Source organism: Hippocampus zosterae, chromosome 11 (assembly GCF_025434085.1).
Source record: "Hippocampus zosterae strain Florida chromosome 11, ASM2543408v3, whole genome shotgun sequence".
Classification (NCBI taxonomy): domain Eukaryota; kingdom Metazoa; phylum Chordata; class Actinopteri; order Syngnathiformes; family Syngnathidae; genus Hippocampus; species Hippocampus zosterae.
Genome location: NC_067461.1, coordinates 1684683 through 1738989, shown reverse-complemented (window position 1 = coordinate 1738989; position 54307 = coordinate 1684683). Strand labels below are relative to the sequence as shown.

The 54307-nt window shown below is 49.9% G+C and overlaps 3 protein-coding genes across 4 annotated transcripts; 1 reads left to right on the top strand and 2 right to left on the bottom strand.

The window, feature by feature from the left end:
* Positions 1-9122: 9122 nt before the first annotated feature.
* LOC127610517 (GDNF family receptor alpha-1-like) lies at positions 9123-40916 on the bottom strand. Of its 2 annotated transcripts, XM_052080749.1 has the most exons (10): positions 40495-40916; positions 38743-39045; positions 37601-37681; positions 14957-15135; positions 14708-14880; positions 13382-13491; positions 11941-12075; positions 11358-11533; positions 10371-10418; positions 9123-9497 (listed from the first exon to the last, which is right to left on the bottom strand). In XM_052080749.1, the coding sequence occupies exons 1-10, from the start codon at positions 40532-40534 to the stop codon at positions 9345-9347; spliced, it is 1398 nt and encodes a 465-aa protein (XP_051936709.1). In that variant the 5' UTR covers positions 40535-40916; the 3' UTR covers positions 9123-9344. The 2 variants fall into 2 exon arrangements, with proteins under 2 accessions (XP_051936709.1, XP_051936710.1); XM_052080750.1 differs by lacking the exons at positions 37601-37681; positions 38743-39045; positions 40495-40916 and adding an exon at positions 28564-28759.
* A 779-nt stretch (positions 40917-41695) lies between these two features.
* LOC127610535 (coiled-coil domain-containing protein 172-like) lies at positions 41696-50474 on the top strand. The gene is made up of 9 exons (XM_052080780.1): positions 41696-41789; positions 42766-42813; positions 42996-43081; positions 44844-44960; positions 45041-45203; positions 45295-45402; positions 45479-45581; positions 50087-50174; positions 50258-50474. Exons 1-9 carry the CDS (start codon positions 41753-41755, stop codon positions 50291-50293), a joined length of 786 nt encoding a protein of 261 aa, XP_051936740.1. The 5' UTR covers positions 41696-41752; the 3' UTR covers positions 50294-50474.
* An 866-nt stretch (positions 50475-51340) lies between these two features.
* Positions 51341-53856, bottom strand: LOC127610528 (uncharacterized). Its single transcript, XM_052080771.1, has 7 exons — positions 53776-53856; positions 52963-53027; positions 52825-52895; positions 52413-52506; positions 51857-51969; positions 51664-51778; positions 51341-51551 (listed from the first exon to the last, which is right to left on the bottom strand). Exons 2-7 carry the CDS (start codon positions 53003-53005, stop codon positions 51373-51375), a joined length of 615 nt encoding a protein of 204 aa, XP_051936731.1. The 5' UTR covers positions 53006-53027; positions 53776-53856; the 3' UTR covers positions 51341-51372.
* Between the last annotated feature and the right edge of the window lie 451 nt (positions 53857-54307).

The following is a 54307-nucleotide window of genomic DNA, read 5'->3' as shown; positions in this document are numbered from 1 at the left end:
CAAAGAGCAAACAACGACCCGACAATGAGTGTTCGGGCTGGGAGTCCTTTTGAAGCACTCATTACCTAATGACCAACAGGTGTGCAGCTGCAGGGGGAGCCCTACAGTGCCACCTGTTGGTCCCCAAACCGAATAACGACAATAGTTTTTTTTTGTGTACTGTGGACTTATTTTTTTGAAAAATGGGATGTAAGATATTTTTTCAATGTTCATCGTTTTTTGCAGGGCGGGAAAAAAAATGGCAGCAAAAAGGATTCCAATCAAAAAGTGAATTCCCGTGAAAAACCGGCCTGCTCGGTTCCAACCTCAAGACGCGTCTCAATACTGACGTCCGTCCGTGTAGCGAGTGAGATTAGCCGCCGCGCGTGAAGGGGGGAACGGAGCGGTGGTCCCCCCTCGGGGGGGGACACTTGGGCGGCGGACAAACTTAAGCGGCTTACGCGGGCCTAATGGGGAGCCAGATAAAAGCCGATCGGGGCGGGGCTTAAAAATGCGACTGGCGGGTCAGAGGTCGCCGTGCCGGGACTCCTGTGAGTAAGCGATAAGCGTGCCAGGCAAAGCACCGGGCGCAAGCGTGGAAAATGACACACCAGGGGATGGAAAAAGGAAGAAGATATTCAAGAGGAACCTTGGAAAAGTCACTTGCTCTCACTTTTTTTTTTTCTCACCTCCTCCGCCCCCGACTCCCCCGACATGACTTTGTAGCCGCACGCCGGGGGATCTCGACACGCACTTTCATGCTAAGTCGCGAATGAGTAACAAATGGCACGACATCTTGACCGAATGATTGAACAATGGTCCACGGCAACGTTTGGGAGTGGAAACTGTGTGTGTGGGGGGGGGCTCAGAGAGTTAAGGTGGGGCTGGGCCACTTCAAAATTGGAAAACAAATCGTCGGGTCGGGTTGAGAAAAAAAATGAGTTATGTGCTCCCTCCTACGAGTAGCAATCAAGAATCGAGCGGCGCCATTTTGGACCAACTGGAGACGCTTCATGGAGGATCGGCTAAACGGTGTCGCATTGATCCCAGAATTTTTTTTTTAATTTAAATTCATTCATTCATTCATTCATCTTCCGTACCGCTTGATCCTCACTAGGGTCGCGGGGGGTGCCGGAGCCCATCCCAGCCGTCTCCGGGCAGTAGGCGGGGGACACACCCTGAATCGGTTGCCAGCCAATCGCAGGGCACACAGAGACGAACAACCATCCACGCTCACACTCACACCCAGGGACAATTTAGAGTGTTCAATCAGCCCGCCACGCATGTTTTTGGAATGTGGGAGGAAACCGGAGCACCCGGAGAAAACCCACGCAGGCCCGGGGAGAACATGCAAACTCCACACAGGGAGGCCGGCGCTGGAATCGAACCCGGTACCTCTGCACTGTGAAGCCCACGTGCTAACCACTGGGACTACCGGGCCGCCTTTAATTTAAATTTTTATTTTTAATTTTAATTTTAAAAAAATTGTAATTGTAAGTTTGGAAGGAAAAAAAACCCCAACTGCTATACCATCCGAAGGTTCAGATGCGGATCCCCCAGACTGCTTGACCGTCGTTTATGAATAGCGATCGGAAGCCGAGGTCTGCTGTCGAAAGCAATCGTTCACCCGCGAGGCAGCCGAAGATGAGCTCTACCTCCCAGATGGGATGTCGGCGGCATTAATGCCTTGCGCCTTCACAGCTCGCCATAAAACAGGACGATTATAATGAGTGTAAACACGCATCTTGAAAAGTACGAAGCGGCGTAACAACGACAGGTGCGGCGCTGACGGACGCGCGGCGGCGCCAAATAGGGCGGACGACGGCGACTTAAGCGTCACATAAAAATGACGGAGCGGCGCGTAAAAAAACGTGCTTTTAGTGCGCAATTATCACGCCCGCGCGTGCCAGCAGATGTCGGGTCGTTAGGCGCGCCGTCATCCGCGCCGCGCACAAATCACGAAGACGACGTAGACGAACGCAAAACGCTCGCCGTCGCGACTTTCCGAAAGTACGAAGGCCGGATTCAAAGTGTAGACTACGTAGGAAAACCATTCCCGCTTTTTAATCATTTGAGATCACGCTCGTCTTCTGACGAAGCTCAGCGCTAGCTAACGCCGTCGCGTGAATTCAAAATGGCGGACGAGCCGTGGCAAGAAATCGCCAAGGCGGCGTCCGCGAAGAGCCACCCACCTGGCCGATCCCCAACCGGGAGCCCCCCCCCCCCTTTCGCACCTCAGCCTACCGATTAACGGCGCGTTGCCGTTTTCATCACGCGCCCGCTAGTAAGCCATGAATCAATTTCCGACGCGCTGTTTTAACGTGGCGGAGTAAATCCGCCATCGCGGGGGGTTTAATGTAGATCATCGCGCGGAAGGCGAGGAAGACGGCGATTACGAATATTTATGACGCGCGTGGGCGGAGGAATGTTTGCGGTAAGGTGCGCGACTCCACGCGCCAGACCACACAACAGCAAAAACAAAACAAACAAAAAAAATAATCCATCTTGCTCACATCACTTCCCCTCCTCCGATTCTCTTGTTGCATTTCACAAATCGATTGTTTGATTCTGAAAACGAAGAGAACGAGAGTGGAAAGAAACCCCGACAAGCTAAACAAGAAGCCGCTTGGCTAAGCTAGCGCCAAACAAAGACGAGAAAATAAATCAAGAGCGCTAATTGTGCTCGGCGTCGTCCGAGACGCCGATGGGCGGACGTTGCGATCTTTATGCTGCTGGCGCGCAAGTCAGCTGCGCAAACAAACCATTCGTCCAACTTCCCTTTTGTGGAAGTCGACCAACAATCAAAGCACATTTTGCCCGAATTACCTTTTTGAACTTTGATTGAGTGGACGCAGGTGACTCAACACCATAAGTCACGCCGCCTTTCAGCAAATGTTTGCTCAAGCGGCTCAAAATTCATGTCGAGTCAGATGTGTAATGTGCATACGTGTGTGTGTGTGTGTGTGTGTGTGTGTGTCCTCGCTTTGTAGGCCTTTTTACTCGGTCCTCACTGTGCCACAAGCGCAGGAATGTGTGTGTGTGTCCTCGCTTTGTAGGCCTTTTTACTCGGTCCTCACTGTGTCACAAGTGCAGGAATGTGTGTGTGTGTGTGTGTGTGATGTCCACACACTTATCGACTCCATGCGATGAGGCTTTTTGGAGACCATCAGCGAATTTGAGTTTCCACAATCTGCGTGCCGACACGCCGCCGATATCGAAATAAAGACGGAGGTAGCCGATTCCCTTCCTGACTTTCACCTACCCTGTGGGACTCCAAAACGGTCGCGGATCTGATCAATGACGACATTTTACGGATTACGCAAATTATTATGACATCGCAGTCGATCACCAGTTCTGCCTAAAGTGCAAACAATTACAATCAACGCCGGCTCTCTCTCTCTATCTTTTTATGTGTGTGTATATATATATTCCCCCCCCCCCCCCCCCCCACTATTGTGGGAAAATAGCATCTGGAGTCCATCATCAATTCTTTGCTGTCCAGTGGTGTGGAGTAATTCGAGTCCAGTTGTGTCACGCAATGCGTGTCGTCATTCTGCAGCGGCTCATCTTTTGCGCTCATTAGAGGATTTTTTTTAGTTCACCTTTTCTCCGTCTTTGCGAGCCGATCGATAATAATCCCGCTCATCATCGCCGTCCTCATTCATCAATATTGAACCCGCGGCAGGAAAAAATAAATAAATAAAAGACACTCTCGCCGTCCGTCATTGTGCCGGCCTTGCGCGGGCGCGAGAGGGGCAGGTAAACACATTCGTCTCTCTCCCGCTAAAAGCTAAAAAAAAAAAAAAAAAGAAAGGTGAGAGAACATTCCAAACCCTGATGAGGCGTCGCCACCCGTCAAGAGCGCCATCACGTTGGGGGTCACACCCAAGACGTCGGATTTTGAAAGAGCAAACAACAACCCGACAATGAGTGTTCGGGCCGGGAGTCCTTTTACAGCCCTCATTACCTAATGACCACAGGTGCGCAGCTGCAGGAGGAGCCCTACAGTGCCACCTGTTGGTCCCAAACCGAATCATGACAGTTACTTACCGCTCGCGTTTGTTATTTCTTCAGTACATTGCCGGTCGGCTTTTTCGTTAGTCACCTGGAATGGAGCTTTCGAAAATGAATTTAGTCCTCCTGTTTTGGTCCTGTTTGGTTCTTGAATTTTTTGTTCAATGTGTTTTTGTGTTTTTTGTTGTTTTTTTTACTTGTTACTAGTTTTTTTTTTTTTTTTTAGGGCGGCCCGGTAGTCCAGTGGTTAGCACGTCAGCTTCACAGTGCAGAGGTACCGGGTTCGATTCCAGCTCCGGCCTCCCTGTGTGGAGTTTGCATGTTCTCCCCGGGCCTGCGTGGGTTTTCTCCGGGTTGCTCCGGTTTCCTCCCACATTCCCAAAAATATGCATGGCGGGCTGATTGAACACTCTAAATTGTCCCTAGGTGTGAGTGCGGATGGTTGTTCGTCTCTGTGTGCCCTGCGATTGGCTGGCAACCGATTCAGGGTGTCCCCCGCCTACTGCCCGGAGACAGCTGGGATAGGCTCCAGCACCCCCCGCGACCCTAGTGAGGATCAAGCGGTTCGGAAGATGAATGAATGAATGAATGAATGAATGAATAGTTATTTTTTTTGTTGCGTACTAGCTGTTGACGTCATGTTTAGCATTTCCTTTCCTGTGTTTATTTGCTTTGACTGTGGAGCCACTCTTGTGTTTGTTTGAGGACGAGGAGGGGGGGAGGGGGAGGGGGGGTGATTTGTTGTTGATCTGCCGCAGCATCTCCTGGATTGCACAGATAAAACTGCCACTTTGCGCCCTAACACCATCTGAGCCTTGGAACGGATTGTTTTTTTTCTCCTTCTACATGCCCAGAAAAGAAAAACAACAACCTGAAATGATGTGGACACGCCCACTCACCCCCCCCCCGTTCCCCCCCTCCCCCTCCCAACCGCATTGCCATCCTCAGGCTCCAACACGAATCCTTATGCACACGTTCCACAATTTCACTTCTTTATTCAGGACACAACGCACACAGCCGCCCCCCCCCCCCCCCACGTGGATTGGCTCCACTGATCTGTAATTGAAGGGGTTGTTTTTTTTTTTTGGAGGGGGGGGTTGGGAAGAAGATTGACGCAAGCATTTTACGCACAGCGGGGAAGAGCACGGATGGGCGCCCTGATGGGCTCAAGTGGGAGGGCTGGATCCTGCGGGGGGGGGGGGGGGGTTGTTTTCCAACACCGTCGGGTTGTCAGCGGCTCAGGCGGTTTGGTGAATGAGGACAATTTGCCGAGTTATTGTGAGCAACAAGTCCAGGTTGGGGTCGCAAATGAGGCTTCCAATTTGGATTTGGGCAAAATGTCGGCGGCGAGCGGTTGCTACGTTCATCCAGACTTCAGAAAGACGCAGACTCACATTTGGAATCGCATTTCCGAGCATGGGTGGCGTCTGTTTTTTCATTTTGAACACCTCGCCACATCGGTCATCTCTGCGGAGACGCCGCCGGATGAAAAAAACAAAACAAAAAAACCGACGCAATCGGCCGTATTTTTTCCAGACGCTGCACCAAAACCGCATCCGGCACGCAAGCCCGACATCGGGGCCATTAGTTGCGTAACCCGAGCCGCCGTCTGACACTTCAACCCGCTAGGAAATATGAAATATGAAAAAAATTACGGTCTGATCCCAACGTTGACCTTTCTGTCCGTTGCAAAAGTCTTGGGACGGCATGATGTCAGTCGGCGATATGAATTTGCCAAACGTCCTGAGCGGAAGCATTAAAAGGCGAAGAAGGTCGGCCATTTTCTTTGGAAGTGGCCGTTTTACGGTTGGTCTTTTTTTTTTTTTTTTTTTGAGAGCAAACGTCCACTCCTGCGGTGTGCGCGCGCGTGTGTGTGTGTTGAGGGAAGTGTCAGCGTGGTTAATTATCAGGTCTTCGTGCGCGACCTTTGCGGCGTAGCTGAGCACAAAGGTCGAACGTGATCAATAGTCGGGGAACATTAGCCGTAGCCTCGGATGTCGTAACGTGATCCACCCCATCGGGTCCCACCGGTGCCTGGAATATTGGGTCATTAAAGAGCGAAAAAAAATTTCGGGGGGGGGGGGTGATGACTTTATTCTTGCAATCCTTTTCCCCCCTAATGTGATTCATTTTAATCTGGGAAATGGAATAATTTTACCCTTCATCACCATCTGAAGATTTTTTTTTTCTCAAAATTAAAAGCATCTTATTTTTGCCCCCCCCCCCACAAAAAAAACGTTTAAAGCCGCGTTATGATTGGATTTGGCTAATAATAAGCTTTGAAAAAGTAAAGTGTGTGTAATAGAAGCTGATGTCGGTCGCCCCCACCCCCCCCCCCCCCCCCTTGTTGATTCCTATAGAAGAAGGGAAAAAAAGGCTGACCAAGCCGATCGGGCTTTTTGGTTTGAAGATGTTTTAAAAGGCGACCGGTCGGCCATTAGCGAGGAGGTAAGTGCTGCTTTTCTGCACATGAAAGACGAGCAATTTTAGCTGTAAGTGGACGCCCTGGCACACTGCCGCTTCACGCGTCAGCAAGAAAAGCAACCCCCCCCACCCCCCATCCCTCAGTTGCGTGATGTCCAAGATGCGAGGGAGTTCAGTCCGGGATGTGAGCGGAACAGCAGCGGCATCGCTGACCTCATGCGCACCCTACAATAGCCACAAAACGGAATGAGGACCCTTTTTAAAAAATAACAATCATAATAATAATAATAATTTTTATCCATTTTGTGTTCATATTGCATTTAATTGAAAGATGTTTGTTGTTTTTTTTCTTTTTCTTCTTCTTCTTTCTACATACATTCTTGCTGCTGGAGGCTGTAAATTTCCCCAGTGTGGGACGAATAAAGGGATATCTTATCTTATCTTATCTTTTCCATGGTGCTCGTGGTTGCGTTCATGCTAGTTCCGTTAGCCAGTGCCCGGATTAGCAGCTGTTCTTTCTTTTTCTACCGGCGAAATTGGCTCTCGCTCTCGTCCGGTGCTCGAAACTGCCGCTTAATAAGCCGGCCCAATTATTTGTTGGGCCAGACGAGGGCAGGGGGCCAGGGGGCGGAGTTATCATGACATGCGCAGATTTTGTGGAATGACTCCACGGACACGCTAGTTTCGCACAAACGGTTAATCGGTGAACTCCGGCACAATCGTTGTCCCACCGTAAGAGCCATGGCATGTTCGCTCCGACTCACGGCCAGACTCATGATCATCGACAATGATTCAGAAAGATCGAAGCGATTGCTGACTGTTATAGACTGCGTGTCATCGATTGCTATGCTAAGTTGCCTAGCAGATGCTAATTGTTATTATTACTGATTAGGTGATACAGTGGTTAGCGCGTCGATCTCACGATGTAAAATACCGGGTTCAATTCCAGCTCCGGCTGTGTGTGTGTTTGCATGTTCTCCCTGGGTTTTCTCCGGGTACTCTAGTTGTACCCACATTTGAAAATATGCATGGTGCCCCTCCACTTTTCACAGACGCCGGGACCTGTCTCGGAATGATGATGAACTGTCATGTTTTTTGTTGGGATGGAGAAAGAAAAACATTTCTTTCAGAAAAAAAAATATATATATACTGTGTGTATTTTTTGTCGTATTTTTACGAATGTCACTTTTTCACGCAAAGGCAAATAATTTTATTTCAATTCTCAAGGACGTTGATTCTTCTTCAGTTTCACGTTTTTGCTGAAGCTAAGTGCACAGCACCCAGTTTGGAGGCAAAAGTTCACAAGTCAGTCAGTTTGGGTGAGTGAACTTTTTCTTTAATTTGTATTTCTTCATTTGTACAACAAGATTTTGACGTTTCACACAAGCCAAGACGATGGCGGGAAGCCGAAGAAGAAGTAGAAGAAGACTTGCCATCTTTCTCTCGCTCGTCACAAACGTGGGCGACGCCATCTTGAAACACTCAACCACTATGCGTCTTACCTTCTTTCTCGTTAGCGTTCGTATTAGGACATTATCGCCATTTTGAAAAAACAAGTCGAGGCCTTCATTCATTTCAACGCGTCCGAAAAGAGCAAATGAAACAATCGAAATGTAGAAAAATAAGATTTTTTTTTTTGTGTCCTCAAAAAACAGAAAGTAAACATCGTCATATTTAAGCAACATCGTAAACAAATTTGCGTATATTGAAGTACAACAGGAGCTACACGGATATTCTCTCTTTTGTTTTTGTTCACAAATGCGAATGAATAGTGTCGATATCGCATACAGAGCGGGAGAAAATATACATGACACACCGTATACTGTACGTACAAAACAAGAATCGTCCAAGTCAAAGAAGTAGACGAAAGAATATGAAATCAGAGTTTTGTGAGTCCCGCAAAAAAAAAAAAAAAACGAAACAAAAATCACTACGTTGACGTCGGCTGGTTAGCAAACGCGTTCCTTTCCGAACCAGCTTTTCGAGTGTCTCTCGTTACGATGCTTTGGCTTTCTCATCATCAAGTTGTGCCGTACAGATGATAGCAAGAAAGCGAACGATCGCGCGGCTAGCTGGCTTGTTTTTCCACACCGACTTGTGAATCGTCGCGTCGGGGGGAAAAAAAAAACCAAAACACATTGGCGCGATTCCAGTAGCGCGACCCTTGTCGCCGTTTTTAACCATCACAACGGCGAGAAACTATCTTTGCTACAAAAAGATTCTCACTTTGTCCTTTGTCATAGCTTGTGTTAGCTTAGCTTAGCTTAGCGGCAGGTCCAGGAGTCATTGAAGTGGCCAGCTGACCAGAAACATTCAGTGGGCGGATAATGTGGAAGGCCGATACAATGAGCAGAGATGTTCGATCTAAGGATTCTTTTTCGGTGTGGATGTTTCCTGCACTCCAGCAACGAAAATTTTGATTTGATGGCTGCAGTTTGGTGGTGGGGACTACAAAATGATCCAACAAACATTTCTGTGAATGTTCCTAAAATGGCCACTTCAAAAGTTTGTATTTTATTTATTTTTTCTCTTCAGTTTGGGGTTTTGGGGACTTTGGTGAGCTTTCTGTGACGTGTTCCTTATTTGTGAAACTGACGACACGTCTGTTGAACTGAATTATGAAACAGGAAAGCGTACCGAGCTAGCTTGTTAGCATCAATGATTACCGATCGTTTTTCGTATATTGCGTCAACACGTCAGAAGTGTTTATGTCTGGTCTTTCTTGACCAATGCAAAGAAAAACCAACCGCTGCATCAAAAGTCAACCACAGCCGAAAGTGACAAAATGAACAACAACAAAAGAGAGGGAGGGGGGGGGGGGTAGGGGGGAGAACTAACACAACCCAAAGGCGGATTCATACAGTGAGGAAGAAAAAGAAGAATTTCACGTTGTTTTGTGTGTGCAGTTCACCGTTTCAGCCTAGAGGCTACAAGTCGTCCGGTGAGGGCGGAAGATGGCGGCCGCAGTACCACAGCCACAGCAGCAGGGGCAGCAGAGATGTCGCCTCGGAAGGTCGGCGGCGGATGCACGAATTCCTCACGATGGCGTTGGACGTGCTCGGACCGTCCATCTGCGGGTCCTGGCGGCAAACAACAAAATATTCAGCCACACCACTTACGGACGATATTTTGTCGCTTTTAGTCTTTGATTTTCTTAGATTCAAAATTTTTTGGGGAGTTTGTCATTCATATTTTTCATTCTTGTCCCGTGGGTTTCTTCTTCTGGGTCACCGTTATCTTTTATGTTTGCGTGCACCAAAGGTCGACGTGCCACGTAAAGTGGCTTTTCTTCGCACACATTAGCTTGGTCGTCTTCCCGCCGGCATGCAAAGTGAAGCGAGCGGGCGCTGCGGAAAACGGAGCCGACGACGGGAGCGCTACTCGATGCTTACGACGCTTCAATGAATTCATCCGCTTTGACGGCGCACTGCTGCATCAAAAGGTTGTTTTGATTAACGCTTAAATGCCACTGCAGAAAAGCTCGTGCACACGCGCGTGCGCTAGCGTCGGCTAATGAAGCTGCGAGCTAACGGGCAGGTCATCCGCGGCGAGGCGCTACGCAAATGTCACCGATGGTACACCGTGACATTTGTCGTGAATTTGGCGAGGCCTGGCTGCCTCGGCCGCCTGGAAGGATGGCCACGTAGAGGGCGGAGCCATCGCGGGGTCATGTGACACCTTGGCTTAATGAGCTCATTTGACTTCAAATGTCAAAGAGAAGCCGGCTGGGGTTGCGCTAGCTGGCAAAAAAAAAAAAAAAAAGCCACGGCTAATTTGGTGCTCCTTTTCATATCGAGTAATTTGATCAATAACGGCAAATGAAAGCTGTTTTTAGCGTTCGTGCAAGTGGAGGCGGCATCATGATGTCGTTGCAAAGCACCAGAGGAACCTATCGTCTTTTTTGGACTTGTAATGTGGTCAAGAAACAAATTGAATGAATGAAGGCAACTCACCACGCAGAAGACGCTGTCAGCGCTGGAGTTGGACTTCAACTTCTGCGCCTGCTCAAGAAAAAAAAAAAAAAAAAGTCAGCAATTGCGACACTTCCTGTGTGCGCTCACACTTCCTGTTTATCAGCGTGCTATAGCTCGCTAGCTTTTCATGTTGTTCATTTCTTGTTTCCACAGGTCTGATCTGTACGCGATGTCCAGCGCTTCACTTTTTCACTCACAATCAATCACAATATTCCCCTGAAATAAAAGTCTGCGGTGACGCGTGCGCGCGCTTGACCCTTCCACGCAAACGTCAAGTCGAAACGCGGTGAACGTAAAGCACACCGAGCAAGCTTCACGTGGCTTATATTTCCAATTCAAAGAGGGAAACAAACAAAGAGGACACGTTTTCCCGCCCTGCGTCCGCACGCGTCGGCTCGCTACGATACCTGGATGAACCCAAAAGTCACATTAGCATGCGGCGCATTAGCATGTGGCGCATTTCCATACGGAGCGCGGCGCATAGCCCACGGGCGACGTCCGCGCGTGCGCCCGTCGACGTAAATGCTTCCATTTGTGTTGTGGTCGGGCTCTTTAAACTGCGCGATCAAAGACGACTTTTTTTTTTTTTTTCTGAAGTAGAGGACGTCAAAACGAGGGGTAAAAGACAAACAAACACGGCAAATACAACAAAATCCGGAAAGGTAAAAGAAAAAAAAAACAAAAGAAGCTCAAACTGCTTTTCAATGACATCATTATCGTGTGAAATGGATGAAAGGTGGAAAAATGTGAGGTTCCGTTTTCAGGCCATATCGTTTTCGTTTAGCTGTAGCGCTATCGCGTGTCACGGCTAACGACACGGACGTCGCTGACAGACTTCTTTAGCCCGCGGGCACGATTGCCGCTAGCCGCGGCTCCGTTTCATCAGCTGCGCCGGCTCAATTCCCGCTGGTGGGAACGCCGCTACTCCAACAACGAGGACGGACGGACGGACGGACGGACGGGCACCTGCAGACTCCCGCAGAAGTGGTATATTCCGGAGTCGCCGTCGATGTGGTTTTCCACGTTGTTGTTGCGGTTGCGTTGGCGCGGCGACGTCACGGTGGTGGTGGTGGTGGTGGCGGTGGTGACCTGGGGCCACACGCCCATGTCCGTGCCGTTCCCGAAGGCCTGGATGGCGTTGCCTGCCGATACACATATATATATGTATATATATATATTTTTTTTTTATTGCTCTGTTTTTTTAAAGAAGTTGAAGTGGGGAAAGTAGTTGGGGTGACATCTAGTGTACAAATCTAAGACTAGTTCCTCTCTAAAGGGTGGTCCTCACTCCTTATCTGGAGTTACCCGGACCTCACAAAAACAGTCTTACAGGAATGTGTGTGTGTGTGTGTGTGTGTGGCCGCCTTTTCACATTTGCTGTCTATTTATTCTCAATCTTCCTTCTATCTGCTCCACGCAAAATGATTGTCTCCATTTAAGCCAATTTCAAACTCCCGTCTTATGTTGCCCGAGGCCCCCCCCCCGCGGATAAAAACGGTCCCGATTCTCCAAAGCGCATTGTCAACACGCGTCGCTTGGGTTGACTCACGCAGGCAGCCGTTGTCGGCGAAGAAGGCGACCAGCTTGTCGCACTCTTCTCTGTCGTTGCCGCTGTTGCTGCAGTCGCAGTGCGGCGACACGCTGATCTTGGGAGAGCGAAGGTAGTTGGGGGTCATCACCGTGCCTGCGGACGCAGCAGACGATGGTTATTGCATCGGTTGGGGAGAAGAATCGAGAGAACTGATTCCCAAATTTAGCTCGAGGGACCACCGGACGGTGTTTTAATGGCAGCCCGTTTTATTGCCTGGCAAGGGGAGCGGAGGAATTTGGGGGCAAAAAACGGTAGCCGGCTTGCCGAGACAAAAGTCGCAGGGTGAAGGATTTCGGGGCCATCCGATGATCCATTCGTATTCGGCCGAAGGCTTCGGAACTCAGCTGAACCGTCGGCGCTTCACGGCGCCGACCGCCGCTGACCCGAAGCGGCCGGCCGACGCAATCAAAGAACTTCTGAAGCTGCCAAAGAAGCGGAATGTGATGCGAGGGCCAAGTCAATCGCCTGACCTGCATCCCGATGAGCTGACGAAAGCGAAGGGGGGTCGGGATGGGGGGAGCAAAAACCGGAATCTGCTGACGTCATTGAAACCTTCCGCACGTCAGGCTGCAGATGCGGGAAACACACAAACCTCTCCGACGCGTCTTACAAAGACGGACGTTGAACATGAAGGTTGATGAGAAACGTTTGCTCATGTCGGAGAAACTTTGAAGATTGAAGACTCCCCTCGCAAGTCTCGAGGCACTTGGACAACTCATATGTGTGCTTTGGCGATGAATAACAGCAGCATTCGTGCAGTGATACTGTCAGGAGTGCGTGAGCAGGAAGTGGAGGGCGGCGGAGGAGTGAAGAGGCCACAGCGAGTAAATTGCTTCAGTCGGTGATTCTTCACCCCCCCCACCCTACCAGCCCCCCCGAAAGGAAGGCGGCTCCCTGGCACTGGCCTCGCTCCAGAATCTTGAGTCTTTTGTTTAGGGGGCGGGGGTGTGGGGAGGGGGCGACACGAGGACATTGTGAGACTGTGCACTTGTTTGAGGGGCTAATGAGGACCATGTGCGCGGGTGTGTGGCGACAAGTTCACAAACATGAGAGGACTTTTCTCCGCTGAAGCCGGCTTCCATTTAAAGGGGGTCATGCGGCGCTATTGTCATTTGCTCGTCGAATTCCTTCCGAGCTCGCCAAGCCATTTGCTCGCTTATCCAAATCAATGCTCCTCATTGAAATGAACTGAAATGGTATCAATCCGTTCCAGAGCAAACCGTTCATGCGGTTTGCGGCTAACATGCTAACGCTCAAGAACCGTGCGGGGCGTTTTCATTTTCAGTTACATCGCGATCCTCACCGATGTTCACTTTGAGCATCGATTCGTTTGACCCATGTGAATATTTCAATGTTTCTATCGTTCGAAAAAGTAAGAACTGAGGAAGCGTCAACTCACCGATGAGGCCCGAGTAGGCCAGCAAACAGTCCGCGTAGTTTTCCTTCAGGCAGCCCGACCGCGAGCGCGCTTCCGACTGGCAGTTGGCGAAGAAGTCGGCCAGGCGTGACCTGAAATGCGGCCAAAAAGGATGAGCGGGACATTTGGCTTGCTGGCTTCTTTGAATGCTATTGCTAGCAGCTACCTAGCAATCCTCAAAAACCAACACATTTATTTCAGGAAAAATTACGTTATTATCCAAAATATCAACTACGAGCAATATTGCGGTCAAACGCCGTACAGCCGTCGTCATCGGCGTTCCGTCCGATGGTCGCGGTCGGCCATCTTACAAACGGTTGACATATGGCGAGGGAGGCGGAGCCGAAACGGCGGACTTCAATTCATCTCTCCGCCACCTGACAACGGGGCGCTAACGCGACTTCGCAATGGGCTGCGGACTCTGTACGTGTGCGTGTGCGTGTGAGCTAATGCGGCCTCGGTCCAAATGGAACTCATTTATGACGCTTCAATTTAATTCTGGTGAGCCACAAGCTGCACGCTCTGGAGACTGAGCACACACACACACACACACACACACACACACAGAGGAATGCAGGTGGTGATGTCATCCAGCCAACACTTTGAATTCGTGCGGCGTCATCAGCATGAGCGCGTTTCCGTCGGCTGCCAGAGGTCAGGGAGGTCACCAACAACAACGTGAGGCCACCCACATACAAAATCTCAAAAGTGGCCAAATTTGTCGCGTGTCATCCATTCATCAATTCAATGACCAATTTTACGTTCGTCTCATTCTTTGTGTTTATTGGATGACATATTGTTGCCGATTGGAACAGAATTCATTCTCAAGGCTACACAACCATTTTCCAGAATTGTTTTTGAGTTGGGCGGCCCGGTAGTCCAGTGGTTAGCACTTCGGCTTCACAGTGCAGAGGTACCGGGTTCGATTCCAGCTCCGGCCTCCCTGTGTGGAGTTTGCATGTTCTCCCCGGGCCTATGTGGGTTTTCTCCGGGTGCTCCGGTTTCCTCCCACATTCCAAAAACATGCGTGGCTGGCTGATTGAACACTCTAAATTGTCCCCAGGTGTGAGTGTGAGTGCGAATGGTTGTTCGTTTCTGTGTGCCCTGCAATTGGCTGGCAACCGATTCAGGGTGTCCCCCGCCTACTGCCCGAAGACAGCTGGGATAGGCTCCGGCACCCCCCGCGACCCTAATGAGGATCAAGCGGCTCGGAAGATGAATGAATGAATGAATGTTTTTGAGTTCAGTTTGAGCTCTGACAAGACTGAAGCTAACGTCAAAAGGAGCCAAAGCATTTTGCGGCGGCACCTGCAGATGTAGTTGGTCCTGCACGAGGCCTGCAGCTCCAGGCAGTTGGGCTTTTGTTTCTCCTCGTAGGAGCAGACGGGCACGATGGTTTGACGCCGGCGTTCCGAGCACGCCGTCTGGTCGCTGAGCGGGCACGAGCAGAACAGCATCCCGTAGCTGTGCTTGGGAGGAACCTGACACGGCCAAACGGACCACCGCCATCAAAGAGAGAAGACGACGATTCTCCGCGAAAAAGTACCGACAGGTTACCTTGTCAAAGAACTGGCGGAGTGCCTTGTGGCACTTCCTCTTGTTGCAAACTTCGGCGGTGGAGACGCGGCTGGTGCACGGGCTGATGTAGGCCGAGCGGTACTTCTTGCACGTGTCGTTCAGGTTGCAGGCCTTGGCCGCGTTCAAGCAGTTGTTCTCCCGAGCCACCGCCGGCTCGCCTGCCGACCGATGGGGAGGAGACGGGAAAAAGTCAGGATGCGGTATAGGAATCCCACACCGGCGCCGTCGTGGGCCCACAAACTGTTAGCTTGGTTAGCTTAAAAAGGAAAATCAACAATCAACGTGTTTCATACATTGGGGGGGTCGAAAGAGTTCCTGCTCTGAAGCTACACAAACTCGAACCTGTGTTCCATCAAAGCCCAGGGGGAGGGGGCGGGGGCGGGGGGGGGGGGTCAGGGGGGGCCAAGACGCTCCCCGGCGTCCGTTAGCGTTTCAGCTAGCGCGTACGTCAGCCCGCGCTAATTCGCCGCGATCGGCCTCTAACGACCGTTTGCGCGGTCGCGCCGCCGCGCTGCTGAAAATGGAGCAAAAAGATTCTTTTCCGTCTAATCGAGCAGCGCCAATTAAGCCGAGGGGGGGCGGGGGGGGGGGCACGCGGCAAACATCTGCGAGGGGGCGGCCCCGTGAACTGAATTCCAAAGTGTGCTAATGAGACGCCGTACTTCAAACGGGCCAATGGAGACCAGAAGTAGTCCAAGCGGGAGGGGGTGCGCCGGAGGGGGGGGGGGGGTATCGAGGTCGACGGCGGGGTGACGGTGTATTCATTAAAAACAGGTTGTCAGGCGGGAGAAAAGAGGTCAGCGAGGAAAACATGAAAGCAGTCGCAAGCCATTGTTGACACGGCAGCGCCGGTGTGACGACATGGCCGCCTCGGCGTTGAAATGGACTCGAATCTGACGACAATCTCCCGTATACCTCGAAAAACTAACAAAACGGGCTCCATTTCGCACCAAAAAAAAGTCAACTTTTCGACGAGCCTTTCAGGTCAAGCGCCTCCAAGTCCCGAAAAACAAAAAAACATCGAACGAGGGGCCGAAGGCCGCCTCCTCCTCCTCCTCCTCGTCTTCATCCGTCCCTGCAGACCGGACCACCTCCGAAACGAGACGCAATTTGGCAGCGGGCGGCTCCCGGGAGAGAGCTCACTGTCTTTATGTGGGGGCGCAGGGGGCGGGGGGTGGGGGGGGGAGGAAACCGCCGTCCCAATGCGGCTTGTTTGTCGAGAAACAATCAATAGTCCATCTGCACTTTTCCACCGCTGCAGCACTCCCCCCTCCTCCCTGCAGAATGGGACCCCCCGCTAAGGGCGCGCCGGTCAAGTGAGGGGAAGTCTTTTGCCTCCGCTGATTTGTGATTTATCTTCCAAAAGAAGCCCCAAAAGACAAATGCGCCACCGACTGGCCGAGTCATGAATTTTCTTGGTTGGTTGTCATTTTTGTTGTTGTTGTTGTCGTGCGCCGCTTCCATGAACAACATGGCCGCCAACACAGAACACAGTCGGTGAATCGACAATTTGCAATCTGGTAATTATTCATTCATTCATCTTCCGAGCCGCTTGATCCTCCCTAGGGTTGCGGGGGGTGCTGGAGCCTATCTCCGGGCAGTAGACGGGGGACACCCTGAATCGGTTGCCAGCCAATCGCAGGGCACACAGAAACGAACAACCATTCACACTCACACTCACACCTACGGACAATTTAGAGTGTTCAATCAGCCTGCCACGCATGTTTTTTGGAATGTGGGAGGAAACCGGAGCACCCGGAGAAAACCCACGCAGGCCCGGGGAGAACATCCAAACTCCACACAGGGAGGCCGGAGCTGGAATCGAACCCGGTACCTCCGCACTGTGAAGCCGCCGTGCTAACCACTGGACTACCGGGCCGCCCCGCAATCTGGTAATTATTTTTGAATAAAAAAAAAAACAACTCCAACGTCAAACGTTAGCAGAATTCTTTCCACACGCACTCAATCCTCATTTATCGCCAAGCGCTGCGCATCAAGCAAATGAAGTGCAACTAGCAACCAAAACCAGACGAGACGTTGAAAGGCGGAAAGTCTTTGACCCGTTTCCCGCACCCTCTAACACGATAACGTGACCAGCTGTCCGCTGTAGTAACCGGCTCACTACCAAAATACAAAGTCACTACAGAGCAGCAGGCCCGCAGGCAGAAAACTTGGAAAGCGCCGCGACTCTGCGAGGAAGCCCGACGTGCTGACATCTCACCGAGTAATCGGAGCTGATGGACTGCGAGGCATCCGAGCCTGCGTGGCAGAATCGAGTTTACAAAGCATAAAACAGGAACAGTCACAGGACATTTCTTTCCTTGCGTCTTGTCAGGTGCGGCGTGCGGTACTTCGGCGGAAGCCGTAAAAAAAACAAACAACTTGGCATCCATCGGGAGATATCGAGCAAATCCCAGAAGAAAGAAAACCGACATTTGTTTTGAATAATGCGGTCGTCATTCGCTTTTCATTTTATTGTTAGGGGGGGGGACATAAAATGATTCAATTTGGAATTGGATTTGTGTTTTTGGTTGGGTGGGGGGTGACGTCAAGCGGACGCGCTAATGAAACCCGTTTTCATCTGGTGCTTCGGGTACACGGCGGCGATGACAACGGCGCCCCCTTGGGTCGCGATGAACTGCAGGCAGATGGCAGCACGCACACAAGCAGACAGAGTAGGGTCAGGGCAGGGGCCATCTGGATGCCTGGTCGGGGGAGCCAGGACCCCCCCCAGTGGCTCACGTTTCCGATGCAGCCGCAAATTGATTAGCGCATCTCCTGTTTCCTCCGGTTCCGATGCGAACAAACCCCCCCGGCCCCCAAAAATGAACCCCTCGATAATCCCCCCCCCCCCCCCCCCCCTGTCCCTCCCCACTCGGCCATCCTAATTGCAATTAGCCTTGGACATTGCCGGCAGGAATGCTGACTTCCACCATAACGACATTGGGCTGAAAACTCTTCTTGCCTCCTGCAGTGACGCTTTCTGATTGCCCCCCCCCCCCTCCCTGACCTCACTTGTGCTGTGTGTGTCATCGTTAACCTTGTGATCAGATGCTAAAACACTTACCAAGGCACGGGGGAAACACGAAATCCAAGACACAAAGTCCTGAAAAACCCATTAACTCCCCCGCCCCATAATAAAAAACCAAACATGCTAGTAGCACAAGGAGAAACCTGAAAGAACTCATGACATGATGACCAAGAGGTGCGCCGCTGAAGGAGAAGCCCTTTACTGCCACCTGGTGGTCACAAACAGAACAAATTTGGTCCGAAAGAGTCAGAAATTTGCTGATTGCTGGAAAATGCTCATCCTCCATGCCGCCAGTAGAATATGGCCGAGTGTAACCCCGCCAAAGTACCGATTCTTCATGGTAGAACCCGCCAAAATAAGCCATGTCAATGTGACATTCCGCCCAAACTTTGGGTGAGAGCTGCCGAAACGTCTCTCAGTTCCGACGTGTTGACATTCGCCGCCTAATCCTTATCGTCCGCTCAAAACCTGTGCTGATCTCCGGCTCAAATCTACGCCGATCTGTCAGTCAACGACAGCGGTTGACAAACTGGACCCTTCCGGGCCTTGACAAACCACACAAGGACATTTCTCCTCGCCGGCTGCTCTTTTCCTTCTTTCAAAATAGAAGAAGGAGCACAAAAAACATCTCCGGATGTTTTTCCCAATTACAAGCGTCCCAGTGCAATAAAGTGTCGGCGGCGGCGACAAATGGCACAAGTCCCATTTGCTGTAATTGATCCCTGCAGTCCACGCAAGTTTCCGCTTTTCTGCTGGCACCTCGCCACAATAAAAGACAAAAATCGCCGCGAGGATTCGCTGACGCTCTTCAAGCCTCGCTGGCCGCTTGACCATCAGAGACCCGAGTGGAAACAACGAGAAATAAACAGCCGGCTTTGAGATTTCAAGCCTTCTCGGAAATCCAAATATGATTTGGAAACTTTGAAACTTCCTGCCTTGAAACTCCAAAATCAGAACCCTAGTCTTCAAGACTACAATTTGAAACCCTACGCTTTAAAATTCGACTCTGAAACCCCTTTTTTAAAAAGGTTTACGCCACGGAAATGGCAGAAGTGTGCTAGTGTCATGCAAGTAAACAGAAAAACAGAACCCCCCCCCTCCGTCAATTTTTCTTTAAATGATAAGCCTTTCGATTTTTCATGAGTAAGCAAAAATCAGTCGTGTTCCGTTTTTTTTTTTTCTAAATCGGCATTAAGCCGCTACCAATAACCCAACAGAGCCTTCTGATCCACCCCCCCACCGGCGGCGGTCGCGGTCGAGAGAGTAAATCAAGACCACGGTGAGCCAGCTAGCCTGCCAGCTAAGCCGCAACATAAATTCTCACGCCGCCCCGCTTGTAAACATGGCGTCCGCGGCCGCCTCGTCGCAGGGCTGCCTCGTGTCCGCCGAGGGACTGCATGTGGGGGGGGGGGTCCCTGAGCGGACTACTCTACTTTTTTGCCACCAGGTTGTCAAGTGTGCCAGGGGTCATGTAGTAGAATGAGGAACGCACGAGGACTTACATTCATTCATTCATCTTCCGAGCCGCTTGATCCTCACTTGGGTCGCGGGGGGGTGCTGGAGCCTATCCCAGCTGTCTCCGGGCAGTAGGCGGGGGACACCCTGAATCGGTCGCCAGCCAATCGCAGGGCACACAGAAACGAACAACCATTCGCACTCACACTCACACCTAGGGACAATTTAGAGTGTTCAATCAGCCTGCCACGCATGTTTTTGGAATGTGGGAGGAAACCGGAGCACCCGGAGAAAACCCACGCAGACCCGGGGAGAACATGCAAACTCCACACAGGGAGGCCGCAGCTGGAATCGAACCCGGTACCTCTGCACTGTGAAGCCCACGTGCTAACCACTGGACTACTGGGCCGCCCTACGAGGACTTACAAGCACAACTAAAGTACCCCCTTTCACACATGCGCGACTTGATCGGGGCGGTGGGCGTCTGGCCGCTTTCGACCCGATGAGGTCATGCCGATGAGACGACTTAATGAGGACTTAACGAGCGTCCGGGCGACCCGCGGCCGCTTTGCTGATGGCTTCCCCTCGTTCGGAACAAAAGCGCCAGTGTGCCTCGCATGCCAGCTAATCGCATGAGGCCGCGCGGTGCCGTCCGCCAACCCCCGCGGATGATGCGCATTGAACCAGCGACGGCGCCTCGGAAAGAAAAAAAAAAAAACAACAAAAACAACAACAAGTAATCCACCCGTTGTCGATGCCGCATCAGCGACACAAATACACCTTGGCGGTACCACGTCAAAAATGTCTGGGAGCATTACGAGTGTTACGCTAGCCGCACTCGCGCTCTCTGACCTTTATGACAAGGAAAATATCGGACGCTTTTCCCCCAGGGAAAGCGTCCGATATAAAAAACAAAAACAAAAAAACAACAAAAGCGCCGCAGGGCCTGTTTTGAACTCAAAGTGTGCAATTAACGCCACAAAAGCGTAAGAAAGAAGCGGCCGGGGAAAATTAGTGTGACGGATGCCCAGAAAACAACAAAGCAAAAACCGACAGCGTTCGCTATACGTCAAGGCCCGAGCAGCTAAAATCATCTTTAACGAGGCGCACGTATCAAATCCGATCCAACGACGACACCGTAAAAATAATCAATCGCCGAGTTCCAATTAGCGCGCTTTGATGGATCGACGGTCACGGCTGCATCGGAATCCGTTTGCGATCGATAAATAAACAAATACATGTTCACAACGTTCACGTCAATACACAAGTTCAGCGGGGTAAAGTTGAACGCGGCGCCATCGAGGACCTCCACGTTCATCGTTCTTTTTACGTGCGTCGTTATTTTAATTTTGGATCGTCGACGGATTGAAACATTTCTTCCTTTGCGCGTCTTTATTCGAAAAAAAAGCGAAGGTAAGGCACAAACATAAATTGATCGTGACCGGCTGGCCAGACAGAACACATGGAACGCATTAATGTCATTTGCCTTCATTTTAATGCCGAATGGTGTTTTGAGTTCCAAACATGGCCGCGGGAACAAATTCCGATCTCGAGGCGCCAATGCGTTTTTTTTCCGTAGCGCCACCGCAACAATTTGGTGTTAACTTGGCTTATCTTGGAGCATTTTTTTTCCCCCCGCTCGCCCCCGCCAATTTTTTTTTTTCCAGCGTCTTGACATTTCAGACCCTCCCGGTGGTCCGTGCAACCTTGCCTGCCAATCACAGCAAACAGAAAGCACTCAAGCAAATGACGGCGTTCTCCTCGGTCAAGCTGAATGCGTCTCCACGGCCGCTCAACGGGCTCTCAGCGGCTTTTACTTTGCGCCCGCAAATCGGCATGAGAGCTCGATTAACGAGGGGGTGGGGCGGGGGGGGGGATACGAGCGGCGAGCCCTGCGTACCGACGCACTTTGATGGACTTGCGTCAAATGGCCGCCAGACACCCGCACGCTCTTTGTTTTGATCTCGTTTGCTTCAATCAGACGACGCCTTTGACCACCAAAACGTTCACCTCGGGCAACTTTTCTTGGTTTGTGCGAAACGGCGCTGCGGCCCCCGCCAGCCGGTCCCCGCCGACTCATTTTGTCCAATCAGACAACACCGTGGCCAGTAAAAACGTCCACTTTTCGGACCTAGCTTCACAGGCTAAATGCTAAACAGTTGCGCTGTGACCGATAGCTTGACCACCAAAACGTTCACCTCGGCCAACTTTTCTTGGTTTGCGCGAAACGGCGCTGCGGCCCCCGCCAGCCGGTCCTCGAGACTCTTTTTGTCCAATCAGACAACACCGTGGCCAGTAAAAACGTCCACTTTTCAGACCGAGCTTCACAGGCTAGATGCTAAATAGTTGCGCCGTGACCGCTAGCGGACGGCTCACTCGACTGTCCACTAGAGGTCGCCGTGGTAACTATGAGCGCCTACGTGCCTTTCTCAGGCCGCTCCGCTCACTCGAGCCATAACCGGGTTTCATCGGCGGACGATTGGTCGCAGCGGTTAGCTAAGGCTAGCGGCAGGTATGCTAAAACCGTGTTTGCGCGTCCCGTACGTCGCGAGCGTTTGCTGAAGAACGCAACCGGCGGCCCCGTCTCCCCCAAGCACCTGTTCTGAATTACAATTCCCTTCCAACGGGTTGCGGGGGGGAACTTATAACGTTGCGGAGTACCTGCATCGTATTAAAGTTTTTGGAAAGTCCGCCAGAAGCGCAACTCTCGCTACATTTTCTCCCATCAGATTTATCGCCACGCGATATTTGCCGTGCGATCTCACGTCGGGCGCCGCCGCAGCAGCTCGTTGCGCTTATTGCTCAGCGCGTATTTTTCTTTTGTTTAAAGTCACGATGAGAGTCCATATTTCTCCGTCGGGTAAACACATCATCATCCCGTTGCCGTTCTCCATGCTAACGGCGCTTTTTTTTTCCAACTGGCACAAGGTAGCCTGGATGTCTTCAAGCGCGCCCGCCCGCACGCCAGCAACCAACAGAGCGCACGCCGTGTAAACATTCAACACATTCAACACCCGAGGGCTCCGCGACCGCCCCCCCCCCCCCACCCCCCCACCTTGTCGAAAGTGACGACAGATGTGCATCTCAATCTAATTGTTCCATTTCAGCGGCGGAGCGCGCCCATTAGAAGCGTCATGAATCCTGCGGGCTGACAGCGCTTCTGTGCCGCAGACACGCTCCAGATGTCCTGCCGGACCAGCCGAGATGTTCCCAGGTTGTAAAAGATGATGGTAAAGATAAACAACATGGTGGGGCGGGAAGATCACCCCCCCCTCCACCCCCCCGCCTCCCTTTCCAACTTGCGTCTCTCTTGAGCGATCACTAGGTGAGCGTTGGAGCCACATCGCTGAGCTTGAGGAACTCAGGAAATGAAACTTTTAGTGGGACTATTTTTCAGGATAGAGTGAAGTTCCTCAATCAAGCAAAGCCCCCCCCCCAAAAAAAAAAAAAACACGGCTAGGTTGCAAAAAAGGCCCCTCACTCTCCAAAAAATAGACATTTTAAAAATATTGGATATATTAAATAAATATTGGATTGAAGTTTGAAAAATATTTTCAAGGGGGGGGGGCGTGGTCTTTGGTTACACCATTTAATGAAACGACACAAAGAGGCTGTATCCGCATTTGTGCTTGTTTTTGGGCTGACCGCCGCAAAAGTTGTCAACGCTCTCGTCTCTCGTCGACGCGAGGCGAGGATGTATTAAGTCGGTTACGCGAGACAAGGCGGGGCGGCGGAGAACAAAAAGAAATTCTCTCTGAAGCGCTGCCAGCGCGGTGGCCGACTTCCATCCGCGCTCAACACCCAAGCGCCTTCATTAAAATGGCTTCCTTGGGACGGGAAAGCTTCACGTCTTCCTCTTGCGCTCGTCTCGGCCCGTGTGTTTCACACGGGGGCTTTTGGTCTTTTCATCTATCTATCGGTCGGTCTATGTATCCATTTAAAATTAAAAAAAATAAAAATAAAAAAATTTAGGGGCGGCCCGGTAGTCCAGTGGTTAGCACGTCGGCTTCACAGTGCAGAGGTACCGGGTTCGATTCCAGCTTCGGCCTCCCTGTGTGGAGTTTGCATGTTCTCCCCGGGCCTGCGTGGGTTTTCTCCGGGTGCGCCGGTTTCCTCCCACATTCCAAAAACATGCATGACAGGCTGATTGGACGCTCTAAATTGTCCCGAGGTGTGAGTGTGAGCGTGGATGGTTGTTCGTCTCTGTGTGCCCTGCGATTGGCTGGCAACCGGTTCAGGGTTTCCCCCACCTACCGCCCGAAGACAGCTGGGATAGGCTCCAGCACCCCCCGCGACCCTAGTGAGGATCAAGCGGTTCGGAAGATGAATGAATGAATGAATGAATTAAAATTTTAAAAATACAAAAAGTAAAAATAATTTTCTAAAAAGTAAAAAAAAAAAACTTTTTGGTCCAAAAAAAACAAACAAACAAAAAAAAAAGGCACATGAAAAGCAACTTAAGTGTAAATTAAACATCCAAACAAAAAGATATTTTACACATTGACCTCATCCGTCCACTTCAACTCTCACGTTTTACATTTCTTTTTTTATTTTTACTTTTTTTTACTTTTTTTTTTTTTGTAACAAAACAGAAAAATGACTGCAGGCTTCGAATGTGAAGCACTTATTGAGCGGATGATCTGACAGACGAGCTTTGTCCTTCAAAAGTGCACATTTGGGTCAAACACACACACACACACACACACACACACACAGAGGCACTAAAGAGCCCTGCAACCCCCCCCCACCCAACCCCCCCTCCGACTATGGCAAAAGTATCCATCTGGTGGATAGGACGCCATTCATCCCATTTTTCACATGTTTTGTTATTGACTCAACTGCAGATGGTTGGCGGCAGTCGACTTCAAAGTGCAACTTGGGTCCAAACCCAAAGAGTCCGTTTGAGGAGAAACACAAAATCGGGAATCCATTGTTGGAAAAGTTCCGTCAGCGAGATGTTTTTATTTTGGTTGGTGGAATTCGATTTGCGACATTCGACATTTGTTGCATGTACGCATGCTAATAAAACGTCACGCGCGGCGGCAGATTGGAGCGACGCTCCGCCGGCTCGTTAGTGCGAAATATTCAAAGGTGTCGTAGGTCGTCAAAGTCAAATCGACTTTTGGAAGGGGAAGAAGCTGTCCAAACAAAGTCTTTTAATCCGTCCGTCGTCCTCGGAAAGCGCGATTAGCCTCCCCCGAGTGGTGCCAGACCTTTTCCTCATTTTCCGATAGAGACAAATCCCCGCGCTAATGTTCGAAGGGCCTTCCGGCCACACTTGCCTGTTGCAGGTGCGCCAACATCCCCGGAGGCTCGAGTGCACTCGCGGGCCATTACGGGGGCTGGCCGCCGCCCAGTGCGCAGAGTTTATTGGGGGGGTGGGGGGGGGTGTACGACCGCACCGCGCACTTGACAAGTTTCCAGAAAGCCGTCGGCTGCGGCTTCGCAAAGCGCCGGCATCCCTGGAAAGCTTCCCGTTTTCATTTGGCTCTGCGGAGGCGACTCGGGGAAAGGCGCCTGGCTCGGGGATCTTTGATTTTTTTTTTCCTAGCCTCCGCTCCCTGCGGCTGGCGCGTCAGGCTCATTGTCGAGTGAGCCCCCGCACATTCGCCAGCCACCGTTTGCTGGCAATTTTTGGGGTTGTACGCCGATAATCTCAACACCCCAAAAGCACACGTGTCAAAGACACTGCTCAACCACTGCCTGAAATCTCCCCTTTGACCGGAGAACACTTCTTTTTCATCTCGATGGGTTTTTTTTTTTGGGGGGGGGGGCACTCCGCTGTGATGAAACCAACTGAGTTATTGCACTAAAGCAGCGTAACCATGCAAGAATTCAGCTTTTTGGGCAGTCATGCAACGGACGGGCGGCACCATATTTGGTGTTGTGAAGCATCGGGTGGATCGTGGATTTTCTGAAATTTGACTAATCCTGTCAACAATGCAAAAATAACCCCCCCCCCTGCCAAACAAAAAGCTGCAGTCTGACAATGCGAGCGAGGCCACACATCACACCGGAAAAATAGGTGTCGCGACCGCTCTTATCGTATGAAGTAGACCTGACCAAACAAGCAAGTTTGTTGTAGAACCGAGACAAAGCGGAGAATGGCCGCGGAGGGTCAAAGTGCTTCCGGACGGGCGCAAAGTACAACAAAAAAAACGAGAAATATTGGATCTGAATCTGCAGATCACAGATGAAGAGCGCGTCCTAGCGCATGGCGCACAACACACTCGTCACCCGTCACAATCACTTCAACCGGCTCACCTGACCGCCCCGAGAAGCATCATTTGAATCATGGCGACATCGAAAACAAGCGCCCCCTCACCGACACACATCGGATTTTTGTCTACTTGGATCAGGGAAGGGGAAAAGGCCTGGCGTCCGTTTTTTGTAATTGTCCAAGGCACACGTCAGACCACCCACCTGCTTGACTTAAGTGGAGCCTTGGCTGGCTTCTGCTCCCCCCGCCAACCCCCCCCCTGCCTCACCCCTCCATGACATTGACATCATCATAACAACAAGCATCCAAGTTGATTTTCCACGACACACTGGATTCGCTGCTACTTGATATGCCGCACGAGCCGCCGTGTAGACACAAAGATTAGTTGCAGTCGCTGTCGGGGCGCACACACACATCTGTTCTTCAAGACAGATTTATGATTTAAAAATAGGTTTGGGGTTGTTTTTTTTTTCTACCCCCCCCCCCCCCACCCCCAACACGGAGAGCCCCCGAAGCACCTCTTTAATTTTCCGTGGCCTACTCAAGCAACAAAATGATCATTTCAACTCATGCAATCGAAGCGACGACAAGTCTTCCTCGGCGCACGCTATCACTTCAGAAACGTTCAGCCACCAGGGGGCGCGCTCATATAACAACTCTCGGAGGGAACTGAGAAGAAGACGCGCACTTGCGCGGTGACCTCTCCGCTTTAACCGGGCTCAATTCAAGTGTATTTCTTGAGCACTTCCAAAGAGACAAAGACACGTTTGCTTGCCTTGCGGGGGGGTCGGGTGGGGGCGGGGGGTTAAAACGTGACATCACTTTTCATTGATATGACGGCAAAAACGCCTTCATTTGCCCGCTGCTCTACGACTTTCACTTTGCACTTGGAAAGGAAATTGCTTCTCCCCCCCACCCCCTCCCTCGCTCACTCTATAAGTAAGCGCATTTGCCGCCCGCGAGTACATTTCAACCTTCACTTCACCGAGTTAAGATGCGAGCGCGCCCGCCGCTTCGCATGCGGTCGGGTTCGGGGTGATTCACTCCCGCCGCGAGCGCGGAAGCTCAAGCGCAGCCCGCTGACCTTTCTTTGGTTACGCCGGCGGCTCGACAACCTCCGACGGCTCCCCCCGATCACCCCCATTAATGCCGGCGCTCGTATTTGTGTTCCAAGGTGCGATAAAAAGGCTAATCCCGCCACGAGGGGCTAATTATTCAGCGGGACTTTACAAATGAGGGTTGCGAGAGGAAAACTTGAAGCGGGGGGGGGGGGGGGTCAGCGGAAAGCTTCTTTGTGTTCTTAAAAGTGGGAAAATTTCCACACGGAAATCACTCATGCACTCACTGGCCACTCCTCATAAATTTGCATTTTTTTTTAGGGGGGGGGGGGGCGGGCTTAAAACTGTGACATTGGGCCCATTTCTAAGAGACTGTGCCGTTAATATATCGGAAGTATTGCTTGCAGCCCTTGAAAGAACGTTCCGGATGTCCTTCCTTCTTCCAAAAAGAAGGAAGGACTTTTTTTTTTCTTTTTTTTTTTTTTTAATTTAATTTGTGAAATATTTCTCGTTCTCTAAAACAAAACAGCATTTCAGCACGTTTGTGTGGCTGGAGTTTTAATTTGACAAGAAAAAAAGAAGAGCGGTCATTTTAATATTCAATTTTCAAGAACATATTTTTTAAACTTGGATCAGTTTTTTTTAATCGAGAAAAATTTTTTTTTTCTTTTCGGGTCATGGATTGAGAATTCAAGAAAAATGATTTGATGAGATTTTTTATTTTTATTTTTTAGATAAAGCATGATGGAGGGGAGTCTTGCCAGCAGAAAATTATCTTTTCTTTCCCTAAAATATATTGAAAGGTTTCAATTCAAAATGTTGTTTTCAATCGTCAAACCTTAAGAGGGGGTGGGGGGTGGGGGGGAAAGCGATCTTTTTGAAAATGTCGGCTTGCTCATTTTGAAGATTGATTTGATTTCACACTTGGCCACACGACAGAAATGGCCTTCTCGTCATTTGTCCACCTCAAACAATTCCTGCAATCGAAGCTGCGGCGCCGCATTATGCCTACAAAGTACAGGAAACCGTCTTGTCAAGGCAACCCCCCCCCCCCCCACGATCTCTCCCCCACCCTTTTTCGGTAGACGAACACCCTTTCTCTGGCACTTATAAAAGCCCATTAAAAACATGAGCTGATATTAAATATTGGACCGACGCTACTTGAGGGCGCAAATCCAGGCACGAAGTGACAATCGCGCGGCGCCACGTGAAAAGCAAACGCGGCGAATCCATTTCATTTATTGCAAATCCTCTTTGGGGGGGGGGGGCGTGGGGGGGCGTGCGCAAATCGTCAATGATGGCTTTTGGATGACAATTTTGCGGGCGAGCCGGCGGTTGCCGTTAAGCCTTCGGCTGCTTCCTTATTCCTGTCGGAGAACACGGGGGGATTCCTTTTTAATTAATCTGGAGCCGACGCACCCGCGCTGCCAACAGAGAAGCCGTGACGGCTGGCGAGGTGGGGGGGGGGGGCACTTATCGAGTCGATCGTGCCGGTAAAATGGAAAAAAGACAAGTTGTCCGACGCAAAGTTGCTATTTTCAAGGTTGCCGATACCAAGCCACCGATACTTAAAAGGCCAAAACAAGAATCGGACTTGGACTAAGTCCTCCTCGCCAGTAGTTGGGCGTTCCACAGCGGTAGTTTGACACCGGCCATTCGGTATCGTTAACTTCTCGTTTTCGGGACGGTAAGACCTCCGTCGCGGCGACGAGGTAGGGAGCACTTCTAGACATCCGGAATCTTTTGGAGCAGAACATGATTGGAATCTAAAAGTTCCAAAGAGTTACTCAAAGTCACACACACACACATAGAGTCTCATTACCCAGTATGGCCCAGTTGGGGTGGGCCCTCCTGTTTCTACTGGGGTCCTGCAGGTCCGTTGAGCCCCCCCGGGCCCGGCCGCCCACCCTCGACGAAGACAAAGTAGCCGAGCCGCTCCAGGGTTGGGCCCCCTCTGCAAGAAATGCGCTCGGTTCAGGACCCCCAGAACAGCGCCATCGCATAACGCAGAGGGAGGCCAGAAAAGGTCGGGGGGGGGGGGGGGGGGTGACAGAGGGAAAACGTCAAACAAGGAGTGGGAAGCTGACTCACATTTTGTCAGGTTGGGGGGTGACTGAGTTTCATTCGCCTTTTTACATCCAAAAGCCCCTTTCACACTGAGCACCGAAGAAGACTTTTTGGCAGCATGTAAGGTCCAGATATGGAAAATGGACCCGACATGGTATCGGTGGCGTGCGATTAAGGGGCATGAAGTTTCAAACCTGAAAGTCATTTTTCTTCCTCGCTCAAAGCAACTGTCGCACTTGGACGAAAGCGCAGTATCACAACTCATTGACACAAAGCCAACTCTCCACTCACAATGACCGACACCCACATCACTCACCAGACCTGGCCACGCCTTTTAAAGCCACGCCCACGTGACTTGAATGCTGCCGCTTTTACCATCCGTCCTCGGACTCGGCCAAATATGGTCTGGACTCTGATTGGCAGCGTGAAAGGGCCCACAAGAGAAGCAGCAAGATCTTTGTTTACATCTTCTCTTTCATGTTTGCTCCTTGTAAAGCATCTCAACGATCCGCCGGCACCACAAAGACGGGCGGGGGGGTGGGGGGTGGGGGGATATGCGCTCGAGTGGAACACAAAAGGGGGCCGCGAGCAGCGGGATTACTGGCTGAAAGGACGACAATTGTTTGCGAGGCGAGCCGATCGATGGAACCGGCTGACCAAACGAGGAGCTGGCAAAGGAAGCTTCCGCCGGCCGCCTGGCAAATTGGGGCCGCACAGGCGCAGGCGCAGGAGCAGGCGCGGATCTTTTTGGTTAAGAGGCCGCTTGGAGATGAAACAAATGCAAATGCTTTTGCATCAATGCCCCTCGTTTAAAAATGGCGCGGAGCAAACGCCGAGCCCCAAACGGGCTGCCGAGTGCGTTTGCTAACGGAAGATTGCCGCTTTTGGTGAAACAAAAATTTTCGATTCGTCCATTTTCACGTCTCGGTCTTTTATTTCATTAATGCCGCACATTTTACACCTTCAGTCGGGAATAAAGCCCCCCCCCTTAAAAAATATTTTTTAAAGACGCGGCCACACAAATAGATTTGAAAGTTTCGTACAAATGCTTCAACGTCAACCCGCCCCCCAAAAATACGGAATCTGCGTGTGAAACGCAAGATCATTTTGGTCCATTTGGGGTCGCCCCCCCCCCCTTTCACACCCATGCTAAACTGTCGTAACTGCAAAAACCTGCGAAGGTGATCGTGCGCGTTTAAAGGGTGAAGACACAGAAATATTTTCTTTCCAATTTTTCTAAGCAATTGCCGCTTCCACCCCCCCCCCCCCCCGACCCCCCACCTGAAAATGACAGGAAAAACTCGCTTGTTATTTTGTGAGCGTGGCAAGCGAGCGTGTTTAATCAAAGATGAGCCGCGTGGTGTCCACTCTAGAGGAAATTCCATTAAGACCAAAGCTTCCCAAGGCTGACACGTTAATCCCGCCGGCCGACCGTGCGGCCGACGGCTCGGAAAACTGCCCCCCCCCCCCCCCCCCCCCCGCGGACCCGACGCACCTGCCCGTGGATACTCGGCACCCTGACGGCACCATTTTGACAAGGCATCGCTTAACGCGCCGTGAATGATGCAAACGCGGCCGGGAACCAAATCGCACGTGGTCCCCCCCCCCCCACCCAACTGAAATGCCTCCATTTTCATTTCAAGTAGCCCTTCTTGTACGTGTGTGTAATGCACACTCAAATTTCACCGCACTGCCGTCAGCACGCGCGTGTGTGTGTGAGGAAGTTAATTGGCCGTATACGCACGCACGGGCAAAGCGGCGGCGGGTGGCGGACCTGCCGGATCTGGCGCCGGGCCACCCCCTGCTGATTGGAGCTGTCAGCCGCATTTATTAATGATGACAAATCACCCCGCAGCCCCCGGCATCCAATAAAAGGTCTCTCGGAGGGCCTCAAACCTGCTCGCCTCGGACTAAATGATTTTCTTGGCTCGCCGCGAGCCAGCCGGCGGTCCGGCCGACGAGCCGTTAGGGCCGCCCGTTCGCCGTCGGAAGGCCGAGCAGCTGGATTTTGCCGATGCGGAAAGGTGATGACCGAGGAGGACGGCTGAAGGGGGGGCAGCGTGCTGGCAACGGCGGGGTTTGACCTTTGCAAGGATTTCAGTGGCATTAAAAGACAATTTGACAACTAATACCTCACAAATGGCTTCGCTTGATTGGCTGACAAGGCCGAAGGGAGCGATTTCAACGTGCCCCCCCGCCCCCCCGCAAATTGACTCGGAATCTGCAATTTAGCCTTGCCCATCTGATGAGTTGATGAGATTCAAATTTGGTTCGCAATCAGGCAAAAGCTCACCTTTAAAATGGGCCCTTTCAAACCAAGATGGCGTATTTTGGGGCTTTTTTGGGGGGTCTTCCCATGATGGACATCCAATACCCGTCACGTTCTGCGTGATGGTAGTTGTAGGACCCCCAAAAAGCAGGGAGGAGCTGGGTGGATCGACCAAAATGTATTTAACAAAAAAATAAACACAGCAGTACAATGGAAAAAAACCCCACAAAGTCAAAGTACTTAAAAGTAAGTACTTTTAAGTACTTTAGTAAAAATGCTTGGAAATCACAAGTATCAACGCAAACTACAAAAGGAAACAAAACATGACAGGAGCGCATGTATGCTCACATATTCCCAACAAAGACTGGAAGAAACTCAGGGAACTAAACACAAGCTAAGTGACGAGACAACGAGGCACACCTTGGACAACACACAAAGGCTTGAGGGAGCTAATTGCTTACACGCAAGGAACACTGATAACGAGAACAGGTGGCGAAAAAAAAGCCCACGTGAGGAAGCAAATCCAAACGTAACAATAGCAACCACGTTTCATGCGCTGCTAAGTGAAACCGGGTTTGAGAGCGGAATTTTTCACCAGTCGGACCGATTCATTTTTTTGAGGACTCCCGGAAACGGGCAAAATGAGCTGAAAAACGTCTTTTCACGCACGGCTTCTTAAGGCTTTTTTTGCGAGCCCGTTCGTGACCGACGTGCCGACAAAGTGTCACGTTGCCGAGCCAAACTGGCTGTGGGGGCTGAATTCCCCCCCCCCCCAAACATTTCTGAGATGAGGTCATTTGTTGAAGGAAAGCAACAACGACAAAGAAACAACAACAAACAAAAAAAGCATTTCAAGGCGGTGGCGGTTGGGGCTCTAAATCTCCAGAGAGAGGAAATAACGGCCCCGGCGCCAAAACTATTCCCGGAGTAAAAGAAGTCGTTTCCAAACTCATTCCAGCCGGCGACACTTTCACGAGCTTTTCTTGAAATTAGAGCCTGATGGGCCCGAGCATTTCAACTAGATAATAGCGTTGTTGTTTTTTTTGTTGTTGTTTTGTTTTAATACCTGCTGGTGATAATTTGTGGACATGGCGCATTTGCTTCCCTTTCCTGACTGCGGCGGTAAACATCTCCATGGCAACAGAGCCGGACCGATCCGAGATGATGGACTACTTCATGAGAAAAGTGTGAAGCACACCGCAGAGACTCGCGCTCCGTAAAGGCGCTACGAGGCACAAAATGGAAAAAAGCTGCTGCCCGCCATTCGGATTGCCAAGACGCTGCGGCTGAAAAAACAAACGCTGGCTTCCAAAAACACATCCGAGAAGGTCAGACCGACCGATGCTCATCACGGTTGCCCGCGTTTGAATTGTTTTTTTTTTTGCCACCCGCTTGTATGGGCAATTTTCATTTGATCAGGAACGGGAAAGACACAAGCCACAAAAGAACTCTTGAAATCGACAAAAAATGTTTTGTGAAGACCGTATTCCCGTTTTTTTTGTGTTCTGCATCCCGATTGGCTAAGGCCACGTGGACTCATGTCAACAGTCGTGGAAACGACAAATCCCGAGTGAGTCAGGAGTGCTGCGGAAAAACACGGCTTGGACAACCGCGCCATGGCGTTGTCCCAAATGGCAACCCCCCCCCCCCCCAACCCCCAGAGAGAGAGAGAGAAATCAATAGATTCTTGTAGAAAGGGCCTCAAGTTTCCAATCTAACACAGCGCGCTATCGATTGGGCGAGGAAGAGACCAGATCAACTCAGACGGCCGCGGGGACAAAACGTGTCCCATCCGATGATTTTATCAAAGACCACCAATTTTGCGAGCTACACCCCCCCCCCCCCAAAAAAAAAAAAAGCAAAACGAAGTCTGTTTCGAGCTGATTCGGCAACCTACCATGATAAGTCGTACTAAAAAAAATAACGAGAGTGCAGTTTTTATCATGTTAATTTGCTGGATGGCACAAAATTTGTTCTTGATTTTACTGCCTGGTGCTTTCTACCGCCTTTATTACCGATTCGTCTTACTGTTTATTGTGTATGTTAAATCGCTCCATGTACAGCACTTTGTATGCAGCGATGGCTGTTTGAAAGTGCTCGAGAAATACTGTTGACTTGACTTGACTTGACATTTTTTAAGTACCGGTAGATTAATTTAGGATTCTAAAAAATCTTGGATTTTGTTGCACCAAAAAAAAAAAACGGAGTTTCCATTTGTACTTTTTGCTTGAAAACACACACGTGACCATCCAAATGGTTGCTTTTTTTTCCAAAGCGGTTTTGTAGGTAGGTTGAGAATAGTGTTAGGAAGTACCGCTCAGATTTTTGGGTTTCCTGATTTTGACGGATAAAAAAAAAAAATCACGTTTTTTTTTCTTTTTTTTTTCAAATCACTTTTATGAATGGACTTTAGTGATCTGGCCTTCGTCGGAGACAACAAAAAAAAAATCTGATTTCTGGTTGTAATGGCGTTTTCTCCTTCCACTTTGAAAAGCAAATCATCCATCAATCGTTTGAGTTTTGAAGCGGCAATTTGGGGCTGGTCCAGTGACAAACTGGGCCGAGCGCAAGTCACCCCAGTGAAGCCGGGATGACTCGTAAAGTGACGCTTGTAAACCAGGACGTTGCCAAAGTGAGCCTCCGTGAAGCACATCAAAGACTCAACATGTTGTCAGTCAGCCAAGTGTGAATTCCGGCGGGGGGGGAAATTAAAAAAAAATACGCGGAAAGATCAGGCGTGATACTTCTTCATGGCAAAATAAATCCGCTTTCTACCTCTGGAACTCCTCCGCGTTCCCTTCCTGACTTTATCTCCCAAGAGCACCAGCACACACACACACACACATGCACGCCTTATCTCCGCACATTGGCAGCTTGTAATGCTCAAATGTCAAAGGGCCGGGGGGGTCAGATGCACCCCCCCCACCCCACCTCCCCCTCGACACTCTTCCCCATCACATTTTATGCAGCCCGCTCAGCTCAGTCTCTCGTTCATGTTTCTTGCGAAATGGATTTGTTGTAAATATGTTCCAAAATGTCAACTTTGACCAATTTTGATTTTTTTTTTTCTTTTCAACAAAATGACTAAACAAGAGTTGTGAAAGCACAAGTACATACATACACTTTTGTGTTGCATTTTTCATTTCGCTTCAATCTACAAAGGCACAATTCTTTATCCTCCGCAAAGAAGAGCTAATAGTAGTACCCTAGTGAGGAGGTGAGATGATCTCCATATATGATATCCACCGGCATAGATTCTTTCTCCTCTGAGAAAAATGTTCTTGCAGGTTACTTTGCATTAGTGGTGCAATTCTTTTTCGGTCGTGTCTGTTTCCTTGCAATGTTCTGCCGGCTGGTGGCCAAATCACCCCCGCTCGGAATCCAAATGACTCTTTTTTGGGACATTCTATTTGAATATATGATTTTTAAAAAATTTTTTTTAGGCACAACGTTATAAAGCGCTATTTTGCGGCACATCGTGGGATAAGCGGTTCAGATAAAGGATGGATTACAATTATTGTATTTTTTTTTTTCATCGGGGGGACATGAGGAAAGATGATGCGAAGAACTTCCGCACGCGACTTCTGCGAAAGCGAATCGACGAGGCCGAGAATGAGTTTGCGGCTTATTAAGAAGGACTTTGCCACGGCCCTTCGCCATCGGCGCCCGCCCCCCTAACAGATGTTGCCGCGGCAGCTTTTGACGTCTCGACACGTCGAGTGGGTGATGCTCCGCCGGCAGCCAAAATGGAGGAGGAAGATGTGGAGGAGGACGCAGATTAAAGAGCGAGGGGGCGAGACAAACACACTTAAACACACACACACACACACGGTAAGCCAGCCAGCCAGCCAGCGAGGAAAAGGAAAAAAAAAAAAAACATCCCTAACAAGCCGGGGAAGCGGTTTGTAATTACTGCAGGGAGGCTTGTCAAACATGCAGGTTGGAAAAGAAATTGCTCCCAAGCAGAGGCTGGATTGCTACTAATCCAAACTCTAGCAGGGGTGGGAAAAGTACGGCCGGCGGGGGGCGCTGAAATCACAACGGCCGCTTCATAAATGTTGGGACACGGACACAAATCTTCCAAATCTGAGTTTTTTTCTCAATCAAGTTGTCATTTGCGCTCGCAAAGATTTTCTACGCTGACTTGACAAAGTCCGGGAGGAAGTTGCATTCGCGTGCAGAAGAGAACTCCGGCGTGGAATCTTCCTAAGTGGCACTTTGAGGAAGCTCTAATGTCAATCTCGTCATCATCATCCTCAGCTCGCAGCCCGAGCAGGACACGGCTGGCCGCAGCCCAGACGCTCCATTATGTCACTTTTTTTTTTTAGCCTGACTTTGACATTTCTCTCATCATACTTCTTCCAAAGAGTGTTTCTTTAAAAGGCTCTTTGGCGCAATGGACCGACGGCGTTTTCAATCCGACCGTCGACTTGGCAGGAACGGCGGGAAGCGTGCGTGCGTCATTGCCTCAACGGGCTGCGGTAGGGATCAAAGCAGACTCGGCCGCACGAGGGGCTCGGCGGTTTGAAGCGGCTTTCAACGACAGAAATTCGCAAGCGCGTGCCGTTACGGCCGCTCATTCGGGCCCAGCTAGTTAGCCGCCTCGATGGGATGCCCAAGAAATGTAAACGGGGAAGGGAGCTTTCTGTGAGACCGCTAGGAACCAGAAGAATAGAACGCACAACAGCACTCGACGGGTGATTCGGGGCTGACTAGCACACTGCCTAAACGGGCTGCGGTAGGGATCAAAGCAGACTCGGCCGCACGAGGGGCTCGGCGGTTTGAAGCGGCTTTCAACGACAGAAATTCGCAAGCGCGTGCCGTGACGGTTGCTCATTCGGGCCCATCTAGTTAGCCGCCTCGACGGGATGCCCAAGAAATGTAAATGGGGGAAGGGAGCTTTCTGTGAGACCGCTAGGAACCAGAAGAATAGAAGGCACAACAGCACTCGACGGGTGATTCGGGGCTGAGTAGCTCACTGCCTAAACGGGCTGCGGTAGGGATCAAAGCAGACTCGGCCGCACGAGGGGCTCGGCGGTTTGAAGCGGCTTTCAACGACAGAAATTCGCAAGCGCGTGCCGTGGAGGTCGCTCATTCGGGCCCAGCTAGTTAGCCGCCTCGACGGGATGCCCAAGAAATGTAAACGGGGAAGGGAGCTTTCTGTGAGACCGCTAGGAACCAGAAGAATAGAACGCACAACAGCACTCGACGGGTGATTCGGGGCTGACTAGCACACTGCCTAAACGGGCTGCGTTAGGGATCAAAGCAGACTCGGCCGCACGAGGGGCTCGGCGGTTTGAAGCGGCTTTCAACGACAGAAATTCGCAAGCGCCTGCCGTGACGGTCGCTCATTCGGGCCCAGCTAGTTAGCCGCCTCGACGGGATGCCCAAGAAATGTAAACGGGGAAGGGAGCTTTCTGTGAGACCGCTTGGAACCAGAAGAATAGAACGCTCAACAGCACTCGACGGGTGATTCAGGGCTGACTAGCTCACTGCCTAAACGGGCTGCCAGAACAATTTAAAAAAAGAACAACAGCTTGCTGTGAACCAAATCTGAAGTCCAAAAATGACCAAGACCAACTGCATGCTGACTACATTGAACTAATCCAGTGGTGTCCAAACTAAAAGCTGAGGGCCATTTGCGACCCACCGCCCATTTTTCAGCGGCCCGCGTCAAGACAAAAAAAAAAAGACATGTTAAAGTGGCCCTTTCATCCATCCATTTTTCCGTACGCGACCCTCAACCGATAAAAAAAAGTTTGGATACCTGAGATAGTAAACAAGCCGTAAAAATCAACACGGAGACTAAACTTTGCACGAGACCGTTTGCAAGTAACGACGCACACCACGAGCACACGGTTCAGGTTTTGCTGCCCAAACAGGCTGCGGGAAAAATACAAAGTGCAGAGTAAAGATGAAAAGAAGCCGGAGTGAGACCAGTTTGGAACTGAGGACAAACTGCAGCATGCCAGCAAAGATCTGCGACCCCCCCCCCCCCACCCCCCCGGCCCCCTCCATCAAGTAATTGCAAAAACAGTCATTTAGAAAGACACAAGTTCGTCACAGCCACGGAACATATGAGGATTTTGTGCGCCTCCTCCTCCATGCTCAACGGGATACTCAAAATGGACGCGATCCTTTTTTTTTTTTTTTTTTTTAAATCCTCCAGCCACCCACGTCGTTGTGATGTCACCCTTACGAGCGGTAGAGGCGTCGTCGTCGTTTTAAGGACAGCCCAGCCTCGGAAAAGGACGTCTTTGTGGATGAAGTGCGTCACTTTGATTTGACGCGTCTTTGATATGCCGATCGAAGAAGAAGAGCGCAATGAGACTCAGAAGTTCTCTCCACCATGCGGGATCACTTCCATGCGGCGTGGCCGGGTAGAGGAGGTGGTTTAATCGGGTTGGGGGTGGGGGGCAGGGTGTGGATGTACGGCGGACAAACTACGGGAGGCTCCGATAGCGGCGCGGAACGCGGGACAAAACGACCAGAGACGGCGTGAAAGGGCATCGAGCCCACTCACCGATGATGGGGGCCAAGCGGAAAATGTCCGCCAGGCGACCATTGGCGGCCTCGTAGGGAGAATCCTCCAGAAAGTCGTTACCTGGCGGGAAGAAGGGGCAAGTTAGACACGGGCGTGACGGGCGAGACGCCGCGACTCGCGCCGTTGTCGCAAATGCCGAGTTTGTGCCGTCACGAGAGCTTTCGTTCTGCGCAACGGATGCCAAGCGCAAGAACACAAAGCGTTCCAGAAATACGACCGGTCGACAGGAAGAAGGACGGACCGACTCGGACGATGTTGTGAACAATCGCCAGTCCCTTATGAGACAAAATGGCGACGGCGGCATCGGTTAGCATGCTAGCCGTCTGATGCTATCCTTTTGGTTCCGTTTCTCACTTCCGCAAACATTTGTCACGCCGCAATGTGATAAGTGAATCGCAAATCGGCGCTTTTGGGGCGTGTGTGAAAAAAAAAGATGTCTGGCAGGTCCGTTTTGATTGTTTCAAAGCCGATCCTTTGAATGGGCTGCGTTGGAGGAGGGACGGCATCGGAAACAGGCTAGATGCTAATTGCGCCATAATTTACAAACGTTTCGCGGCTCGACAGCGGCTGTGGATGCGAGCCCCCCAAAATATGGCCGCGGTATCTGAACACAAGTTACTTGGCGGTTGGAGCCCCCGGTCTTGTCGAGGCATCGACGTGTCTTGTCTGCGTGTCGGCGTGTCAGCGTGTCGGCGTGTCGGCGTGTCGGCGTGTCGGCGTGTTGTTTATGACTGTCCCGCTTGTGAAGCGCTTATGTAGGTCAGTCGATATCCACGCTGGCCCGCATGCAGCCTCACGCTCGATTAGGCAGCTTGGTCAGCGGCCTTGCACAACTGCGAGTCGCCTCGCAGGGACGGCACCGAGTTTACAGAGCGACCCCCTGACCCCCTTCCCCTCACGATCCAGCCCTCCTCCTTTAGGGCCGGTCCAGCCTTTAGGCTGGAACTGGCCAGCGCTGAGGGCCTTCAAGCTCCATTACATCCGCAGTCAAAGTGCGTCTCGGCTTCGCAGGACTGCGTGGAAGGGTGTCAGGGGGGATGGGGGGTGAGACCAAGTAGCTCCGTGGACTGTCGGGTGAGTGAGAGCGCATCATTGGGCAGCGGAGGCCCCGCCCGACGCACCTTGTAAGGTCTGGTAGATGCCCCAGTAGATGCGCAGGCAGTTCTTCTCCTTCTTCATGCCCCTCTTGCAGCGGCAGTTGTAGAGCGGGCTGCGTTTGAGCGCGTCCACGGCGCCGCGGCACTCGTCCTGGGCGTCCCGTCGAGCCACGCCGCTGAAGTTGCCCTCCTTGGCCACGCCGGCGGCGCACTGCCGCATGGTCCGGTACTTGCTGCTGCACGACGCCTCCTTCAGGCACTGCTCGCTGGCCCGCACGCAGTCCGTGCGCGACGACCGCCCGCCCTCCTCGGCCCCGTGCAGACCATCTGGAAAGGTGGAGGGGCACTTGATTAGGCACACCCTGACGTTCCTGCGCCACCCCCGTACTCGCGGATCACTCAACTGCTAATAAAAATATTACAAACGGTGCAAAAACTCGGGGCATGTGGATACTTTGTCATTGATCTTGAGAAAATTCCCCCACATAAATATTTGTAATTGCCTCGAGTGGTCACAAGGGGGCAGCAGGGCAGTTTTTAAAAATTACGACCCAACTTCATGAAGCTCCGCCCCTTATGGAGCAAAATCTGTTTTCGATGCCATTAAAACCACGCAAAGAGCAATCGCAGGTGCTTTGGGAATCGATTAATAGTTTTAGAAACATTGTTCGACCCCAAATTGTTGCAATTTTACCCGCTCGACAGTAAATATTCTTTTGCGGTCCTCCGTGAAAAACAGACTCATATTTGTGTTTCATTAGCGGTGAACATTTTCAGACGCCTACGTTTACTTTGGTAAACAATGAACAATCAATTCAATTTGGGGAATGTTCTTCACTGTCTTGTTTTTTAAAAAAATCTGATTTAAATTATGAAAACACTTTTCAATTCATCACTGTATTGTTTCGATTCAGACAAAATGTTCATGTATTGTTATCTGTAACTAAGCTTTTTTTTTTGTTTCTGATATTCTGGTTCCATCATTTAGCTGATTAGGGCATCAAAATATTCGAAACAATTCTCAGTGTAACAGTAAACGGAACGACATAATCTGTAGCAAAATATTTGGTATCACGTCTTATCAAAATGTTTCTGATGTATCTTTTTTCATAGCTACATGAAAACTATTTAGAAATACTTTGCAATGCTGTCTCCCAGTGTCATTATTTTTGTTTTAATCATAACTTTTTGGGACACATTAATGGTGCCGTCGTGTCCAGAACGACACTTTTTATCTCTTTGCTCCTTCTGCTATTTTGGCAGACAGATGCGCGGAAAGACTCAAAGGACGAGAACTTTTTTTTCTTCATTTGCATGATATTGAATCACAGGATTGCCTTTTTTTTTGTTTATTTTGGGATACAGCATCGAGATTGTCATCCATGGTTTTCTCGAACGACACGTTTTGTATCGGGTCTTTGGTAGTCTCGTTCAGCTGCAGGACAGGGTCGGAACATGAGTAGCCGCCGTGTCACGGTGCAGCTATTGGGAGAAGCCTCGCCAGTTGCAGTCCTTTAAACGTCACATTGACAAAAATGCGCAATGCTTTACTAGCAAAAGCCTGCAAGTGAAGTGACCAGTTACACGGCAAGTAGTGAAACTTCAGTGGGTAAAAGTTGATCCTCCTCACAAGGCCAATAATCTCTTGCTGACGTCCCCGCACTTGGGACCTTCGAACGAACCGTGGGAGCCGTTCCAGTTTGAACCAGGCTTCATTCAGCCTCACAATACAAAGCAATACAAATGAAGCCAAGAAAGAAAGAGGCCAACGTGTACCTAAAAGAGGCAGAAGAAGGCAGAATCCAGCGAGCATCATCCTCTCCTCGCACGCGACAAGAAACAGCCTCCTCGGAAGAAAAAAGCGCAAAGTTGGGCTCACTTTAAATCCACGGGAAGGAATTCCATTGCCACATATTCAGAAGCGAAATTCAAAAGCGATTCCCCCTTTTCACGCGCGTACTTGTTGGAAGCAAGTAACGCTGGAAAAGCTGCGCAAGTCCAAATGTGCTCGTCCGGCGGGATGCTCGCGTCTGAAACCAAGTGGCGCATTGAGCAGCAGGAGCTTCGCCAGCTTCCCCCCTCAAGTGCGCGAGCGCCAATGCGTGCAGCGCACGCAAGAACCACAAGGATGAGCACAAGAAGAAGCTGAGAAGCGCTGGCAGTCCGCGCGCCGCGTTACCGGCACAAATACATATTTATCTTTAATGAGCACCGCGGTCCCAGCGCGCGCGTAATGAAAATAGTCTGCCAAAGAAGAACCCCCCCTCTCACCCCCACCCATTCCACCTTCTTTCAAAGTATCATTGCCGCACTCTAAACAACCATTCGGAGCATTTATGAAGTGTTTCATTAAGTTCCCTCTCCAGCACCGACCTCATTTGCACACCTATTAAAACAAAACACACAACAGAGTTGCATTTGTGGGAAGTATTTGAAGTCGGGTTGTTACTTTTGGTTGTAATTGGACATCTTTCAGCTGCATATTTATTAAGAACCAGATATACATACATACACATATATACTGTATATACACATACACACATTTTATATATACAGTATACTGTGTACGTGTCCAAAGCAGGCCGTAACACAGTGGACGCTGTCGCCATCTATCGTTTCTTTTCGGTAAAGCACCCCGACAAAGCTCAGGGTGGATCAATCAAATTAAACGGATACACAAGATTAACCAATAACAGAAAAAACGAATCTCATTTTAATTTTGAATGAAAAGTTTAAAAATTCCATGTATCTATTGTCCATGCCACTTATTCCTCGTTCACAGGCAAGCATTTACAACCTAGTGACAAACTGATTTTACCTTACCTAAAATAAGTACGAAAGAAAGCTGAGATGCATTGAACAAATTCAAAAAAATGTAAGAAGATGAACGACTATCACCTAATTTACGAATACCGACAAATTAATTCCAGTATTTCTATGTTTCGATCGTCATGAAATGTCCCGTGTCGAACTGAAGGATGGTGTATTATTTGGCAGGAAGTTCCAGTGTCACGACCGCTAAACGAACCATAAAATGGCAACGAAGAGCAGGAATATTCGCGGCGGCGGCGGTGAGTCACGTCACTCAATTGACTTATAGCTGTAAAAATGGGGCATCAAAATCATCTGCCTTCTGTTTAAATTATTTTTTTTGCCACGACTGGGAGGCTTTATGGCGTTGTAGTACAAAAAACCGAAGTTAAGGCGAGGAATGGAAGACCAGCTAGCCGTTGGTTATGTTGCTAAGGTGTTAGCATCTTAGCTTCTAACATTGGACACCTGTCACGTCAACCAATTGTGGTACGAACATTGAACATGCACTGGTTTAAAAAAATGTAACATATAAAACACCAAAGTCCCATTTTATTTGCATTAGTACAAATTGGCTGGAGGCTGCAATGCTGATTGTGACGTCTTGAACTGGTGTGTCACGGCTAACGGTTTGTGTTGCACAATACAATACATCCTGATTTATATAGCGCGTTCACAACAGCTGCAGATTTAACAAAGCGCTTAATAAAATGGTTATCATAAAGTAAAATAATAAACACAACACACAACATAAAACACGGACAGTCGTACAATCTTAACTACGTTTCCCTCACACGCTTTGTTGTTTCAAGCAGTTTGAGATGAAAGAGGAGAGAATCAAAGTCTCAAGTATTATTCGAGCTCACAGCTCAAATAATAAGTCAAATAAAAAGTATCATTTTTATGGGATAAATATTTAAAAATGGTGAAAATGCATCAATGTCATGCTAATAGTTTAAAAATCCCACTTTCAAGCTTTTGTAGCCCTCTTGATCGCACTCAAAAAGTTGCTGTCGTTGGAAAGCTTGTAAACACAGAAACAGTCAACATATAATCAACATGAATACTTTTCCGTCAATTAACTTCGAGCTACTTGTGTTGTACAGCGGTGGTGAAACATGGAACGCGGTGGTCTGATTTCTATTTCAGTTGCACTTTGAAGCGTGTAGCCTACAATGTCACCAACGGTTAGCTAGTAACGTGTATTGAAACATTCTCTCTCTCTCATTTCTTCAGACCTCCTCACATCCGCTCTGAGTTTGGACGAACAACAATTAAAGAATGGTGAGTTGCGCACTTTGCCCCGCAGCGACGAAATTATAGCCGACGAGTCTCTCAGATGCTAAATGCCAGCCTGCTTAGTGGAGTAGCAATCTGAGGGCTAGATGAGTCTTTATTTATTTATTATTATTATTATTTTTTTTTTAAAGGACATTCAAATATTGTAGTTTTCATGTTTGTCGCAGTGAAAGCAGCCATCATCAGATGCAACGCTCAAGTGAAAGCTGCCACAGAAAAGTACCAGAAGATCACTGAAGAACTTGAAGCGAAGGTGAGCAAACAGCGTAAGGACATCTTTTCTGAGTGACTCCCATGATGGCCGATTAATCGATTTACCCCTAATATTATTTCAAACTTACTACTCAACATTACCCATCAAAAAATGTCTTAAAGATGACATCTGTAAAAGTGACTACCATTGTTTGTTTTGTTACTCGGGAAGTCAATGGTTGCTAGAGTCCACAGAAAAGAAATACAAATTCACAAATGGATAGCAATTCACACGACGCTATTCCCCACACGGGATCTTCTTTCCTATTCATGTTTAATTTGATGAAATATGATAAGGAACATCACATAAAACCGCAATGCAAAGAGGCGGTAAGTGCGAGTGTCAAGTGACGTGTCAGCAAAAGTCAGCCGTATTGGCATATTGACCTTCTGACCCACTTCATGATTTCAAACACTTCATCTCTCCCGTCTGTCAGACGAGCGCGGCGGTGGATCGATGCCGAGATCAATGCCTAATTTCCAGCGGATAGCATTAGCCAGTGCCGGTAGCGCGCGCGTTAGATGCCATTTCTGGCACTAGCTCGCTTGAGCCACTGCTTCCCGGGCGGCGGCGGCGGCAGTGGTGTCAGATCAGCAAATCTTCTCGTGCGATGTCCGTGAGCAACATCTGAGTCAAGTGTGTGCGGCGCGCTTGTACCACTGGCTCACGTTTGGCGCAGAGCAGCATCATCACGCAGCGAGACAATATAAAAATGCCGGTCCCGTTGAGTTACGATCGCACGGAAAATATGGCATCTTGTATTTTTGCAGCAACGGGATGTACTGCGTTCAAAGCCGCCTGTCTTGTCAACTCACTCTGTTGGTCTTTCCCAACGATGCGTGCCCGTTTTAGGAGAGATGATTTCATCAAGGGAGAGCGCTTTATTGATTTTCAACCTGACCCGAGAGGGCGAAGGTCAATCATGAAATGTGAAGCGTCGAACCTGGTGACAACGTACCACATCCAACCATCCATCCATCCATCCATTTTCCGAGCCGCTTGATCCTCACTAGGGTCGCGGGGCGTGCTGGAGCCTATCCCAGCCGTCTCCGGGCAGTAGGCGGGGGACACCCTGAATCGGTTGCCAGCCAATCGCAGGGCACACAGAGACGAACAACCATCCACGCTCACACTCATACCGAGGGACAATTTAGAGTGTTCAATCAGCCTGCCACGCATGTTTTTGGGAGGAAACCGGCGCACCCGGAGAAAACCCACGCTGGCCCGGGGAGAACATGCAAACTCCACAAAGGGAGGCCGGAGCTGGAATCGAACCCGGTACCTCTGCACTGTGAAGCCGACGTGCTAACCACTGGGCTACCGGGCCGCCCCATGTATCATTTTGATGGTTTAAAATGTTAGCATGAAGCTAACGGACTAGGGGAAAGGAATGTGGGAGGAAACCGGAGCACCCGGAGAAAACCCACGCTGGCCCGGGGAGAACATGCAAACTCCACACAGGGAGGCCGGAGCTGGAATCGAACCCGGTACCTCTGCACTGTGAAGCCGACGTGCTAACCACCGGACTACCGGGTCGCCACATCCAACCAAGTGAATCTTTTTCTCTAAACGATTCTGACAAAATTCAACATTCAAAAATTCACAGAAGCTCAACTGAAGTTCACTTGTAAAGGTTGCGCTGCGTTTTAGCTCCATCCAGAAATCTCACCCGAAAGTCCACAACGTGCCGGCTTTTTGGGAAGAGTCTCTTTTGCTCTTTGCCGCACGTCATTTGACCTTCGCTCGTGGCGTTGTGCTTCAGAGTCAGACGTTGTCCGCCAAGAAGCTGCTGTGGCACTTGTTGAAGAAATGTGACCAGCAGATTGCCAAGCAATGCGAGGAGCTCCTCAGTGAGAAGGCTCGCCTCCAAGAACGCCTGGTAGGGTTCTTCACGTCAGCCCATCACCTTGTCGGGAGCATGAGTGGTGTTCATGCCAATATTGTGTCCGTTGGCACCAGGCCAGGATGAAGGCGGCCTTTAAAGACGAGGAGCAAGAATTCTTGCGGGAGATCTCCACCTTCAACAGTGAATTTAGTCTCTGCGGGAGCACAGAGGCGACCCGTCACCCGCACGCCGAGGTCCTCGGCCTGGACGTGGAGGTGGTGGACGCTTTGCACAAAGGTTATTATTACACACTCCACATGTCCAAAATGTTCCCACCCCACATCTCAACACGTTCTTCTCATTGTCTCGTTTTTTTTTGTCCCGACAGACTCCGCAATGGAGGAGATGATCCGGAGGAACCGTCACATGGCCGACTTGCAAAGGCAGAAGAGGAGCGTCCGGCTGGAACTGCAGGCTCTCAAAAGCATCCGCGCGGGTCAGGTCAACGCCCTCGGCGGCAGATGTGCGATCCGACGCCGAGTCCCCGCGTCTAATCTGAAATCTCCGTTCAGATTTGGAGCAGCAGCTGAGCGAGGCCAAAGAAATGACGGCCACTCTGCAGGCCCGCAACCGAGCCGCCGCTCAGAAAGCATTCACGGATGACGCCGTCGTCACGTGAGTGTTCAAAAACAAAACGGACACGGCGCTTTTCAAAACTTTTACGACCGTAATCTGCCCAAGCACCAACGTACCGCAACGATCTTAAATAATCCATTCATTCATTCATTCATTCATCTTCCGAGCCGCTTGATCCTCACTAGGGTCGCGGGGGGTGCTGGAGCCTATCCCAGCTGTCTTCGGGCAGTAGGCGGGGGACACCCTGAATCGGTTGCCAGCCAATCGCAGGGCACACAGAGACAAACAACCATCCGCGCTCACACCCACACTTAGGGACAATTTAGAGCGTCCAATCAGCCTGCCACGCATGTTTTGGGAATGTGGGAGGAAACCGGAGCACCCGGAGAAAACCCACGCAGGCCCGGGGAGAACCTGAATCGGTTGCCAGCCAATCGCAGGGCACACAGAGACGAACAACCATCCACGCTCACACTCACACCTAGGGACAATTTAGAGTGTTCAATCAGCCTGCCACGCATGTTTTTGGAATGTGGGAGGAAACCGGAGCACCCGGAGAAAACCCACTTGACAAATTGTATTATAAACATATCCATCCATCCATTTTCTGAACCGCTTGATCCTCACTAGGGTCGCGGGGGGTGCTGGAGCCTATCCCAGCCGTCTTCGGGCAGTAGGCGGGGGACACCCTGAATCGGTTGCCAGCCAATCACAGGGCACACATAGACGAACAACCATCCACACTCACACCTTGGGACAATTTAGAGCGTCCAATCAGCCCGCCACGCATGTTTTTGGAATGTGGGAGGAAACCGGAGCACCCGGAGAAAACCCACGCAGGCCCGGGGAGAACATGCAAACTCCACACAGGGAGGCCGGAGCTGGAATCGAACCCGGTACCTCTGCACTGTGAAGCCGACGAGCTAACCACCGGACTACCGGGCCGCCTTCCCTCAAACCAAATGAAGTATAAAAACAAACAACACTCGATTACGATGTGTGCTTAAAGTTGAAAACGGCTCAACTGCCCCGAGCAACTGCACGCTAATTTTTACACCCGCGTGACAGTTTCGAATCCCGCAAATGTAGCAATTGGCCCGGTATGAGTGTCAACCCAAACAAGCCAACAAAAAGTCATAAACTGCAGCCGTGCGTCAGAGGCCGTTTGGAAGCATCAGGGTGCTGAAGTGACTTTCGATCGCTTGCGAAAGCGAGCCCCGTGTTCCCTCTCAGGGCCGCTCGCTTCCTAATAAACGCCGGACATCTCGCCAGCAGCCTGCTTTAAAGTTAAATACCGCAGAGCAGCCGCAGCTGCAAATCCATCCTCCTCAAGAGAAGCGCAATTAGGCTTTGCCGCTACCGCTGCCGGCATCCCGCTGGCCCCCGGTCGTTTTCTCGCAATGTTAAAAACCCTCCTTTGACATCATTAACTTGTCGTTCATTCATTTGACATGCGCGGCGGTGAGACTGTCAGCTTGTTTGACGCTGACTGGATGAGGAGCCCTGCGGTTTGGGGGGGGGGGGGGGGGGTTTAGAGAGGATGCGTCGCCACGCATGAGGAATTTTAATATTCCCTATATAGGGTGGCACGGTGGTTGAATGGTTAGCGCATCTACCTCACAGTCCCGGCGTCGATTCTGGGCTTCCTCTGTGGTGTTTGCATGATTCATCCTTCCATCCTTCCATCCACACATCCATCCAACAGGGTCCCTGGGGGTGCCAGAGCCTATCCCAGCTGACTTTGTGTCATGATTTGGTTGGGGACCAACAGGTGGCACTTGTAGTGCTCCCCCTGCAGCTGCACACCTGTTGGTCATTAGGTAATTAGGGCTTTAAAAGGACTCCAGGCACGACAGCTCAGTGTCGGCTCATTGTTGCTGTTTGCTCCTGGCTCCTGTCATGTTTATCTGCTGCAATCAGGTTTGTTACAGTCATGTTTCGGTTGCTGTTTTGTTTTATCTTTGGACTTTGTTGGTTTTGGATTTAGTTTTCTCTATGTTTAATACAGGGCGGCCCGGTAGTCCGGTGGTTAGCACGTCGGCTTCACAGTGCAGAGGTACCGGGTTCGATTCCAGCTCTGGCCTCCCTGTGTGGAGTTTGCATGTTCTCCCCGGGTCTGCGTGGGTTTTCTCCGGGTGCTCCGGTTTCCTCCCACATTCCAGAAACATGCATGGCAGGCTGATTGGACGTTCTAAATTGTCCCAAGGTGTGAGTGTGGATGGTTGCTCGTCTCTGTGTGCCCTGTGATTGGCTGGCAACCGATTCAGGGTGTCCCCCGCCTACTGCCCGGAGACGGCTGGGATGGGCTCCAGCACCCCCCGCGACCCTAGTGAGGATCAAGCGGTTCGGAAGATGGATGGATGGATGGATATGTTTATAATACAATTTGTCAAGTACAACCTGCTCCTTCCACCTGCCTGCTTTTTGGGGTTCACCACCACCTCGCAAACGTGACACTTTGGGAGCGAAGGCAGACGACACTCTGAACTGGTCGCCAGTCAGTCTCGGTGCACAAATGATTAATCCCTGATCCAAATAATTACCAGTGAAGTACATCATGGATTCTTGTCGATTCATTGCATCTCTGGTATCTATCGTATCCCTCGTACTTTTATCTACCGTCACTGATATATCATTCATTCATTCATTCATTCATCTTCCATACCGCTTGATCCTCACTAGGGTTGCGGGGGGTGCTGGAGCCCATCCCAGCCGTCTCCGGGCAGTAGGCGGGGGACACCCTGAATCGGTTGCCAGCCAATCGCAGGGCACACATAGACGAACAACCAACCACGCTCACACTCACACTTAGGGACAATTTAGAGTGTTCAATCAGCCTGCCACGCATGTTTTTGGTATGTGGGAGGAAACCGGAACACCCGGAGAAAACCCACGCAGGCCCGGGGAGAACATGCAAACTCCACACAGGGAGGCCGGAGCTGGAATCGAACCCGGTACCTCTGCTCTGTGAAGCCGACGTGCTAACCACTGGACTACCGGGCCGCCGCACTGATCTATCATATCTGTTTATTCTGTCACACCCACTGCATCCTATCCAATGTGTCTTGTCCGTCATATCTACCGTACCGCTTTCTGCAGTAAAAGATAGAAATTGGTCTTTTTTTTTTTTTTGTCAACGCGTGAAGTGAAGTCACCTCGATGGCGGAACACGCTCGGTTGCTTGTATTGTGTCTTTGTCACACCACCGGACCCACCTCTGAACTAACCCTAAATCACGCATGTACTTAGTGTGTCCTGTTCATCCATCAGCCTCATTAAAAGCGGGTCTTTCATTAGCCCGCCAGCTTTACTGCCCCCCCAGGAAGTGCCGAGGATGTGTCTCGACTCATTCTCATGATCGCAAGCCATCAATTCCGCCCCGGGCCCCGGCCCCGCTGTCTCTGTAAGAGGCATATTTAACTCCTCGCGTATCGACGGGCACAAATTGAATGAATGAGCGCCGGAGTCGTTCAAAAAGTGTTCCGTGCGCACATTGTTACCCCCCCTCACAAAAGCGTACGGGGGGCACGGGACGGAGGATTTCGAACTTGCGTGTGTGGGATTTTTCTTCCCGCTTGCATGCGGCAGAAATGTTATCGAAACAATCAAAAAATGGCATTCTTGAGCCTACGCCCGAGCAAAAAATGTTATTTGATGGACTCTAAAGGTAAACACCGGCGCTGCCCTTTGCGAAATGTAATTTTGCCTCTGTTGCCCAAGTGTTTCATTACTTTCCAATCAAAAAGACGTAATGTGCTATCGAACCTTCCAACATCTGCTGCGGAGTGGGGGGGAAAAAAAACAAACCTAAAAAGAAATCACAATCCATTCACATTTTTTGGGACCGTTACGAAGGGACAGCTTTTATTTTCGTTTTTACCATCTCATGAGGGTGGCACGGTGGCATCACCGTCCGGAGGTCGACCCCGGCCCACATGTGTGGAGTTTGCATGTTCTCCTCATGCCTGCGTGGCTTTTCACCGGATACTCACGCTCCCGAATTGTCCCTCGGTGTGATTGTGAGCGTGAATGGTTGTTGGTCTATACGTGCCCTGCGATGGGCTGGCAACCGGTTCAGGGTGTCCCTCGCCTACCGCCCGACGACGGCTGGGATCGGCTCCGGCACGACACGGCACGCCCGTGGCCCTCGCGAGGATAAGTTGAATTAGAGAAAAAGGGATGGACCATTTCTTATGATGAGATTCAATCCAAGAACGAGCTGAATTCCACGACAGGATGAAAATGTTCACTTTTGATTGACACTAATCAGGCTATTCATTTCACCACCATCTGTATTCTTGTGCCTCAAGTCTCATATCGCTAAAGTAAGATCACGGAAATATACTAGTCCTCTTAAAACCCCTGTCAAGTCAAATCCGAGATTTGTTCCAAAAATACATTTGACGATAATTGCTGACTGCGCATTGAGAACCGGGTCTTACTCGGTGGTAAGGTCTTACCGGTTAGCGACAGCGCTAAACTGGTTTTCACACTTTTCTTTTTTTTTTCCATATTGAAACTAATTTGACTGTTTGCTTAACCAGGATGAGGAAGGAGTTGGAGATGCACCAAGAAGGAGATATGGAGCTCCTGCTGGAGACCCTAAGGATGGAAGTCCAACACCTCCAGAGCGTACGTACCCCCGTCATGCCATCACTGTAAGAATAGCCGAGATGTGGAGTTTTAATGTAGTCCTTTGAATGTGTTTATCGTAGAAGGTGGACAACTGCAAGGGTAGGCAGCAGCCTTAGAAGCGGCACGTTCTCGTTCTTGTGGGTGGAAGATAATTAAGAGACAGGCTGACGCGTTCTGGGAAAACTATTGAGTGGCAAACCCTTCCCCCATGTTTTGTGTTGCTAATGTTTGCCTAATGTGAGTGTTAAGAGCCTTTCGTCATTGTTTGCCTCCTGAAATGAACTAAGATGGAAAATACTCAAGTCTGTGCGTTTCTATTTATCAAAAAATGATGTTCAAACTAGTTTTAGAAACCAACAGCAGACCTTTATTCATGCATTCGGTTTGATTTTGAGCCTTACTCCTCTCTGACGTCAGCAAAAAACAAATCTTGGATGTCTCTAAAAAAAGGATCCTCAGTGATTTTGTGTCAAGCGTTTGCTGGTCTTGCCGACAATTGTAAACGTTAACCTTGTTCATTATTTACAATGTCAAATCCTCAATACTGAATTGGACCTCGCCACAGACTCCGACAAACTCTGAAAAATTGACAATTTTTTTTATTTCAAATGGGATTTTCCGTGTTAATGCTTTCATTGTCCCAACAAATGACACTTGGTCTTTAAATTCTCCATTCAGCTCACCTTTATTGAGGTCAATGTCTTCAGTTTGATGAAAGTGGCTTGGCAAATGTCTGAAATGAGGCTTGTTTCAACCTGTACATAGCCGACGGGAAAGAAAAAGTGAGATTTCTAGTTGAGATTTTGGGAGCGTTGATGCAGGCCATGTGGTAAGTGGCGCCATGCTGCCCTCTAGTGCACAATGTGTAAAGTGCAAGCATCAGGAAGAGCGTCAATAAATCTGTATACTGTATTATTTTTTTTTAAGCCTTTGAGAAAATTAGTACCCGAGTGTAGTTTTTTCCTAGTATTCACAAAAATGAACTGAATTGAGATTTGTTAAGGTATTTGTATTGAAGCCATTCCTGTTGGAATTATTTAACCCGATGTGCTAGATATGAGACTACCCAAAGGTGAATGGCTTAAACAAGGCAAAATTTTGTCACAATACTCCCCGACTTGGGATGAGGTTTAGAATAATAAATTGTGCAAAAAACAAAACTATGCTTTTCAGATATACTGAATGTTTTTAATGCTCATTCACACAGCAGGGAGAGCAACTCCACATCTCCATCTACGCCGTTGTGTTTCTTGAGCTCCTCTGCAACCACTTTAAGGGTGTCGTTCTTTCTTTGTTCGTTCTCCTTGGTGGTCAGGCAGTCCTCGTCTTTGGCAAAGTACGCCGATTTGGCCCCCGCCACTTGAAGTGCCGCTTCTACAAGCGGAACAGATTGACAATGGAAGGCATGGTAGCATTGTCATTAGCGGAATGGCGCCGTTAATTGTGACATTGGATGTCAAGAGCGAAAAAGTCGAGCCATGCCCACCGTTGCAAATTGCCAGCTTGTTTCCTCCAATGTACTGAGTGCTCCACTTGTAACCCGTTGCCGGGCCGCACTCTTCAAACACTCTGCTTCTCCTCAGGAAGGCAAAGTCGTAACCCTGAGGGAGGCGCAACAAGAAGGTCATTGCATTTATCCGCTTCACCCGGTTGTCATCCTGCTTGCGCACGACGCTTACATGGTTGCACAGGGGTTTGCAGAAGCGGCTGTTAGCCACTCTTGCGCATGCCAAGCCTCCATTTTTGGGAACCTTGGGCTGCGGGCACTTTACGAGCTGATCTCCTTGGAAATCTGAATGTCAGCGACACTTTGAATAAGTCAGGCTTATCCAACAAATGTCATGGAGAGCTTCTATAGCTTGTGAGCAGAACGCTTCTAATTTCAGTCACGCACAAGTCGGCCTCATGGCACATTGACTGGCCGGGGCACAAAGAATCACGCGTTCAGTGTCGCACCCGTGGACAAATGAGTTTTAAGTGATGCCGACGTGTTTCTGAATGTGTGGCGGGCGACCCTGTAGCTGAGATTTGAATCCTCAGAACTGTGGTGCACAAGTCAACCACTACCCCCCAACATGATGTCAGGGAAGAGCCAAGTAGATTGTCATGAACTAAACGAGCAAGTAAATGTAAAAAGCAGCTCACTGTAACTTGTAAAGTCCCGATGACTAACCAAATTTTCAAGCCTGTTGGCGGAATGTTACAAAATGTTCTTGAAATAAGTTTTGATTGTACCTCGCAGTGTCTTAGTCAGATTCCTCACGTTGAGCAGGAGGGTGGCCGTCTGCTGCGGGGTCCACCCGGACTTTGCACTGCACTCTACTGCCATCTGGTGTATCATAAACGCATTTTGGGATACACGTCCACAAAAGGAGCTTCAAGTTCAGATGCCGACGACGTTGTTTTCACATTAGAATATGTTGTCTAAATGCAATATGTGGCAAAACGGTCAAAAGTAAAAATTTCCAAGGGGCTAACATTTTTGGACTAGTTCCCCACAGTCTATTCATCCATTTTCTTGTTGACGTTTAGTGTGACACTGAGCCGCACCATTGCCAGCTGACAATTCAAACAATATCTCCCAAAAACAAAAGGTTCCCGGAACTTCCTTGACCATTGCCAGATATTCCTTGTTAGACAGAAGTACCTGGAGATCAGCCATTAGGTCCTCCAGAAACGGTGAGCTGCAGTTCTTTGTTTGATGTGAGCACGGCAACACTGCCAGAAAAAAAAAAAAAATAAATCAATATCATAAACATAGATCCTCTCCCTCTGGTAACATTACCTGCTAGCAAGCAGAGCCAGGCCAAAATTCCTCTCAGTGCCATCTTTGCACGCCGTCCAGCACAGCTGAAAACAAAAACAGTCCCTGTGAATTTATGGACTCGGCCTTTGGGAGCAAAGTTTACAGAATTGGCCAATCGTACATTTCAAAACATCAAGTTGGTCACTGAACCAATAGATTATAATGACATGGGTGGGCGGGGACTCAAAACCTTAGTTTGTGCTACCTTCTGCTGCAATGCGTTTTAAACTGCATCCTGAGCACACCTTGGGTCTCAAAGAATGCAAAAGATTCAAACTAAGCAACTGTACCCACAAAATCCTGCATGAAAAAACAAAAACGGCTAGCCAAACAGTTTACACACACCTACCTGTTGGACATTTCCCCTTGATAAGCAAATCAATGAACTTGGGAACCAGGCATGCATGTACTGCCCTCTACATGGCCAAATCCATCAACGCAATAGCAGTACAGGAAAATGACTGCAATATTATTTGGTGGTGGCCCAAGTTGACCTCGTACAAAGAAATAGCACACACACACACAGATGAATATAATTGCAATTGTGCAACTCATTGCGCTTCGTTGTTCCTCATGGTGGCAGGCACGTCCTCACTAAGAGGGAATGACAATATTGCTGCACTGGAGAAACGGGGGAAATTGCCTATTGAACTTATTTTGTGGACACCCGTTATGCATGGTTCAAATGTCATAAAATATATTACAGACATCTAAAAACAAAACAAAAGTCTACGAACGGCAAGAAACCCCGCTGCCCGAAAAAAAAAAACTGAAAATCACAGTCATACTTACATTGAACAAGCCAGTGAGATGATTAGCAAAATATATTGATCAAAGCGCAAATGACATGTAAACAACCAGAAGCGATCCAATGCCACACGGTGCCTCCGGCTGAGCCTAAATACTCAGTTCATGATGACGGGATGCAGGTGCGGCACCCGAGACTCCGCCCACCAACATTCACCTTGTGGATGAGCAAAACATAAAAGGACCGGATGGCTTTCGGAAATATACGCCGCCCTAAATTTGGACACGGCACAGAAAGTAGCATTGTGAACAACCTGCTAAATTTGAATGAATTAAAAAAAAAAATTGCCGATCGAGTTTGAAATCACTGTCCAGTTCAAGGCCCAAGTTTGAGACCGTTGATTTCAAATAAGGAGACAGGGGGGCCCCAAGTCTACAGGATGGAATGTACAAGGGCCACTGGGACCAAACAATATCACCTCTGTCTTCTTTTCGTTGAATTTCAAGAAATTTGGTGCCATCCAGGTTTTGATTTCTTCCAGACAGGATAGGAGTGGCCTTTAATGAGAAGGCGTCT

Excerpts from the sequence above, each read along its gene's own strand:
- LOC127610535 (XM_052080780.1), top strand. The coding sequence starts at position 41,753 with ATGGCAACGAAGAGCAGGAATATTCGCGGCGGCGGCG. Across the intron at positions 44,961-45,040 it reads CTCGCCTCCAAGAACGCCTG|GCCAGGATGAAGGCGGCCTT; the intron begins GTAGGGTTCTTC and ends CGTTGGCACCAG. Across the intron at positions 45,204-45,294 it reads GGTGGACGCTTTGCACAAAG|ACTCCGCAATGGAGGAGATG; the intron begins GTTATTATTACA and ends TTGTCCCGACAG.
- LOC127610517 (XM_052080749.1), bottom strand. The coding sequence starts at position 40,534 with ATGATGCTCGCTGGATTCTGCCTTCTTCTGCCTCTTTTAG. Across the intron at positions 11,534-11,940 it reads CGCCGACAACGGCTGCCTGC|GCAACGCCATCCAGGCCTTC; the intron begins GTGAGTCAACCC and ends GTGTATCGGCAG. Across the intron at positions 9,498-10,370 it reads CTGACAGCGTCTTCTGCGTG|GACCCGCAGATGGACGGTCC; the intron begins GTGAGTTGCCTT and ends GTTTGCCGCCAG.
- LOC127610528 (XM_052080771.1), bottom strand. The coding sequence starts at position 53,005 with ATGGCACTGAGAGGAATTTTGGCCTGGCTCTGCTTGCTAGCAG. Across the intron at positions 52,896-52,962 it reads CTGGCTCTGCTTGCTAGCAG|TGTTGCCGTGCTCACATCAA; the intron begins GTAATGTTACCA and ends TTTTTCTGGCAG. Across the intron at positions 52,507-52,824 it reads ACCTAATGGCTGATCTCCAG|ATGGCAGTAGAGTGCAGTGC; the intron begins GTACTTCTGTCT and ends ATGATACACCAG.